We start from the raw sequence: 59145 nt of genomic DNA, 5'->3' as shown, positions 1-59145 counted from the left end.
ATTTCGCCTCTTACAATAGTTTGACAGGATTTTGCCTACAAGATGTTTGAATAAGAGTTTGTGAATGATTGCCTCTTAAAAACCAGGCTTAAACACACAACGAGAACAATACTCTCAAAGGTTTTCAATATGAATACAAGAGAGTGATAATGATTTAGATTTTTAGCTCAAGGATTATGTGAGAATGTTTTTGGTAAGACTTTTTTTTCTCTAATATTCTCTCTGTCTTTCTTTGCAATAAAATGCTCTATTTATTGCTTGTCTCTTACCTTTGAAGTAAAGAGCCGTCGCTGCTTTTAATGTAACTCTGAAAAGCTATAGAACCCAGAGGAATGATCTTTCCACCATCGCGAATGGTTGCTCTTTCATAGCGGTTACTTTTGTACAACATTAAGGTTTCTAGAATGATCGTTCCACCATCGCGAGTGGGCGTGCCACCATTGCAAATGGTCATTCCACCACATGGAACGGTTGTTCCATTGGCTCCTTAAAAATCCATAAAATTTCCAGAAGCATGCATGACTTCCTGGAACGATGGCATTCTACCAAGAACAGTCTTTGAGTGGGAACGGTTGTGCGATGTGATTGTATTGCTTGAAACACTTAAAACTTCAACTTGATCTTCAAGGCTTGTTCTTCAAGATTTGTCAGAGGCGTGAAATTGTTTGAATTTGAGTACTTTGACTTTTGACTTGGTTGGAAAGGGTGTGTAGCCTGGTCGTGCTGATGTGAGCGACTTGACTTCATTTCGAACAGAAGACTGCACGATTATATGCAATGAGGTCATGTTGAGGAGCATTCATCTAGGCAATTCTATGAAACTAGGGGTTTTAACTGAATAAATTGTGGAATTGTAAACAAAAATTTGTATTCAAAAACCCTAACTCCCTAAATCATGGATTGATGTTTATAATTCATTCAAAATAAGTATATATAAATAGATTAAATATTAAGAATATTTATACCTTTGATTGGAGGCTCCCTCACTCGATTTGATTTGTAGATTCGCTTTCACTCTAAGTTAGGAATGCATGAACGATATTTGTTGGGGTTTTTGTTGAATAAATGCGGAATTATTTTTTTTTTTTATTCAACTTAACCCGTAAAACCCATGATCAAGATTGATATATACAATTCATTCAAGATATTAATTAACCCATTCAAGGTTTAATAGTTTACTTGCGTTTGGAGGCTCTTTCAGGTTCTTTTGATTTGCTTTTCGCAAATCGATTTGAGATGGAATCGCTCTAAAGAAGTCTACACAAAGGTAGGGATGCTAATCCACACACAAGGAATTTGCTAGATGCCTTGGGTGCAAGAGAGAGAGAACGAAATTTTGAGGGGGAATTTCTCTGTATAGTTTGAATTTTGGCAATGACCTCAGTGAATTTAATCGCACAACAAAATTACCAAAATACCCATTTCATCTAAAAGACGAAGTTACCCTTCCAACTTCGTTCTCAATAAAACTACCTTTAATGTGTGTGACTCGTATGCTCTTTATTATGTTGGCAGTGACCGGATTTATAATTAAGCATCAACTAATCAGTATTCTGTACACCAATCAAGATTGACCTCTAGCAAGACATCATGATTATCTAACAAATAAAGATTCAGTGAAGATGCTACCTTTCAATAGTATGGTTACCATGCAATTCAAATCCTTTCATAATCATTTATCTCATCAAGGCTTGAAGTACATAAATAGTGTCAACTTCAATCAATTTGCCTTGATATATTTATATTCGGTTTTCGAATCAACGACCATATAAAATTGGATTTGAGCACCGACTCAATTCCACTGTGGGCACATATTTTTTGATCGTAGTTCCTAACCGAATATCTCAGCGAGATAATTTATCCTATAACCAAGAGTGATGAATCCTTTGTTGATCTACCATAGCTATAGTGTACTTCTCGATGCAACCAACAACTACCATATTGATAACCCTAAATAGGATTGCGTTAGATTAGTGTCAAATTACATCAATAATTACACAAGATGCTCCAGTGATCTCAAGTCTAGGGATCACATGCACCACCATCTGTTGGAGGATATGTTCCACAGACACTAGTTTGTTCATCTTGTGTGGAATCCTCCGGTGGGTCAGTTTAGTGAACTTGCCATTAACAAGCTCCAATGCGTCGTACCAGGTTGTCACCTAACAACCTTGACAAGTGAGAACTGTCACTACCTCTTGGTAGGGTCGTTCAACGCTATAATAGCCTTACCGTATAATTTGTGTAGTTGGTCAAATTAATATTGGGGCTACAGACAGTTCTAGAATAGCCACCATATGAGATCATAGGGTTCTCACAATTAAGATTTAAAACACTTAATTCCCTCATCACAGTTCATTACATATATAATTTAATATACGAATATATAAACGAATGCTATGATATAGAAACTATGCCTTTATTGATATTCAATAATATTATTACAAAAGTCTAATATTATTGGCTCTAGTGAACTTATCCTAAAAGTATCCACACGAAGACATGATGAATTCTCAACTGATTAATTTGTTAGAATAATCAGTTGAGTGTAAGAATAAAAAAGGGTGCAGAATTTTCAAAAGAAATTTCTTTTCTCAAAAGAGGCTCATGGTTTGGAGGGAGAGAAAGAGGGCAGCTAGGGTTTTTCTCTCTGGAAAAATATATTATGTTATATTCTTGTTAGGTTTTAATTTTAAGTTGACGTATATAGTGCAACTAATTAAGACCCTAAACCCAATTAGGAATAGCAATCAACTTATTCCTTTATTAGAATAATACAACCCCACAACCAAACAAGGTTAAATAGATATTTTATTTAATATTATTATTATTATTATTATCCTAAAATTAATATATATTAAATATATTAATCTTAAATAATAATATCACATTTAAATATACACATATATTTAAATATGTAATTTCACTAATTTAATTTTCATATGAAATTAAATATAGGCAACAACCACAGTAAATTTAATTATACTGTGAGATTACCAAAACACCATTTCATATTAAAAGATGAAAATACCCTTCTCACTTATTAATTCTTAATCTGTCTTCTATGTGTGTGACCCATAAGCTCCTCATCATATCAGTAGTGAATAGTATTGCGATTAACACTCAATTAATCATCTAACTAAACAAAGTCACCCGATAGATTCAGATTCAGTGATATAACTTCCTATCAACAATATGGTTATCGTGCAGTCTAATCATTTCATCAACTATTATCTTATCAAAGTTTGAAGTACAAAAATAATGTCAACTTCAAATATACTTGTAAACCTCGCGTCATTATTCCGATGCCCTAAGGTATGAAATTCTACCCTTATAGGTAATTTTCTTATTTAAATGGAAGGGTAAAATGGTCAATTTGCATGCATTTCGAGATGTGGCCATTATAAAGTGTAAGGGGTGATGTCATTGAAGAGAAATGTGGGTAGAATGGTCATAAAGTAGATTGATAGGGTTAAATGGCTTAAACAGTAGCCAAGGGTATAATGGTCTTTTCACACAAATCCATATGAATTAAGTATCCATAAAAGTGCACTAAGGGTAAATTAGTCATTTGCCTAATGGGATTACTTAATTACTAAGTATTTAAAAGAAGTCAAATGGCATTAAATGAGTGCTAATTATTATGTTGTGGTAGAAATGACCAAAACACCCTTATATGAAAAAATTATGCCAAATGACCCTTATATCTAACTTTTAATGACCAATCACAATAGAGTAGTAGTAAAATAAAGTATCTATAAGGTTTTAAGAGAGGGGAGTCGGCCTTGTACACCCCAAATGCATTATCTTCTTCTTCCTCACTCAAATCCACAATTAAAGCCACTAATCCAAGCATTTTCTTCTCAAATTTTCTTAGGGTTTCAAGCAATTTCTTGAAGTAGATCAAGATACACCTTAAGGAGATTCAATTTATATGGTCAAGGTAATCCCTAAAACCCTAGCTTGATGAGTTTGAACGTATTAAAACAATTTCATGAGTGTTAGTGCTTGTTATAGGAAAAGGTGTTTATTTGGAGCCAAGGAGGAGTGTTATTTTTTATTTTTTTTTTTTGTGTTTTGATTGCCAAGGTAAGGGGAAAACCTCCCTTTAAACTATGTTATCAACACCTAGGGTTAGTAAACCTTAATTTTTGTTATGTTAATTTGATGTATAAAGTTATGGTTTGTTTATGTATTGTTTGAATTGGCGTTGGTTGCGTTTTGTGTTGCAAAAAGAAGGATATTGCCACTTAAGAGATTTGTAGTTGGAGATGGTTGGCACTTGTTTGAATGTGAAAAGGAGGGTTTTATGTGAATTTTATGACTTGGTTTGTGTTTGGAAAATGCTTGAATGATAATTGAATAACAGGTATGCAAAAGAATGCGGCATCCACCTTCCAAATAATAATAATAATAATAAAAAATTCTGAATTTATTTGGAAATTCGGTTAAGGCACTAAATAAATCATATGGTCTAACATGAACAAGAATGGTAAAAGACACGTAGTGAAATTCCTTATGTATCATGAAATTTTGAGCGAATTAAGAAAAGGAGAAATATTAAAAAAATATTCATGACAAGGAATTTCGCTCAATTGACTAAAGATTTATGAAAGTGGTCATGGCTATATGCTAGATGAATGAATGTTATGAATGAGCGTGTCCATAAGTTAGCTATAAATGACATGTATGATGAATCTATATGTAAGTTAAAGGGAGATGTTATCCCTTATGAATGCATCCTAAATGATAATGTATATAGCCTAGTTTAGTTGACTTATGGAGGATTTATGAAATGTTAAAGAAAGGTGTCCATGAGTCTCTTGAGGTGTAAGGCCAAGATCAGAGTAATGGTATATGAGTTCTATGAGTCTCTTGAGGAGTAAGGCCAAGATCAGAGTAATGGTATATGAATTCCATGAGTCTCTTCAGGTGTGAAACCATGAGTCCTTTGAGGTGGTAATCAAGAACAAGGTAATGGTTCAAATGAATCCGATCAGTTCGTAAAGATAAACGAAATGTCAAATACCTAGATAAAAGAAATAGACATGTCATGTTTGTGAATGTTGCATGAGTCATATATATTTAGTGTTTTAGGATGTTTTAAATATACTATGATTTATGTGCATAAGAAAGTCAATGTGAATGTCATGACTATGATTTATGACATTGACGATGAATAATATGTTGTGAATTTATGAATGTTTTGTATGTGTAAGAAATCCATGAAAGTTAGAATAGCCATATCCCCTTATTGAGTGATTAGCGCTCACCCCACGATGTTTATATGTTTTGTAGGTAAGGATTAAGGCATGAAGCTGGGAGAGGATTCCAAGGGACGCTACGAGCATGAAGGGATGTTGTTATGGGATTTTGAGAACTTGGTTTTAATGATGACTATTAAATGGTTTTGCTAGTATTTAGTGAAGTAATTGTGTTCATATTTCATAATGTAGTAAATATGTTCATGTTCTATAATGGAGTAAATATGTTTGTGTTAATAAAGGAAATCAAATTGCTAGTAAAGTTTGTAAAAGTCTGTATGTTCTAGTAATTATTACTATGCATTTCATAATTTACTCCAAGAAAGGAAACTATATTATTAGATTTGTACAATGAATTTATTATAGTTTAGAAATTAATTTTTTTTTTAAATTATAGGTTTATTCTTTAAATAGGGTTTTAAAACAAACTTCTTTTCTAGGTGTGAGTTTTCTAGGTTCTCAATGGCTAAGGAATACTTAGGAAATACCCAACTAGCGAGGGGTTTTACAATACTATCTTGATATGTTTGTATTTGGTAATCAAACCAATGACTAGATAAAATTGGACTTGAGCACCAACTCAATTCCATTGTGTTCATAGTTTTACAGTCGTTGTCATTTACCGAATTACTCAGCGAGATAAATTCTCTTGTGCCAAGGAGTGATGAATCCTTTATTGATCTACCATAGCCATAGTGTACTTCTCAATGTAGCCAACTATTACCTTACTGATAACCCTAAATAGGACTACATTAGGCCAGTGTCAAACTACACCGATATTTACACACGACGCTCTAATATTTTCAAGTCTAAGGATCACATACCCCACAATCCATTAGAGGATATACTCCATAGACATTGGAATTACCATCTATATGGAATCCTTTGGTGGGTCTGTTAATTAAGCTTGCCAAATACAAGCACCAACAAGTTGTCACCAAACAACTTCAACATGTAAGATTTGTTATTATATTTTGATAAGGTCATTCAATGTTATGATAGCCTTACTGTATTATCTGTGCCCTTACTTTAGGATAATACTAGGGCTACCCTAAATATGGCTAATATTTAGAGAGAGAGAAAGGGGGGGGGGGGGGAATCAATAAAAAAATTTCGTGGAACAAAACTTATCAATACAAGTAAAAGAAAATGATGAGTTTATCAAAACAATGTTCAATAACTAAACTCAACAACTAAAGTACGATAGAGATAATGTTAATGCAAATGAGCAATAAATATACTCAAGAGAGAACAATAAATGCAATCAACGTATAAGCAATAAATATGAACAATGAATGCATGAACAAATGTAATAAATGATGTTAAACCAATAACTATGCAAGAAATAATAAAGAGTTAAGAGATAGATAAATGCTCGGAGATTTATAGTGGTTCAAAGCTGTATCCATAAACCTCCTACATCCACTTTTTCAAGTCAACCTCCTTAAAGTTCCACTAGAATCAAGTTTCACCAATATAATAGTTTTCACAAGGACTTTCGCCTCACACACTTATATTTATAGGATTGCACCTAGTTTTATAGGATTTTGCCACTAAAGAATGATTCAAAGTGTTTTGTGAATGATTGCCTCTTTAATGTAGGCTAATACACACAATAAGAACAAGTGAACTCTCAAAGGTTTACAAGATAAGTACAAGTGACAGTATTTAATTTGGATCTTGAGCTCTAGAGATTATATAAGAATGTTTTCTAATTTAGTATATCTCTTCTCTCTCATATTACCTAAAAACACTGAGCTTTTATAACCCTAAAAAGATTAGCCGTTGTAGCATTTAATGCAGTTATGATAAAGTCTACAAAACCCAGAGGAACGATTGTTTTTGACACAACGGTCATTTTTTTTAGATCTAGGTTAATTCGAACGGTCATTTCACCATGCCATATGCTCGTGGAAGGACATTGCACAGTCATTCCACCAGCGGAACAGTCACATCCAAATGTTCTTCCAAATCCACTTAAGTTTCCAAAAGTGTGAACGACTTCTTGGAATGATGTCGTGCAAACCTCTTCAGATACGAATGGTCATTCCACCACAAGGAACAGTCGTTCCAATTTTGAACTTTGAACTTTGAACTTTGAGTTTTGACTTTGACCTTTGAGATGAAGTCAAGAATGCAAAGCATTCTAAATTTGAATTATCTTGACTTTTGATTTGAGCGCATGGTCGTGTAGGCTGGTAGTGTGAGTGCAGAATGGTCGTGTGAGTGCTACTCAACTTGTTAGAATGATGAATGACTATGAGGAACGATGTCATGCGAAGCTACACGTTCATCTAGGAAACTTTCTCTTATGGAAAGGTCGAGCCTTCCTAGTGTATGATTGTACCATAGTAGAAATTTGCTTATGCACGATCATACCACCTGAAAAACCTGTTTTAGTTTGGTTATGACTTGTGTCATACCTTAGCATGTTATGGTTAGTGTTCAATCAACTTTTTGGATAGTTTTGACATATCAAAACACATGAGAGGTCAACAATCTCCCCCTTTTTGACTGATGACAAAACTAAAAAAAAATTGAGTTTCAATTAAGCACAATAACATATATTCAACATGCATTTTTCATAAACCAAAACTTGAGAAGAGCTCCCCCTTAGATTGTGAACTCTTCTTCCAAATATGCATTTTTCAAAAATGAATTTTGAGCACAAATGCTCCCCTTTTCACCAAGTATATTCTCAACAAACACAAAACACTTCAATATATACATTTCACAATAGTCACAAAACACAAAACAATTCAATATCAACATTATCAACAACATCAAATCAACGCAACTTAATTTCCATCTTTTCTCTCCCCTTTTTTTGTCAATGATAAAAAAAGATACAACATTATAGCATAGATGAAAAGGAATTGTATCAAGAAAACAAGTCGTTTGCATTAAGCATTTAAATATGAGATATACCAAGCAAATATAAGTGTCCAATAGACACATTTGTTTCTCTTGTGCAAAATAAAGAAAAAAAAAAATATGTGAGGCTAAGGGTTATGAGGTGGAGATGGTGGAGGAGGTTAAGGAACAGGTGATAGATGGGCTTGGAGGCTTTGGAGGTTGTTTGAAACTTCTGAAATTTGATTGCTTAGGAGAAGAAACTGATCCAAAATGGTGTTGCTCGGCTTGTCAAATTTTTCATTAACATATGATGAAACTTTGTTAGAAACTTCATTAGCTAAACTGGGAGGCATGGAACTTGATCCAATTTCAACTCTTGCTCTTTTCAGATTTGCTGCTTCTACTTCACTGGATGATTCAGTGGCTTTTTCATCTCTGTCCACTTCTTTAGGAAGGATTAATGCCCATGATCCATCAGATATTGCTCTAATCAACCGATCCTCTGAAGTGCATTGTCAGAGAATAAGTTGGAGTCGTTAAAGGTTATCTTCTTTTCACTATCCAATTTCATGATTGGAAGAGTTGGACGGTTACAAAAGAATGCAATAATCATACCCAAGGGAATTTCACTAGAGTCCTTTTAAATTTCTTCAAGCTTCCTTATCAATAAAATTGTAGAGTTTACTTTTGTTCCATTCATGGCTGCTTCCATTAACAAACATATTTGGTCGTAACTTAACCATTCGACCTCTTCCCTTCATTGAAGGAATACAAGATGAATTTGTGAAGAACCCTCATCTCTGGAGCTTTCAGCTTTGTCGATTTTGATCTATGAGGATCATAAGTTCCTAATCCTCCTACGGTGTGACAAGCAAACGAGGAGGACCATCCTCTAGGTGGATCCACTAATCCTTCACAATCACATCCAAGCCACTCAGCTAATGTTCCAATAGGAATGACATGATCTATGTTCTTCAGTCTAAATATCTTGTATATCCATTATCAACTTCAAGACTGCTGTACAACTCACTAATGAGATGTTTATACCCTGTCATCCTTATTTCAATCAATCTTCTCAATTTCAAGCTATCAATCCATTGTATCAATTTACTATCAATTTCTAATAAACGAATAGTAGACCAATCAAAAGTTTGACCAAGATGCATACCCTGTTTGTTAATACGCTTAAACTCCATTTTTTGGATTGAATTTCTAAATTCAACTCCATATGGCCCATGCAAGTCTCCTGATCTCGGTCATCGGCTTCCACTTGTAGTGTTCTTCATTCTAGGCATGGTGTTTGGGTGATTGGAAGTATTTGGGATGAGTTAGGAGTGATTTGGAATGGATTTAGAGTGAAAGGTTTTGTGGAGTGTAGAGAGTTTTTGAAATGGGTTTTGGCGTCAACGTAAAAATGAACTGACCTTTATATAGAAAACCTGAGGCACAATCACGCGATAGTCGAGCACGATCATTCCACTAATGTTTTATATTATGGTTAGATCAACTTAACTCAATGCACGGTCGTTCGCGATAGATAGCACGAACGTGCGTTGGTTTTTGAAAACTGATCTAAAGCATTCAACACGCACGATCGTTCCACTGATGGGTAGGATTTTTCTATTAGAGTAGGTGCCCTAGATTTAATCATATTTGACTCTTCATAATATCATAGTTATCAAATAAAGGCGTTCTTCTATATCATGTAAATCATATCCTTATATGATTTGATATATGTCCCTAGAGTGGTAGAACCGTGACGAGGGAATCAAGTGTTTTAAATCTTGATTGTGAGGACCCTATGATCACGTATGGTGACCATTCTAGAAACGTCCATAGCCCAACCCTACAGAAAAGTAGTGACAAATCTCACATATCAAAGTTGTTTAGTGACAACTTGGTGCAACGCATGGGTGCTTGTTACTTGCAAGTTCACTGGGCTGACCCACTAGAGGATTCTATATGGATGGTAACCCTAGTGTCTATGGAACAAATCCTCTAATGGATAGTGGTGCATGTGATCCTTAGACTTAAGATCACCGAAGGGTCTTGTGTACCTATTGGTATAGTTTGACACTAGCCTAACATAGTCTTATTTAGGACTATCAGTATGGTAGTGATTGGCTGCATTGAGAAGTATATTGAGGCTATGATGGATCAATGTAGAATTCATTACTCCTAGATACAGGAGAGAGTTATCCCACTATGTAGTTTGGTTAAGTGGACACAGCACATAAATCTATGGCCATAGTAGGATTGAGTCTTCGCTCAATCCAATTTTAATTTGGTCGTTTATCTGATAACCAGATATTAATACATTAGGATAACATACAAAGTTGACACTATTTCTATGCTTCTGCCTGATGAGATAATTGTAGATGAAATGATTTGTATTGTAGGTAACCATACCGTTTACAGGTATCAGTTCTTTGTTGATCTCTACATGTTGGGTGGCCATGATGCTTTGTTAGAGGTCAATCTTGATCTGTGAATAATGAGACGATTAGCTGGTGGTTAATTGCAATATTGCTCATTGCCAACATGATAGGAAGCCCATGGGTCACACACAAAAGAAGAGTTGATTGCAGAATGTATATTTAATCAAAGAAGGGTTAAATTGTATTTTGGCCTTTTCACAAAGATAAAGGTAATTCGGTAGTTCTATATGGGTAGGCACTATTTGTATTTATTGTGCAATAAGTAAATTACCTAATTAATATTTAATATATTTATTAAATATATTAGTATTAATTGTATTAATTAAATTACCCCAATTAATATTAAATATTAATATTTAATATTAATTGAAAAAATAAAATTCCTAATTAGTCGAGTAAGATATTTAATATATTAATGCTATTAGGAAATCTAATTAGTACTATTCTGTTAGAGTAGATGCCCTAGAGCCAATCAATTATTATAGAATTGACTCTTTGTAATAATGTTCATTAATCAATAAAAGACATTTTATTCTATATCACGTAAATCATTATTATTGCAATATGTATTGATATATGTCCTTAGAATGGTAGAACCGTGACGATGGTATCAAGTGTTTCAAATCTTGATAGTGAGAACCCTATGAGCACATAAGGTGGCCATTCTAGAAACATCCGTAGCCCCAGTATTATTTTGAAGTAAGGGCACAGATAATACAGTAAAGCTATCATAGTGTTGAACGACCCTATTGAAAGGCAGTGACTGATCTCACTTGTCAAGATTGTTTGGTGACAACCTGGTGCAACACATGGGTGCTTGCTATAGGCGAATACATAGTAGCAAGTTCACTGGACTGACCCACCAGAGGATTTCATATGGATGGTAACCCAAGTGTCTATGGAACAAATCCTCTAACGAATGGTGGTGCACATGATCCTTAGACTTGAGATCATCGAAGCGTCTTGTGCACCGATTGGTGTAGTTTGACACTAGCCTAACGTAGTTCTTTTCAGAGTCGTCAATACGATGGTGATTGGCTGCCTCAAGGAGTGTATTAAGACTATGGTGGATTAACAGAGGATTCATCACTCCCGGGTACGGGAGAAGTTATCTCACTGCTCAATTCAGTATATGGCAATGACATTAAAACTGTGGCCACAGTGGGATTAAGTTGTTGCTCTATCCAGTTTATAATACGGGTCATTGGTCCAGAAACTGAATGCATAATATCAAAAGTAACCGAGAGTTGACACTATTTCTATGCCTTCGTCTCGTCGAGATAACGGATGATGAAAGGATTGAATTGTATGGTAACCATATCGTTGACAGGTAGCTACTTTGCTGAATCCGAATCTATCGGGTGGCCATGATGCCTTGCTAGGGGCCAATCTTGGTCTGTGTATTAGTGAGACGATTAATTGGTGTTAATTGCGATACTATACACTGCCGGTATGATGAGGAGCCTATGGGTCACACACATAGAAGATAATTTAAGATCCAAGAAGAAGGAACGACGTTTTTCGTCTTTTTAAGGCGAAACGGTATTTTGGTAATTTCACAGTGCAATTAAATTTGCTGAGGTCGTAGCCTCTATTTAATTTATTAGAAAAATTAAATAAGTAAAATTACGTTTAAATATGTGTTCGCATATATTTAATTAAATCATCATTATTGTTAAATGTTAATGTATAGATTAAATATATATTAATTGAGTTTAATTGAGACAATGATGAAATAAATAAAATATCTAATTTGGGAGTGTTTGGTAACATGGGGTGTTTGGGTTGGAGCCTAAGGCTATTCCATATGGGAATAGGGCATTAAAGTTTTACTATAAAAGAAAATGATTATTTGTAAAAGATAAGAGATTTCATTAGTTCACTTGCTTTGAAAAAGAACAAACACAGCAGCCCCTTAAACACTCTCCCACGACAGATTCATTTTGCCTAAAAATCAATTTCATTGATTTTTCTTCTTCTTAATCTTAAAGGGAAAGAGGATCTAGCAAATCTCTCATTGGTTCTTTGTGATTGTCTTCGTGTGGACTTCATAAGTTCGATCCTACGCTTGGGTCGGTAGCAAATATGTACAAAGACTATTTTGGAGGAGCCTCCAAACATGCGTATGTTTTTCTAAACTCAGATTATTTTTCTGCAGATTCTTGTATTTATATAAACTGTAAAAATTTGTACCTTTGATCTTGGCTCAATGGGAACGATCCTAGAAATTATTGTTTTGTTTTCCGCTGCGTTAATGGGTCGTTTACTAACATATTCTTATTTGGTTTAGGATTAAAACCAAACAAGGAAAAGAATAGTATCCTATTCCAAATTGGAATAGGGTTTTAAGTTGCCTACATAAGACAACTTAAAATTAGTTTAAAAAAGTGAATTCAGTCAATCAAAAAATAGAGAGAATTTTTGAGATAGCTACCATTCACTCCCTCTCTAGCAATTGGGATTTTCTTTGATTAATCTGCAAGGCTCTCTGTATGGATGCTGAAACGTGATTCTACTCTTGAATCGGATTACGAAGAAATCATGGGTGTGTTTGTTTTGTTATTTTGGATGAGATTTTGGGAATAATATTGGGTAGTTGAATAGGGTGAGTATTACGAGGTAAAATTTAAAATTTGACAAAAAAACCTCCTAGGTTTGCTAATTTAACCAAACACCCCAATATATAGAAATTTTATAAAATGACAAAAACACCCCCACCCACACAGTGTTAGATTCCGACCACACCACCGAAATTTGACCAAAAAATGGTGTTACGACGCAGACCAGTCGGATCTGGTCGGTCGTGCGTCGACATGGCCTTTTTCGGCCAGATCCACCACGGATCTAGCCAGAAAATGCCAGATCTACGGCCAGATCTGGCTGTCGATGGTCAGAAAGATATGGGATCTGGCCGTCGATGGTCAGAAAGATATGGCCATTGTTGTCGGTCAAAGATGGCCATTTCTTTGGCCATTGTTGTCGGTCAAAGATGGCCATTTCTTTGGCCGTTGCTGATGGCCAGATCCACTGTGGATTTGGCTAGAAAAGGCTAGATTGGCAAATTACCGACTAGTTCCGGTTGTTTCTACGCCGTTGTGACAGATTCCGACAACTATGGGTGGGTGGGGGTGTTTTTGTTAATTTTTAAACTTTTTTTCTAGGGGTGTTTAATTAAATTAATAACTTAAGGGGTCTAAAAGTAATTAAAAAATAGAATAGTATTTCCCAAATAATTAAACAAACAGGTATTTTGGGAATAGGATAGGGAATAGGGTATGAAATATTAAAACAAACGCACCCCATGTTCTAATGAACAGTGCCCATGAATAGTTTAGTGAACAGTGTTTATGAACAGTAATCATAAACAGTGTTTGTGACAATGTCAGTAACAGTGTTTATGAACAGTACAAAAATTAAACGTGAAGGAGCCTCCAAACGTTGGTACATAATCTAATCCTTGAATGGATTAAGTTTTAATGTATGTAAACATAATAATCTATGCTTGGATTCGTTAGGTTCAAAGGTTAATCAAAATATTTTTATTTTCCTGTAATAGCCACTACTACTCAAAAACTTATAATGAAATACATAAAAAATAACATAAAGAAATTGGGCCCAAAATTTTCTTTTATTAAATATATTTATATATTCTACAAACATATATATGTTTTTACATAAAATATATAACATGTACAAAAGTCATCAAAAACATGAGGGACGGTGTAACCACTCCTTCTCGAACGCCGACATCCATCCGACAGTGTCCTCATCTAGGTCCTACAAAACATGGAAAAACAACGGGGTGAGCACTAAAATAATGCTCAGTAAGTAAATCCTCTACTCATGCTAGCCCCGTAACTCTCTCTCTCTAATTATTTCCTTACAACTCCTCGTTCAATTTCTTTTTGGGTATTTCTCTCTTTTTCTCTTTCTCTTTCTCTTAGAACTCTTTTCTATTACCTCTCTTTAGTAAGTCACAACCCCATCTTACCGGGGGCACGGCCGGGACTCGCTCCCACTCTACGTGACCTCTACTCATTCTAGCCGATCGGACTCGGTTATGCATGGATTCGGAACCCTTGGCCATGTGAGTCTATAATCTCTCTCTCGGGTACTCGGGTATAGCCCTCATCCGCATGCACTCTCACGGGCTACACCACTTCTCTATCTGATACTCATGCCGCTCTCTCAATGCGGCGTACATGCGGGAATACTCTACCCATTACTCACGGGTTCCCCATCGCACAACCTACTCTATTCTCTTTCTCTTAACTCTTAAAGTAGCTTATACTCACATTCTCTACTATATCTCAAGCTACATCTTACTGCTTAAGTGCATAAACAATTGTGTAGAACTAGCTCATGCTCACTAATGCACTAATGAAATGCCAACTACAAGATTTCCTCAAAACCGTTATTCTGCACAGGTCACACTAAAAAGACCATAACTTTCGTTATACACCTCTGATTGCTACGGTTCTGGTCTCGTTTCAAAGCTTAGAAACAGGGCTACAACTTCTCTGTTTTGGTCTCAGCCCAGTTCGAACCGTAAGATACTCAAAAATTACTCCGAAAGTTACGGCAGTGACAGGGCAGATTTCACTTAGGCATTTCCTCAAACATCTCATGTGCATATAAACACCCTACGAAAATTACTACTAAACTTCATTTTTCTAGCCATCCAAATTGGGGAAAAACTCCCTCAATTACTCATAATCCCTGTCAAGAAAAGCACTCCCAAAAAGGATTACACAACATCTCTCAAACTTCATCTCAAACTCCATTCTCAATACACATATCAACAACACTTCTCATATTTAATCAATCCCAACTACTAAGACTAAGCACACATCTCATCTCAATTTTCAGTAGGTATACCATGTACATACATAATTAAAATAAGTCTCTACTCAAAGCTTAGTCATAACTCAACTTGGTTGGATTTACTTACCTTGTGCAAAGATGGGTTCTTTAGCACTTTTCCTTCCCTTTGTGGACTTGTCTCTTCTCTACAACTCAAAACAACCACAAGGGCAGCAACAACACAATAAGACCTCACTATAAATACAAGAAAACTCACATCTAAAGCATGAATTCTTACCTTAGAAAGCTTTAGATGAAATCTCTACTCAAAACCCCTCTTAAATCCCTTAGAACTCTTGGAAAATTGGGTGGAGAAATTGAGAGAATATGGGCAATGGAAGAGGCGGTGGAATGAAGATGAGTAAGGGCTTTCTCTACACTTTACTCTTTTTAGTTCATATTAAAAGCTTCATTTCCCATTTTGCCCTTGTCCTTTCTTGGAAATTCCATCTATATCCTTTGATTCTTTACAACTACACCCCCATACAAACACAATCTCTACTAAATTTCCTTTCATTTTACTCCCCACTTTTCCTACTAATTAGGGGTAGAATGGTCATTGTGTCCCAAAAGAAGAATTCTCTAGAAAACTCAAGAATCTTTGTTTTAGGCTCTTCGCCGCGGCGAAGCATTTTTCGTCGCCTCGGCGAAATAGGGCAGAACCTACCCGTAATGCCACTTCTCCTCCTCGCCGCGGCGAAGCTTCTTCTTCGCCCCGGCGAAGATTGGATTTCCAACTTCACCAAAACTCAACCAATTTTCAAGGCAACAATTCAACCAACTCAACATACAAACTCAATTAAAATTGAAACAATAAACTTTTAACTAATACAGCAAATCTTAAACACATACCTCAAATGGGATATTACATTTCCCTTGTGTTATCTATCGATTAATTCCTAACAGTGGTATTAGAGCCTCGGGTATCTGCTTATTACGTTTAATTTTGGTTGGAAAATATGTGATTTGTTGATTACATGTTTTTGTTTGATTTTGATTTGATTGAATTGAAATAAAATTGATTAATGAAATTTGTTGATGAATTGTGATTGGGTTAATGATTGTGCGTTGTTGCATGCAATTTTACTTGAGGATTATTTGAAGTCTGTTGATGCACATTTGCTGTAATTTGGTGGCCCAATTGATTGAAGTCCTTCAACATGGACTAAACTACAAAGTTTAACACCCATTGGACCTAAAGTAATTCTACAAATTATTAAGGGATAAAATGTTATTATTCACATTGAATCACAATATGCTTTTAATTGTTTGAATGAGAGGCTTCTATATATGTTATTGCATGGTGCCCGGTACATGAGCCTTAGACCTAAGGGTGTATGTTTTAATTGAATTTTGAGAATGTATGTTTGTATATTTTATAATAAAGCCTGCATGCCCTACCTTTCTCTCATCTCTATTGTACATTCTTTTCTCAACTCCCTCCCGTCAAATGTAACTCGAGGTTTCCAAATTTATCAATGTAAATTAGACTAGTTTTATTTTAATTTCTTGTAAATTTGTAATATTATATATTGAAGACGAAGAAAAGGAGCAACGTTCATTCCCGAAGACTCAAGAATTTATATTGTTTAGTACAGGACCCTAGGTTGACCCACGAGTTCCTTAAGGCTTGAGGAGACCGGTTTTTAGTTGGGCCATGTATTGGTACATTTAATTTCTGCTTAGAATACATGATTAAGGTTGAATGTTTCACATGCCTAATTATGTATTAATAAAAATGGTGAGACACTTAATATAAAAAAACCCTCAATTGGATATTAAGTCAAAGATAACCCCATGCCATCCATCACTTTGGGTTTAATCAAACCAATGTTCATCGTGGCCTTGTTTGCCCTTGCGAATAGTACACTTCTACCCATGGGAGGTTAAGTTGCATTGGAATTGGTTGGTAATAGTGATGGGTCTGACTTAACTAGTGTATTTTGCTTGTTCACCACCACGAAGGTTGACAAATACAATAGAGACATAATAGAGAAGTGCATTTGATTGATGCTTGTGGTGGCATGTAGTGTCCACCCTGCTGATTTGAGAATTACACTTGAGGACAATGGTTGGTGCCATTGAATTGTGTAATTGGTTTGTTGGCCTAGTTTCCATTTGAGATTAATAGTTGGCGCTATTAATTGGTGTAAATTAAGTTTTTTGACCTACCTATTGTTTGCATCCGCGAAGGTTTAAAATGGAATTGATGGGATCTTGGCCCACTAGGAAGACCAACGGGCCTTCCCGAGTTTAATGGTGAGGACTATTAGCTCAAGGAAAATAGTGGGAGCGTTTGTTTAATTAAAGACCTAATTAAACAAATGATTATAACATGAAATTAAGTCTAATATTTGCACTTGTAGAATCATATCAAAATGGACAAGTCCAATTTAATTTTGCGATCTTTAAATCGAAAAAGAACATAGGCTAGATGGTAGTAATTTTATAGACTAGTATAGAAATCTTTGAATTGTACTTGAGTATGAAAATAAATACCATTGATTGGCCTCTATCTTAAGAGCCTCATGATAACATCACCCAAAAACAGTTGTTCAGGTGCAAGATGGATGAGGGTGCCAAAGTTGGCCCTTATGTACCAAGATGATTGGGTATATTGAGAGGCTTGAGACCTTGGGTTTTGGTTTGGACAATGACTTAGCAATCGACTTAGTCTTGCAGTCCTTACCTTATTCTTATTCTCAGTTCATGGATAATATGAACACGAATGAGAAGACACTCCCTGAGCTCCTAACTATTTTAAGGACTACAGAGTAGGATATTAAAAGGTTCAAACTAAACTAGTGTTGATAATTGACGCTGGCACTGGTGAAAGGAAGGGTAAAGGCAAGGATAAGGCTAAGGCTAAATCCAAGCCCAAGCCTAAATCCCTAGATACTTTGAAGCTTGTGGTAGGTGTTAGTAAAGATGAGAAGATTGTTTCCTTCTACTATGGCAAACCTGACCATTGGAGGAAACATTGCAAGGCCTTTCTCAAGAAGAAGTCGAAAGCTTCTATATTAGCTATGCTAATTATTGAGTTTAACCTGTCTCCTGTTATATCTTGTGTCATTGACACTAGGTATGGTTCTTACATTTTACCAATGTGTAGAGACTATAGTAGAGTAGATAGCTCACCAAAGGAGAGGTGAACCTACAAGTTGGATATGTACTACACGTTGCTACATTAGCTATAGAGACCTATTGTTTATCTTTGCCTACGGGGTTGATCTCAAAACTTAATGATTACAATAAAATAAAAAAAATTAAAAAAAATTTAATTAAAAAAACAAAAAAGAAAAAAAAAAATATTGTTTAGATTACTAATGGATTGTTGTATTTTAGTATAAATAACGTTCTTTATGGAACTGTTTCATAATAGTTTATAAGTTTTTAGATTAAACAATAAGGAAATTATTAAAATAATAACCATGCAAAGTATGGCAGATTAAGTTAAACATACCTCATTTTGGGGCTATGCTCCAGAGGTTGCGACTCACACACGGAATCACATGTTGTCAAAGTCAATAAATAAGACTTCATATGAACTATGGAATGGGCATAAATCCACATAGTCTTATTTGAGAATTTAGGTTTGCAAAGCTTATCTTAAGAAATATCTGACAAATGATGGGTTGATATGCCACAAGAAGTAGTTGAACATCATGAGGAGGTTTCTCTATAGCATATGAAACAAAGTGAACCACCTTAAACTACATAGGAGCTGTGTGGATCTGGTAAAGTACGTTGCGAGCTCAAGAGTTTTGGATTTCTCATGACTCAGCATGGCAACATACTAGTCTAACAAGACAATGAAACTAGAATCAACATTGATGTTGTATATGATCTAGATTCCACTAAATGGCTTGAAGCCATTAAATTTAAAATGAAATCCATGTACAAGAACCAAGTATGGACTCCGGTAGATCCACCTAAAGGGGTAAAACCCATAGGGTGTAAGTGGGTTTTCAAGAAGAAGACTGACATGGATGGTAACATGCATGCTTATAAAGCACGGCTAGTTGCAAAATATGGCATCGACTATGATCAAACCTTTTTGCCAGTTGCGATGCTTAAGTCCATTTGGATTTTGCTTAAGTTTGCTGCATAACATGATTATGAAATTTGGCAGAAAGATGTCAAAGCTGCTTTCCTGAACAAAAATCTTGTAGAGGATGTCTATATGACACAACCCAATGGTTTCATTCTTGAAGAGAAACTTGGTAAGATATGCAAGTTGTAGAGGTCCATATATGGACACAAGCATGCTTAAAGGAGTTGGGAAATTTGTTTTGACGAATTCATCAAGGGTTTGTCTTTGTCAAAAAACGATTATGAGCTCTATGTATATAAGAAATTCAGTGGTAGCGTAGTTGAATTCCTAGTGTTGTATGTTGATGACATACTTCTATTGGGAATGACATACCGAACTGGCAATCGACAAAGACTTGGTTATCCAAGTGTTTCTCCATAAAGGACTTAGAAGAAGTAGTCTACATCTTTGTATTAAGATCTATCAGATAGATCATATAGGTTGCTTAGTTCTAAGTCAGAGTACATACATTGGAAAAGTGCTGAAAGGATTCAACATGGAAGAATCCAAGAAAGGATTCCTTCTAATGTCACATGGCGTTTATCTCTCTGAGGACATGTATCCTAAAAGAACAAAAGAAAGAGATAAGTTGAGTAGGATACCATATGCGTTTGCAGTTGGATCTAATATGCATACCATGTTATGTACTCAGATTGATATCTGATGTGCAATATCAATTGGATCTAGGAAAATGTCACTGGATCGCTGTTAAGAACATCCTTACCTAAGAAGGACCAAGGACATGTTCTTAGTTTATGGAGGAGATTAAGAGATCCCTGTGGAAGGATACAATGCTTATAGATTACAAGTTGTTGTGAGCTTGAACCCTTCAAGCAGAGCACTATGGCATATTCTACGATAAAAAACTAAGTATATTGCATTGTTCAATGCAATCTAAAAGGGTGGTTTTGGTTAAGAAGTTCATCATTGATCTTCATATGGTTCTTAGCATTGTAGCAATAGTAATTTGCTGTGATAGCAATGGAGCCATTTTATAGGCTTATGACCATGGTCTCACCAACGTTCTAACGGAAATAACATCAAAAACAAACTAACACAAAAATAGGAAACTCCAAACACAAAAGTGAAATCAAATTATTCTCCAATGTTTCTATTCTTCCATGCTCTCATCAGATTCATCAATTTCATCCTCATCAACTTGCATTGAAAGGTGAAAGTGAAACTCACTTAGTTTGAACTTGAAAACGTTCAGCCTGGCTCGCTCAAAGTGCTCACATTGCATATCAAAGAGGACTTGAAACTGCTTAGTCATCCATGCAGTTTGTTGGTGTTGATACTCGTGAATGGCATCCACCTTAGCATGCAATATCTTATCCTTATCCTTGAGTGGTGTTGTTGAAGACGATGCTAAGACACTCTTCTTCTTTGATGCTCTTGCTGATTTCCCCATGGAGAGTTTATCCAAGTACTTAATAGTCAAACAAATCCTTGGCTGAATTAACACTTCATCTGAAGTATGTGGTACTCCCGCTTGATGACACAACGCAGTGATGAGTTGAGGGGATGAGTAGTTGTTTTGAGCATTACTGGTGGGGGAATTGGATTTGAGAGAAGATGATGTTCCCTACATCCATCTTCATGCCATTTAGGATTGCATAAATCAAAATTGTCGTTGTTCTATCCACTGTGCTATTATGTGTGGTTGGCATCAATCTTGTATTCACGAAATACTGCCTAATGTGAGCAAAGCTAAAGGGTTTACCCCCAGCAAATTTCTTATTTCGCCTATTCACTATGACCCATTGCCCTTATCCCTTTGTCAGTGTTTTAATCACCTTGTCATGGTTGATAGTCTGCAAATGAGCCACATACTCATCTTCCTCCATGATTGGCAACTCATAAAAGGTGTTAATTGTCACCACATTGAATTTGACTTCTTTACCTTGAACCATTGTTTTACCAAGAGCGCTTTCCAAAACATTTGCATAAAACTCCATCACCACTGAAGCCACTGCTGGTTGAGGCGTTTGAACAAAGGTACTCCATCCTAATTTCTTAATTACATTGGTAACACTTGGAACCAAAACTTCCCCAAAATCCATACCTGTTTCCCTTTGTGCGCCCTCTTCAAAGCGTTCCCTAGCCTTTTCACTCACAAATTTAGGATTATTACCTTGAACATACTTCCCTTTCTTGCTTCCCTCGTCTCTTCCTTTTCGTTTAGGAGCCAATTTTGGAGCCATATATTTTTCCTTTTCTTTTCTTTTCTTCCCAAATACGAAATTACACAGCCCCAAAAGCAAACAATCATCCAATTCGTCAAATCGGATTGAAATTATCTCATTTGAACACTAATTTAGCACCCAATACTCCACACAATCTAAATTTCACAAAACCCATACAAACACTTCTCAAACTCACGAAATTTCATCAAAACCCACAAAACAATTTAACAATACAACCACAATTAAGCTCAATTCATCACAATGAAGTGTAAAGAAACTTACTTGTGTTGGGTTGAATCTTTCTCACACAAGAATCCAACGAATTTGCCTTGAAATTGAAAATCCCCAATTTCGCAACCCTAACTCCTCCAAGGGATAATGCATTGAATTTGCTTTTCTAATCTTGTAAAATAATGTTTGAAAGAGGTCAAAGTGAAAAGAAAGGGTGAGTGCTTGATGATTTACGATGAGAAGTAAAGGGAGAAGAAAATTTGAAAAGGAAAGCGCAAAGGAGGTGGGGAAAAGCGCGAGTGGTTGGGTTTTAAAAAAAAAAAACCTAACAAATATAAATATAAATATATATATATATATATTTATTTCACCTTCGTTCTTTGTTCCCTTCAAAAACAATCCGAACACGTCTCAGTTAAAATACCATGACAACAAAACAAAATAATGATCAAACATAAGAATACAACAAAATAATAATAAAAAAAAAATTAACAAAATTGAGTAAAAAGAACTTGGGTTACCTCCCAAGAAGTGCTTAGTTACCGTCCGTAGCTTGACGTTTCCTCATCTTCACTTAGGTTCATGAAGAAAAATCGAGACCTTTCATCTTCCATTCTATTTTCAATTTAGGTTTTAATTTTTGCCCATTTACCTTGAATGTTCCTTTTTCGGGATGATGAACTTTGATAGCCTCATGTGGGCACACTTTGCTCACAACGAATGGTCTTGACAACCTTGGTCCTGGAAAAAGTCGTAATCTAGAGTTAAATAATAATACTTTCTCACCTACTCTAAACTCCTTTTTGACGATGTGCATATCATGCCATTTCTTAGTCTTCTCCTTATAAATCCGAGCACTCTTATATGCATTGTTGCAAAACTCCTCCATTTCATTAAGTTGTAAAAACCTCTTCGCTCCCATTACTTTTGGATCAAAGTTCAGAAACTTTGTTGCCCAATATGATCTATGCTCTAACTCAATTGGGAGGTGGCATGCTTTCCCATAAACCAATCTATATGGTGACATTCCTATTAGCATTTTGAATGCCGTTCTATAAGCCCATGTGCGTTGTCAAGCTTCGGACCAATCATTCCGAGAGGAGTTTACTGTTTTCTCTAGGATTCTCTTTAATTCCCTATTAGACACCTCCACTTGACATAGTTAGCTTGTTCCAGTTGAGCAGATGGATTCCTTTCTTGACAATCCTTGGACAAATGAATTCTTACACAAATTTCACAAGTTAGAGAAGATGATTCAATAGTATTTACCTTTGGGGCAACTCCCAACATTTAGGGCAACTCCCAATTGCTTTTGGATGGCTAAAAGTTGAGCAGCCAACGCGGTGTAGCCATCAACTTTGTGTACTCCCGCTGCTTTCCTTGTTGAATTTCTCTTTGAAAGCCTCATGTAGTTATTGCTTGTCGTCACTTCAATCAAATTATAGGCTTCCTCCAGTGTTTTATTATTTAAGGCTCCCCCACTTGCAACATCTACCATGGCTTGTATATTTGGCATCAACCCATTGTAAAACATTTGCACTTGCAACCATATTGGTAACCCATGGTGAGGATGCCTCCGAAAGAGATCCTTATATCTCTCCCAGGCTTCATAAAGTGACTCCATATCTTGTTGGAAAAAATTTGTGATGTCATTCCTCATCTTGGCGGATTTGATTGGAGGGAAATATTTCATAAGGAACGTTTGGACTAACTCATTCCAAGTAGTGATGCTTCTAGGTGGTAGAGAAATTAACCATGCCTTAGCTTTATCCCGAAGAGAGAATGGGAAAAGCCTTAGCCTAATTGCATTGTTGATACTACATTGTGTCTGAATGTGTCACATAGCTCTAGAAAATTTGCGATATGCAAATTAGGATCATTGCTAGGCAACCCTGCGAATTGTATCGAATGTTGGATCATTTGAATGATGGCTGAATTTATCTCAAAATTATTTGCTTGAACTGGTGGTCTCCTAATGCTAGAATAACACCCTTCAATAGTAGGACTAGAGTAGTCCTTCAATGCTCTTTGGATAACCACTGCTCCACTAGCCATATTACCCATTTCTGCATCATTCCCATGGACTTCCTCCTCATTATTTCCATGATTATCTCTTATTGTTGAATCAGCCATTGAATTAGATTCTTTTGTGCTAGCTTGCCTCCTTACTTTTTTTTAACTTCCTTATTGTTCTCTCAATTTCAGAATCGTAAGGAACAGGATCAACACCCTTAGAACGTAAACTCTCCAGATCTAAAAACCAACTACAAAACAAAATTAAAAAAATTAAAAAAAAATTAAATTAGCAACTAAATCGTAATGATATTGATAAAATAAAATAATTCCCCGGCAACGACGCCAAAAGCTTGTTGTGAAATCTGCAAGTGTACGGAATCATGCAAGTAATGAAGCTTGAGTAATGAGTGTCGAATCCCAAGAGAATTACAAATACCAAGTACCATACTACCTATCTTATTGCTATTTGATTAATCAGATTTTCTGAATGATTCAATGAAAAATAAAACAAACTAGAAACAAAACAAAAATAGAATTTTATTAATACTTTGGTAGAACTCAATATGACTAAACCTAGGGCATATATTTCACACCAATTAATCCAATGCATTGACAATTATCGTTAACCCAATTAAGCTTATTCTAAAGGCCAAACTCCCTAATATTTCACTAATTTTCTCTCGAACAATTAACAAATTAACTCCTAATTACTAACCCAAATTATCTCTAATTAGATTTAAGCTTAGGTTCTATGGAATTTACTAGAGCCTCACAGGGTAACATATCTCTAGCGTCCACTCAATCTATGGTTTTGTTACCTTAGACTAATTAGGTTTCATATCTCGATCTCAACCTAAACCATAAAATCATTCAACTCTAGGGCCCTTAAGAATTGAAAGCTTTAAGTGCGACAATAAAACTTAGAACAAAACTTAATAAAAATTAGCAACAAATGATTCAATGCATATTCAAATTGGGCTACATCTTAGCCCTAGAAAATAAAACTAGTTCATACTTTCAATCATAAAAGCAACCATTGTATTCATAAACATGAGTATAAGAAAGAATAAAAAAACTTCTCTAATTGGTGACCCAAAATTGCAGGAAATTGCAATCTCCAAAGAGTGGCAACTTTTCTCCCTTCTAATCTCCCCCAAAAATCAGCTAAAGACTTATATTTATACTCCTAGGGTTTTAGGGTTATGATTCCCACTATCCTAGTCACTTTAGAACTCTTAAAATAGGAAATACACGTCATAAATTTAATGTAAAAAATTCCAAAATCACAGTTGTGTGCGGCACTGTGCCTAGGCATAGTTATTTTGCCCTAGAACTTGTAATCTTGAAAAGACGGTGATTTTTGAGCACGATAAGGTTTGAATCTGGCCAAGTAGGTAAGATATGAATTGTATCCCTCTGAATCAGCTTTCCAATGGTCTAAGAATCATCTTGATAAGAAATCTATAGCTTAGGTTATTTTCAAATTACTGACTCGTGTTCAAAATTAGAGTGTTTTCCAAGATTTTCACTTCAAATTCAAATCGCCATAACTTCTTTGTTTAAGCTCCGAATCACAAACCATTTGATTCTTGTTGTCCCACATTCGATCATCGATATAGTTTTCATTTGAATGTCATCTTTAAGAACTTATAACCTAAAAACACTCAAAACATACCCATGATCCCATAAAAGACAATTGTGGAATAATTAAGCCAAATTACTCAATTTAAACCTAAGTTCCCACAAATAATCCCTATAAACCACCAAGTAACTATGTATTTTCAAGCTCTTATCATGTTCCAAACACATACTCAGTTATTTCCATCTGATCGAGAAATAGATCAAAGGAAAGATGTGAAATTTACAAAACCTACTAATGATAACATTTGATACCTGTTGTCAAAAGCTCTATCGCAGCAGAAGTGTTGAGTGTTGGAAATGCAAATTTATTTAGTGATTTGGGTGTGAAACTGTAAGGAATTTAAGGTTTAATGCATGACTTATGATGTGATTTTTTTTGCATGTTTCATTATCTTCTGGAATCCTGGGTGTTGTGTGTGTTTTTAGGTATTTAGGTGCAAACGAATAGATTATTCATGCTTGTGTTGGTGTTCGGATATCCTGGCTTGATCGAGTGCAGATAAATCAAGGCAAGAAGAAAAAAAATAGTGAAATTCCAACTTTGCGCTGTAGCATGATTTCCTGAGCCACGATGTGGTATGGTTTTTGTTGAAGAAGAAATCGCCTGAAACGCGCTAGGGCACAATTTAACTGCGTCGGGGCGCAAATCATGCAGAATGTAAAATGTCGCATTTCCAACCCTAATTTTGGTGACCAGTATTTACAAGTTTTCCATTTTTTCTAAAGACTATATACAGGCAGCTTTAGTCCATTTTTAGGGAGTTTTTAGGTTTGATATACACATTTTAGGGATTGGAATACATTTGGGGCTGTTGGAAAGAAGGACCTTGGAGAGGAGCAAAGGTTCTCTTCCTCTCCTCCTCCTTTGTTCTTCATGATTATGGTTCCAAGTGTTGTTGTTTCTTTTCCCTTATGTTGTGTTTTGTTTTCTAGGGATTTGATGTAATCTAATTGAAGGCTTGTGTTTTATTGTTATTCTATTTTTTTGATCCATTTTATTATGTTCTAGATTCATTCATTGCGTTTAATTCAATCTTGAGTTGATATTAGGGCCTAATCAACCTTGATGTTAGTTGATTGATTGTATGAGACAAGATTGCGTGTGGAACAACTAATTTATAGCCCTGCTCGGGTATAGATTGGTTGTTATCTTTAAGATCGTCTTGTGCTTAATGGGTTTTGGTTACTAGACTAAGCTATACGCCACTAGTTAGTTTAGTTGATGGAAACACAAGGTTATTCTGAATGGCCACGGTAATACCTTAGAAACAAGAGATGTCATGCCTATCTTGATTAGCTATGTGAGTGGGTGATTTGTATCTATGCGAACTGGCTCCTTCGTTATTTAGACTAGGCTATATGCCACTAGCTAGTTTGAATAATGAAATACTAGGTTGAACCCAACAATGTGCGAACCCTAGAATGGGTGGGGAAAACGATAGTTTGATGATTAACATGTAGCCTGATAATTATGATGGAGTTAGAGCCCTAGGATTCTTTGTATATAGTTAGATCTAGATTTACTTTAATGTTGATTTTATGCTTTCTTTATTTCAATTCTCGTTTTGATTCATCAAGGCATAGTTACTAGGATCGCAAGAGCACCTCTAGTCTCTGTGGGATCGAACCTTACTTGTGCACTATGCTACGTTGTGACTCCTGCACTTACGAAGGATTAAACTTTGTATGTTTTTGTGATGAGTGCTTAGTGTCATTTGATGTTGTATACATGAATGATTGACTGTAGTGCAAACGAGAGATTGTTAGAGTAGGTGCCCTAGAGTCAATCATATTTGACTCTTCATAATATCATAGTTATTAAATAAAGGCATTCTTCTATATCATGTAAATCATATCATTATATGATTTGATATATGTCCTTAGAGTCGATCCCACGAAGAGTGTCTAGCCGAATTTTCTATGATGTGAATAAGGCTGGGGGGTTTTGAGTAAAACAGAAAACAATCTTAGCCAAAAACAAAAACAAAAACAATTCAATTCGAAATCAATTAATATAACGAAACTTGGTCTCCATCAACATCCACCATCGGAATCTTACAACTGATCATTGATGCAAAAGTAAATCAATTCTTACTCTGAATACCACCGTTGGAACTATTTTCCTATCTCTCCTATTGTAATAATTAGGAACACGCGATCTTAATTAATCTTACCATAAACAACCCTAGGCAAGCACTAAAGATTTAATCTAATGGTATCCTTAAGAATTAGAGAAATCGATGAAGCTAAACAACACAAACACAACGGTTGTATTTAATTTAGTTGAATGTTCTTCTTAAGATTACTAATTCCTGACGCAGCAAATTATTAACCCTAATTGCTTCCAAAGTTAGAGGGATCAAACATTACGGATTTGATATCAAACTTAGCAGTAGATTGCAACAAATAATACACTAGTAGGCCTCCTAGTAATTAAATGCATCAATCATGAAGATATGCACAGAATACATTCAATACTGAAACATGAAATTGAACACTAAAATAAAACGGATTAGATCTCAAGTTGGTGATTCCGAGGTCTTCGTTTCCGACGACCAAGTTACAAAAGTTTTTAGCCGCTCATGGCCATAATCAAAACCCAAGAAAAGAAAATTCCAGAGAAGAGAAGAGAGGAGCGTGGTCCCCCTCAAAAACCCTAATCTGATCCCCTTAGCAAAAATCCAGATTCAAGTGTTTGAATCCTACTCAATCTCCTAAAAGAAATACTAATATCCTAAAATAACATTAATTCAATTTGATTCTAATTAATTAAAAATAAGATAAAGTCCTAAATAAAATAGGAAGTGGTGATTCTGAGCTGTAACTTCGTGCCACATGTCCTAAATCTTCCAAATAACCTGCCCAATTGATTTGCATGACAAGGCAGAATGCTCCAGGACGTCCAGTGCAGATGCATCAACTTCAAGCTCGATTACAACCTTGATTCAGTATATCTCTCAAAACTCAAACATGAAAGTTGTAGATATTTTTCTTAGCGTTCCACATATTTTGAATCATCTCAATCAGAGCTTGGATGAGAGAGTTATGCCCAGATTGACAAAACGTCGAAACTGTCCGAATTCACTTAATTGTTCCGTTTTGCATTAACGCTTCCATTTGCATCTAAATCAAAATAGAATAATAATGAGTACATTTAGCAACAATACATTATAAAGAATAAACATTAAGGGGGGTAATATGACATTTTGCATTCCCATCAGTTATAGTGGATCAATATGAATCATCACTCTTGGTATAGGACAGAGTTATCCCAATGGCCAATTTGGTTAAATGGACACGACACATAAATTTATGGCCATAGTGGGATTGAGTCGTTGCTCAATCCAATTTTAATCTGGTGTTGATTCGATAAATAGATATTAACACATCAGGATAACCTCTGAAGTTGAAGCTATTTCTAGGCTTCTATAGGATAATAAGATAAGAATTTGTATTGCACAGTAACCATACCATTGACAGGTATCAGTTTTTCACTGATATCTACTTGTTGGGGGCCATGACGCTTTGCTAGAGGCTAATCTTGGTTTGTGATAATGAGACGATTAATAGTGGCTAATCGCGATATTACTCACTACCAACATGATAGGGAGCCTATGTAATACACAAGATGTCAAAGGTATGTTCCTAACTCAAAATAGTCCTTTAAATGTTAATTTTATGTTAAAAAGCATAAAATCTAACTAAGGGCAAAATAGTCAATTCATTTGGAACGGTATGAATCAATTCCATAGAAAGGCTTAGGGGCAAAATGGTTATTTGCCTATGGATAAGCATGTGAAAATTTAAGGATGAGTAGGTTTCATTGCTTAATGGCATTATGTAATAATTATGTCTAGTGTGAAATGACCAAAATGCCCTTATATGAAGAATTAGGACTTATGAGTTATACAATTAAATAATTGGGCCAATTGCATAATTTTGGAAAATAAATGAAATATTTTCCTATAAATGAGATGAAATTAGTTCAAGCCAAAGGAGAGAGCCTTTCTCAACATTTCTTCCATTTTCTCCAATCTTCCATGAAACAGCTTTTTTTCTCTAAGTTTTAAAGGAGTTTTGCTTAATTTCAAAAGAACAAGATAGGAGTCTTGGATCTTCAATTTGAAGGGTTTAGGTAAGGATTAACCTTTAGTTTTGATGTGATTTGAAGATTGAGTTAGATGTTGAGGTATAATATTATATATGTAGGATTAAGGCGTAAAAGAAGTCAAAGGCAAAGGATTTATTGGAGGAAGTCTTTAAAAAGGTAAGGAAGAACCTCCCATGACTTTAGGTTTATGCTAGGGTTTTGTAGATTTTTATAAACCTTAAATTAAGGCTTTAAGGCATAGAATTGTTGATGGCAAGTGTAGTTGAACTCATTTATTCTACTTATTGCTTTGAATTCATTATACATGAAGTTATGGCTATTTATGTTTTATGAGTTGTTATGTTTGATTGAAGAAAATGAAGTGTGGATGCTGATTGTGCAAAACTTGTAGTATGGGAGGCCCATGGTGTTGATGGTTGCTATATAAGTGTTGAGGTGTTGTTTGCATTAGCTTATAATGTTATAGCAATAATGGATGATTATGGAATGAGATTTTACACTTCCTTTAAATGTTAAAGCTATTAAGGAGGTTTATTTGATCCATAATTGACCTATTGGTTAATATAATAGAATTGATGTGGCATAGTTAATATGAAAATTCGGATTTAGTGAGCTTAGGGGTTTTGTTAACCCGCTTCAGTATTTCGACCATAACTTGAGTTATCAAAATTTAAATGAGATGATTCTTGCATTTAGAAAGCTAAGACATGACCTACTTTTTATGTTTATGCCAAGAGCCAATTCGTTTGAGAAATAGTGTAAAATGGCCTGAAGTATAAAATGTTATTAAAGTTTAAGATTTAACATGACCAATTCTTATGATTATGATTGATTATTAATGTATTATTGTAAGTATGCCATGTACTAATGTTTACCCATTGATTAGATGATCTTTGAAAGATATACATGGTCATGATGTCAATACGTATTAATGTTATAAATGGCATGAAGATGCAATATAATACATGTTTTAAGATGATGTTGTGAGTAAAGGTAATGTAAATGGATTGATAATCCATAGATGAATTAAAAGTATTAAGCTCACCAAAATATGTATTTACATGCCATAAGATGTTAGAGATGCAAATAGACATGATAGAGATGCATATAAACATGATGGAAAACGCTAAGCATATCCTCATATACCGTTGAGGAGGTGAATATATGCTCTAGTGCTAACCAACGCTAGCACGCCTCCCGATGATATGAGCTCTAGATGAAATTTGAGGCTAGATGATATGAAGTGCTTAAGATGCTAAGAAAGGTCCGATCGGCTAGACGTTAAATGTTTCATATGCATTTAGTTGCATTACATGAGTTTAGATGTTATTTACATCATGAATGATTTATACTCATGTAGATGATTTTAGATGTTATGTCATGACATGTGATGTGTGTGTACTATGTTACATACTTATTTGTATGTGTACACATTGATGTTTTAATAGCCATGGGATAAAATGATGAAAAGCTATGAATTAGTAATAAAAGGGGAAGTATCCCTAATGTAAAGATAAGTATTTGTTAATACATATGTTTAAATAAAGATCAAATAGTACATTTAGAATGAAACGGATCATTCCTTACTGAACGATTCGCCTCCTCTTCATTGTTGATTGCTTTGCGTAGACTAGAAGCGAGGGATCTAGAGACAGCGGGACTACACATGAGGGGAGATGATTTATTGTCATCTCGATGTTTTTTCTTGATATAAATAATGTAAATGATAAAATTTGTGAAATATCTTTGAAGCTTCCACCCTATAAATATGTTTTGATTGTGTAATTTTTTAAAAGTTTGTAAATTATAAGTTTGGATCCTGCGTGACATTTTATATGCATGTTTTGGATATTATTATTATTATCCTTACACAGATTTTTCTAAATACAACTTGTTCTCCATACATGTATCTTCGGGATTCTCATTGAGGGATATTCAGAGGATACCTGACTAGAGGGGGGTTTTACAGCCTATGGGTCACACACATAAGGATAGTTGATTACGGAATGTATATTTAATCATAGAAGGGTTAATTTGGTATTTTGGTACTTTCACAAAGAGAAAGGTAATTTGGTAATTCTACACAGGTAGGCGCCTATGCATATTTATTGTGTATTAATAAATTACCTAATTAATATTTAATACTATATTAATTGTATTAATTAAATTACCCTAATTAATATTAAATATTTACATTTAACATTAATTGAAAAATAAAATTACTAATTAGTTGAATAATATATTTAATATATTAGTGCTATTAGGAAACCTAATCAATATTATTCTTATTTGGTTTACGATTAAAACCAAACAAGGAAAAAAAATAGTATCCTATTCCAAATTGGAATAGGGTTTTAAGTTGCCTATATAAGACAACTTAAAATTAGGTTTAAAAAAGTGAATTCATTCAATCAAAAATTAGAGAGAAAAAAACCCTAGTCGCCATCCACTCCCTTTCTAGCAATTGGGATTTTCTTTGATTAATCTGCAAGGCTCTCTATGTGGATATTGAAGCGTGATTCTACTCTTGTATCGGATTGCGAAGAAATCATATTCTGATGAACAGTGCCCATGAACAGTATTGGTGAACAGTACCCGTGAACAATCAGTGAACGGTGTTAGTGAATAGTGCCAATAACAAGCCAATTAATAACACTCTAAATAGAAATGTTGAACAATACCGGTGAACAGTGCTTGTGAATAGTATCATGAACAATGTTGGTGAATAGTGCCATTGAACAACACCAGTGAATAGTATGTGCACAGTGTTAGTGAACAGTACCAAAAATTAAACGTGTACGAGTCTCCAAATATTGGTACATAATCTAACCCTTGAATGGATGGAGTTTTAATGCATGTCAATGTAATAATCAATGCCCGGATTCATTGGGTTCAAAGGTTTAATAAAAAAAAAATTTATTTTCCACTGCGTTATCTATCAATTAATTCCTAACACGTTCTAGATCAAACAGTTTGAAAATTTTTTACTCTAATTTGCACACTGATCAAAACATAATCAACATCCTATGTTTTTGATATTCTAATCACTTGGGGAGTTTCCATAGTTGAGAAAAAGTGTCAGGTTTGATATAAATCACAAGATTGTATCATTTTGACTTTTATTCAATAAAAACATTCATTCCAACATGCAAGCATATATCTATCAGCAATGTCTCTCTCACATGTTAAAATTACAAAACAAGTCTTACATATGAACTAGATATGTTCTCCATCTTCGTGAGAAGATTTGCCACTTAGTAGTGATTCTTAAGTCCATCATCTAATGTACCTTATCGGTCCCCTTTGGAGAAGCATGTATAGATCTCTATACGGGTTGTTGCAAAAGCAGATTTTTTAGTACCCAAATCGTAATCCCATCTCTTTTATCTTTACAATCTAATGGATCAAATCACTAATGGGGTTATGTAAGAGTAGTTGTATTTTGACTTATGTTAAGACAATCACACAATCAATGTATAAAGCATGTTATCACTATCAACTCAAACATATTCTCAATATGCACATAAAACATATCATCTCAATCAATTTCACATGTATAACAATCACAAAAGATGGCGAATCATACCTGGTTCGCATCTATCATTCCAAGCTCTCTTCGAATAGTGTAGAGTCTTTCTTTGTCAAGAGACTTAGTGAAAATATTAGCCAATTGTTGATTAGTATCAACAAATTCAAGCACAATGTCATAGTTGCTAACATGATCATGTAGGAAATAATGTCTAATATTTATATGTTTTGTTCTAGAATGATGCACAAGATTTTTAGACAAATTTATCATTAGAGTAGGTGCCCTAGAGCCAATCAATTATTGTGAAATTGATTTTGTAATAAATGTTTATTTATCAATAAAAGACATATTCTTCTATATCGTGTATGTAATGATATATGTCCTTAGGATGGTATAACCGTGACGAGGGTATCAAGTGTTTCAAATCTTGATAGTGAGAACCCTATGATCATATATGGTGGCCATTCTAGAAACGTCTGTAGCCCCAGTATTATTCTGACCAAGGAACAGATAATACGGTAAGGCTATCATAGTGTTGAACGACCCTGTTGAAAGGCAGTGACTGATCTCACTTGTCAAGGTTGTTTTTTGACAACCTGGTGCAACGCATGGGTGCTTGCTAGAGGCAAGTTCACTAGATAGACCCACCAGAGGATTCCATATGGATGGTAAACCCAGTTTCTATGGAATAAATCCTCTAACGGATAGTGGTGCATGTGATCCTTAGACTTGAGATCACCAAAGCGCCTTGTGCACTAATTGGTGTAGTTTGACACTAGCCCAATGTAGTTCTATTTAGAGCTATCAATACGGTAGTGATTGGCTATATTGAGAAGTGTATCGAGACTATGGTGGATCGACAAAGGATTTATCACTCCTCGGTACGGGAGAAGTTATCTCACTGGGTAATTTATTAAATGGCAATGACACTAAATCTATGGCCACAGTGGGATTGGGTTGATGCTTAATCCAATTTAATATTCTTGTCATTGGTCCAGTAACTGAATAAAACATGTTGAGGATATCTGAGGTTGACACTATTTCTATACCTCAGTCTCGATGAGATAACAGTTGATGAAATGATTTGATTGCACGGTAACCAAACCATTGACAGGTTGCGGTTTCGCTGAATCTGAATCTATCGGGTGGCCATGATGCCTTGCTAGAGGCCAATCTTGGTCTGTGTCTAGTGAGACGATTAATTGGTGTTAATTGCGATACTACACACTGCCGATATGATGAGGAGCCTACGGATCACACACTTAGAAGATAATTTAAGAATCAATTTGTGAGAAGGGTATTTTCGTCTTTTAGGATGAAAGGGTATTTTGGTAATCTCACAGTGCAATTAAATTTGCTGAGGTTGTTGCCTGTATTTAATTTTAATATTAACATTAAATTAGTGAGATTATATTTAAATATATATCTCTGTATATATTTAAATGAATTATTATTAATAATTAAATGTTAATATATTATTATATATTAATTGATTTTAATTATAATAATAATTAATTAATTAATTAATTAAAATACCATAAAGGGTGTGTTTGGTTGCAAGGGTGAACTAGGGTTGGAGCCCATGGCTATTCCTAAGTGAAATAGGGTTTTAATTGTTGCACTATATTAGTGCAACTTAAAATTAAAACATAAAAGAGTTATTCATTCAATTAAAACCCTAGCCACCTTATCTCTCTCTCTCTCAAGAAGAAAACTTTTCTTATTCTTGATTCTTGGAGCCCTTGATTGTGCTAGCAAAATAATCAAGGGTCTTGCGGATTATCTTCGTGTGGACTTTGGTGAGTGCGATCCTACTTTGGATCGATTGGCGAAAAATCACGTGAACAGTAGATGGTGAACAGTGCCCATGAACAGTAGATGGCGAACTATACTCGTGAACAGTAGATGGCGAACAATAATTGTTAGTAGTAACTGTGAACAGTACCCGTGAACAATAATCATGAACAATACCAAGAACAGTGTTCCTGTCTAAAACCAGAGATATTCGAAGGAGCCTCCAAACGTACGTAAGTATTCTAATCCTTGAATGGATTTACTTTATACAAATTTTTATTTATAAACATGTAAACATTATAATCTATACTTGGATCTACGCAAAGAAAGGTAATTGATTTATCGATTGAATTTTTGTTTTCTGCTGCGTATTGTAGATCAATTACTTACATTTATAGCACTTGTATTATCACAATAAATAGGAATGTTATGCATTTTGCAACCAAAATCTTTAAGTTGTTGCTTCATCCAAAGAAGTTGTGCATAATAACTAGCCGTTGACACATATTCAACTTTTGTGGTTAAAGTAACAAATGAATTTTGTTTCTTTGGAAACCATGAAACTAGCATGCTTTCTAAGAATTGACATGTTCCACTAGTGCTCTTCCTATCTATCTTACATCTTCCAAATCGGCGTCAAAATATCCTATAAGACTAAAAGATGATCCTTTAGGATACCATAAACCGATATTTGGAGTTCCTTTCAAGTACCTAAAAATTCTTTTGACAGCATTCAAATGAGATTCCTTGGGACATGATTGGAAACATGCACACATATGTATGGCCTAGATGCAGTTAAATACAAAAGTTCACCTATCATGCCTCTATAAAGTTTAGAATCAACACTTTTACCTCCTTCATTAGCTTCCAATTTGAGTGATGTGCTCATGGGATTAGGTTGATCTTTTGCCTCATTCATCTTGAATCGCTTGAGGAGATCATGAATGTACTTGGATTGATTTAACTATTAGAGTAGGTGCCCTAATGAGTGTTGGAAATGCATATACATTTCGTGATTTGGGGATGAGATTGTAGGGAATTTACAGTATAATGCATTATTTATGATGAGATTCCTTGCATGTTTTTTTATCTTCCAAAATCACAGGTTTTTATGTGTTTTCAGGATTTCAAGTGTAAAAATGGATTATTCGTACGTGTGTTGATGTTCAGGCATCCTAGACTCATTCGAGTGCGGATAAATCAAGGCAAGAAGAAGAAAAGTAGAATTTCAAGTTTGTGTTGTGGCATAAATCGACGTAATCCAAACTGTGCTGTAGCAAAGATCAACAGCATCGTAGTGCATATCAGCGCAATCAAAGTTGTGTCGCGACGTAGATATATCGTGCCACGGTGTAAAAACGGCAAAATCCATATTGCACAATTTATCCTATGCTGCGGCGTGGAACGGGTTTTTGTCGAAGCAAAAATAGCCTGGAAGCGTGCCGTAGCACCAAAGAACCACATAGTGGCGCATAGCGTGATATTTGTAAAAACAACGAATTTCTAACCCTAATTTGATTGGCCAGTGATTACTAAACTGCCAGTATGTGTAAAAACTATATAAAGGTAGTTTATTTCGTATTTATATTCATTCATTAGATTAAGAACATTGTAAACATTGCTAAACACTTGGAGAAAGGTTTTTTTGAGTTGAATCTTGCTTATTTTTGTGTCGATTTATCATCCAAATGGTTATGGGTAAGATTGAGGATTGTTCTATTGTGATTATGTGTAGCTAAATCCCTCTCTAGTGTATCCAATGTAGCCTATTTTGATTACTCTATGTTTTAATCTAATTATTTGTTTAATCGATCCAATATAATCTTAGTTTCATTCATTGTTGTGTATTTAATCAATTGATTGTTATTTTTGGTTGATTGTATGTATCGGGATTAGGCTTAGCCATAGCTTATCTCGAAGGTATTGATTTAATTGTTTGATTGCCTTTAATTTTCAGTTAGTTGGTTGTATGAGTTGGGATTAGGCTTAGCCATAGCAAATTTCAAATTGCTCTGGTGGATGATTGATTTATGACTGTACGTACGCCCCGACAAGTATAAATTTGTTTGTGAACTTTGGGTACTCATTTTCTTAATGGGTTTTCATTTTATAGACTAGGCTTAACCATAGCTAGTTTAAATGATGAAAATACTAGGTTTAATTCACAAGCCTTAAGGTAGTACGTTACTTTGGTGAGTATCAACCCTAAGATTTCGATTGAGAAAACGTTAATTAGATTAATGGCATAGAGTAGGATGATTACGGTGAAATTGAATACACTAGACCTTTGACCGATTGTTTATCACTTGTTTCATTATCGTCTTTACTTTAATTGTTAATTTTAGTGTTTTAATTGATATTTTAGATTTATTAGTTTGTTGATTAATTTCGTTATCTTATTTGGTTTATGCACGTTATTTGATGAATTAGTCACTTTCAATTATCTATGGGATCGACCCTTGCACTTTGCACACTAAACTGCAACTGCGATTCGTGCACTTGCGAGGATAGTAAAATTTGTATGTCATGCCCCCGAGCCAATCATATTGTTATATATTGACTCTATGGATCATGATTATTCTACTAATGAAAGGCATCATTTATATTATGTAAAGCATATTTCATATGTATGTATTAATATATGCCCTTAGAGTGGTTGAATCGTGATGAGATAATCAAGCAGTAATAAGTCTTGATTATGAGATCCCTATGATCACTTATGGTGGCCATTCTAGAAACGTCTGTAGCCTTAGTATTATCCTGACTTAGGGCACAGATAATACAGTAAGGTATCATAGCGTTGAACAACCTTACCAGAATGTAGTGACAGATCTTTTATGTCAAGGTTGTTTGGTGACAACTTGGTGCGATGCATAGGTGCTTATTATTCACGAGTTCACCAAACTAGCCCATTTGAGGATTCCATACAGATGGTAAGCCCAATGTCTATGGAATACATCCTCTAACGAATGGTGGTGCATGTGTTCCTTAGACTTGAGATCACCAGAGTGTCATGTGTAAACATTGGTGTAATTTGATACTAGTCTAACGTAGTCCTGTTCACGTTATAAATTGTTAGAGTAGATGTCCTAGAGCCAACCAATTATTGTAGAATTGACTCTTTATAATAATTTCATTAATCAATAAAAGGCATTTTATTCTATGTCGCGTAAATCATTATTATTGCAATATGCATTGATATATGTCCTTAGAATGGTAGAACCATGACAAGGGTATCAAGTGTTTCAAATCTTGATAGTGAGAACCCTATGAGCACAAATGGTGGCCATTCTAGAAACATCCGTAGCCACAGTATTATTCTGAAGTAAGGGCCTAGATAATACGGTAAGGCTATCGTAGTGTTGAAAGACCTTGTCGAAAGGCAGTGACTGATCTCACTTGTCAAGGTTGTTTGGTGACAACCTGGTGCAACACATGGGTGCTTGCTGTAGGCAGATATACCGCAGCAAGTTCACTGGACTCACCCACTAGAGGATTCTATATAGATGGTAACCCCAGTGTCTATGGAACAAATCATCTAACGAATGGTGGTGCATGTGATCCTTAGACTTGAGATCACCGGAGCGCCTTGTGCACCGATTGATGCAGTTTGACACTAGCCTAACGCAGTTCTATTCAAAGCTGTCAATACGGTGGTGATTGGCTATATCAAGGAGTTTATCAAGACTATGGTGGATTGACAAAGGATTCATCACTCCCGGGTACGGGAGAAGTTATCTCACGGCACAATTTAGTATATGGCAATGACACTAAAACTGTGGCTATAGTGGGATTGAGTTGTTGCTCTATCTGGTTTATAATACAGGTCATTGGTCTAGAAACTGAATACATAATGTCGAGAGTAACCGGAGGTTGACACTATTTCTATGCCTTCATCTCGAGATATAGTATGATGAAAGGATCGAATTGCATGGTAACCATATCGTTGACAGGTAGCTACTTTGCTGAATCCGAATCTATCGGGTGGCCATGATGCCTTGCTAGGGGCCAATCTTGGTCTGTGTATTAGTAAGACGATTAATTGGTGTTAATCACAATACTATACACTGCCGGTATGATGAGGAGCCTATGGGTCACACACATAGAAGATAATTTAAGAGCCAAGAAGAAAGAAGGGCGTTTTCATCTTTTTTGGGCGAAAAGGTATTTTGGTAATTTCACAGTGCAATTAAATTTGTTGGGGTCATAGCCTTTATTTAATTTGTTAGAAAAATTAAATAAATGAAATTACGTTTAAATGTGCATTCGCACATATTTAATTAAATCATCATTATTGTTAAATGTTAATTAAATATTAATTGATTTTAATTGAGATAATGATGAATTAAATTAAAATATTTAAGTGGGAGTGTTTGGCAACATGGGGTCTTGGGTTGGAGCCCAAGCCCATTCCATGTGGGAATAGGGCAACTAAGTTTGCCTATAAAAGGAAATGTGTTTGTGTGATTTGAAAATAATTAAATTTTTCCCTTTTGAAAGAAAAGAAAAACACACAACACATAAAAGCTCTCCCACGCCAGTTTTGGTTTAGCTAAAACAAATCTCTTGATTGTTTTTCTTCTTGATTTCTTAAGGCCAAGGAGAATCTAGCAAATTCCTCATTGGTTCTTTGCGATTGTCTTTGTGTGGACTTCTACGGTTCGATCCTACACTTGGATCAGTAGCAAACACGTTTAAAGGCAATATTGGTGGAGCCTCCAACATGGGTATGAATCTAAACTTTAGATTTATTTTTTCTGCAGGTACTTGATGTAATATATAAATTGTAATTTCTGTGCCTTGATTTTGGGTTCTAAGGAACAATCCATTGTTGTAAAATTGTTGTTTTTCCACTGCGCAACCAGGTCGTTTCCTAACATCAATATGGTGGTGATTGGCTGCATTGAGAAGTATATCATGGCTATGGTGGATCGACAAAGGATTCATCACTCTTTGGCGCAGGAGAAATTATCTTGGTGAGATATTTGGTAAGAGACAACGACTTTTAATCTATGGCCACAATGGAATCAAGTTGGTGCTCGATTGGTTGATTGGTCCAATAATCGGATTTGAATATGTCAAGGTGGTTTATACTTGAAGCTGACATTATTTCTATGCTTCAAACCTTGATCAGATAATAGATGATAAAAGGATTTGATTACACAGTAACCATACTCTTGACAGGTGGCGAATATGCTAAATAATGAACATGTTGAGTGGCCATGATGCCTTGCTAGAGGCCAATCTTAGTCTGTGTGTAATGAGTCGATTAATAGGGTGTTGATCACGATATTACTCACTGTCGATATGATGAGGAACCTATGAGTCATACACTTAAAATAATAATGGCTTAACACCCGGTTCATTAATTTCTTCGGAAATTGATATATCTAATTATTTAATTAGATGGGGGTATATTAGTAATATACTCTAATTAGGGGAGATTAGGGTTGGCCTATAAAATGACACTTTTCCCCAAATCACCCATACTAAAGTGTTGAGAGATAAATTGTTTCACCTCATGTAGCAAACCCAAATCATTGGTTGCAAGTAGAATATCATCAACATATAACACAAGAAAGATGATTTTGCTCCTACTGACCTTGTGGTATATACACTAATCCATAAAATTCTCTACAAAACAAAATGAAGAGATAATGTTATGAAATCTTAAATACCACTGTCAGGAGGCTTGTTTAAGTCCATATATGGACTTCTTAAGCTTGCAAACCAAATTCTCACCACCACTTGAAATGAACCCATTAGGTAGTTTCATATAAGCCTCTTCCTCCAAATCTCCATTGAGGAAAGTTGTTTTCACATTATTTGATGTAAATTTAAATCAAAATGGGTAACTAATTCCATGATGATAGGGAAGGAATTAATCCTTCTTAGAAACTGGAGAAAATGTCTCTTTATAATCAATCCATTCCCTTTGCATGAACCCTTTGGCAACAAGCCTAGCCTTGTATCTCTCAATGTTGTTGAATGAATCCCTCTTGGTTTTAAATACCCAGTTACAACCAATAGGTTTCTTTCTAGCACACAACTCAACAAGGTCCCAAGCTTTATTATCTATCATAGAATTCATCTCATTAATTATAGCATTATACCATAGCTTAGATCTACTACTTTCTATAGCTTGTGAAAACGTGTCTAGGTCATCTCCAACACCTATGTCGTAGCCAGAGACTCTTGCAAATACACTACAGAATCAGTAGGAATTATTGATTTCTTTGTTTTAGTAGATTGCCTAATGTTGTTTCAACAATCTCTTGTTGAGGCTATTGCACAACTGGTCTTTCATCTTGTGGTGGAGGTTATTCATAATGATCCTCTGAAACAATTTTAGTAGAACATGGATTTTGAATGATTGATTTTTCATTGTTCACCCTGCTTGGATGAACAACCAATCTTTTACTTGATGTAGAAGCATTATTTGTAACATCATATTTCTCATAAACTAAGTCTCTAGGTTGATCACTTCTACTGACCACGTCATTTTCAAGAAATTTGGTATTTCTAGATTGAACAATTCTATTGGAATGGTTCGGAAAATAAAACCTATATCCCTTGGATTTCTTAGCACATCTAATGAAATATGTAATGATAGTCGTGGGGTCTAACTTCCTTTCTTGATGATTATAAACTCTAACTTCAGTTGGACAACACTTAACGCGTAGATGCCTTAAACTCAGTTTCCAACCTTTCCATAACTCGAATGGTGTTTTGGGAACCACCTTAGTTGGAACCCATTTAATATATGTGTTGCTGTTTTAAGAGCTTCAATCCACAAAGAATAAGGAAGTTTATAGTTACTTAGTATACTCATTACCATATCCATTAATGTTCTATTTTTTGGTTTTCCTACACCATTCTGAGATGGTGTGCCAGGCAAAGTGTATTAAGCCACAATACCCTTCTTCTAAAGAAATTTAGTAAATGGACCAAGCGCTTGTCCTTAACTAGTGTATCTACCATAATATTCACCATCTCTATCAGATCTCACAATTTTAATTTGTTTTTCACATTGTTTCTCTACTTTTGCTTTAAATATTTTGAAAGTATCCAACGTTTCATCCTCATGATTAAGCAGGTAGAGATACAGATATTGTGAGTGACCATCAATAAAAGTAATGAAATATTTTTTACCACTGGAGCTCATGTTAGGGCAATAAATATCTGTGTGTATGATTTCTAAAAGTTTAGTATTCTTCCTGACACCTTTCTTATATTTGTTAGTCTGTTTTCCTTTAATGCAGTCTATACATATACCAAAGTCAATAAAGTCAAGAGTTTCAAGATCTACAACATTTACCAACCTTTTAATCTAGTTAATGAAGATATGTCCTAATCTTCGATGCCACAGAAAGGAAGAGTTTTCATCCATAACTATGCGTTTAATACCAACACTAGCATGTGAAGTGATCAAACTATAAGGAATATTATCAGTCAAATGAATTTTAAACAAACCATCATCCAACCAGATTCAACAACAAATGAGTTCTTAAATAAAGTAAAATAACTCCCATAAAAGTTGAAAGAGTATCCACATGGTACAAGTCTAGAAACTAAAATCAAATTCCAAGAAAGACTAGGAATATAAAAGATTCGTTTTAAATCCAAAATAAGACCAATACTTTTAAGTCTATAAGTTCCTATAGCTTCCACATGTGAAGGCATCATGTTTACTGAATAGATGTTGCATTCACTTCCCGTCGGTTTCCTTTGGTCCAGAAAACCATGTATGGTAATAGAAACATGGATTGTAGAACCAAAATCAATCCACCAATCATTATGAGAAACACAAATCATATTAGATTCATAACACACAAGAGATGTGAGATTACCTTTCTTGTCAAGCCATACCATTCTTTTAGGACAATCCTTCTTCATGTGTCCCTTCTTTTTACAGAAGAAACACTTGGTGTTGTCCTTATTTCTTTTGCTCTTAACCTCATGCAACTTGTCTTTCTCTTTCCATTTCTTGTTCTTGGTTGAAGTGTACATGTCATTTCTTGTCACTAGATGTGAAGTTTCATTCACTTCCTGAAACAATCTTTCTTCCTCTGAACACACATGGTAAAAAGTTCATTGATTGACCATTTTGCCTTTTGTGTATTGTAGGATATCTTAAAAGGAGTATAATGAGATGATAAAGAGTTCATGATATAATGCACCAGGAAATTATCATTAATCTCTATCCTAAGGGACTTCAATTGAGCAGCAATGTCCCTCAACTTTTCATTATGTGCTCACGAACACATTTATTATCGGTGAGCCTCATGGTTGTCAACCTACTCATAAGAGTGCTCCCTAATGCCTTATCTGATGTTTCAAATTGAACATGAATAACATCCATTAGATCTTTGACATTCTCACACATCGATATTGACCCACGAATACTAGTACTCATAATTTGAGATTTGATAAACATCATGCTTAAACAGTTGGATCGCTCTCATTGTTCATACAAAGCAATCTCAGCCTGAGTACTAGTGTCCTTAGGTGCAGGTGGCTCTTTCTTACGAAGAGAATAGTCAAGATCAATGCACCCTAAATGGAGAAGGACAACCTCCCTCCACCTTTTGTAGTTGTCACCACTCAAATGAGAAACTCTATTCTCAACCATCATCAAAGTTTGATCAACTATAGGTATATCAACAAATATGCTTACTAAATAAAATCATGAGGCATAAACCATCAACAATAATTATAAATTTACCAATGTAAAACAAATAACAAATCATAAATGAATCAATATATCATAAAATCTCTATGTGGGTAAAGGCATTACATATTATGATTCATTATCCTTTAATGATGAAACTAGAAATTATTAATATTTCATAATACCTATAGGCAAATTAAGAAATAAAAATAATTTTTTTTTTCATCCTAATTAGTCATGAAAATACAACATTCCCTATGGGTAAAATGATTACATTAACATGATTAACTACAAACCGATGTCATTAACTTTAATATGATCATAATAAATATCAGTTAATGCATATATTATTATAACTAAGATGTTGTGGCCACTCTCAAGTAATCAAACATATACGATCATATGACATTACATAATTATAACATATACTATTGCATTTAACATAATATCATACAAATTAAAGCAAGAAAGATTCATTTTTATGCATAATAGACCAGTACACTCCATAAAAACGATCACACGAGTTGTCATGGACTCCCATGCACCGCCACACACCTCCGTGACTCTCCTATGCATTGCCTTGCGCTCATACGCGCCTTCACACACCTCTCATGCACAACCACATGCTAGCATGCACCTCCACATGCACGCCTCATGCCATGGCCAAATCGGGTCAATTTGACTAGTTGATCGAGTTAGTTTGACCCATTTACCTAATTGACCGTTGACCTAATTTGAATCGTTGATTGGTTCGTTGACCCGATTTGACCTTAGATAAGCTTTGACCGAGTCGAGTTGACCCCCTTTGATTGTTGACTGGGTTGGATTGACCCAATTTAGATTGAGTCAACTTGACTTGCTTTGGACTTGATCTGGTTGGGTTGACTCGTGGACCTAGTTTGACCGGGTCGTCTTGACTCAGTTTCTGCAAATTTCAAACCCAGTTTCTGTAAATTTCTCAACCCAATTCCAGCCAAATTTAGCTCTAACACCACATGTTAGATCAATCATGTAAACCCACATTCATATTACTAACATGTATAAAGTCATTATTAACTATTCCAATAATGTTTTGCTTACAACTGAGTCATACAAACAGACAAAAATTACACAAAATTTATGTAAAATGAATACTCAATCCTTTGTTTTTGTTTATTTGTATGACTCAGTTGTAAGTATAGCATTGCTCTGACTACTCATATATATATATTTGTATACATATTTATCAAATGCAGCAGAAGTAAATCAATGTAATACTAACCTCTTGCCATAATGATTATTGTAGAACTTCTTTCATGTAAATTCTGCATTTTCAATCCTCATGCTTTTGTCTCCTCAAAGTTTTTTTATAGAGTCTTCCAATTAACTACAATTTTCAGTGTGGTGATTTTTTTGGGTTAAAATAACGTTAATAGGGACCTGTAACCTCTCCCACTATATATGTAGTTGTCTTTCCATCAAAGACAACTGCCTATGGGATAATGTAACTGCTCAACAGTTACCTATTTATTAAAACTACAGTTTANGAGATAGGAAAATAGTTCCAACGGTGAATATTCAGGTATGAATTGATTTAATTTTGCATCAATGATCAGTTTTAAGATTCTGATGGTGGATGTTGACTGAGACCAAGTTTTGTTATATTAATTGATTTCGATTTGAATTGTTTTTTTTTGTTTTTGTTTTTGCTAAGATTGTTTTCTGTTTTACTCAAAACCCCCCAACCTTGTTCACATAATATTAAATTCGGCTAAACACTCTTCGTGGGATCGACCCTTGCTTACCCTATTTACAGTTCAGTAGTTAGGTTAGGAAGGTTTTTAATCTTGGTTGCCTATGACACAAATGAATGAGTAATCAAAATTTGTTAGGGGTGTATTTGTAAACTTTTAAGGTATTTTTGTCATTTTTTAAACTAATATGGGGTAATTGATTTTTTATAGGGTACCCGGGAAAGGAATCGGAGCCTACATTTTAGGTTCCGATTCCTTGAATTTAAGAACCTGTACTATGCGGTTCCGGTTTCGATTCCTTTTTTTGGGAACCTGCACTGTGCGGTTCCAGTTCCTCTGAAAAATACAGGATACCCGAAACCGCTCACCCTTATCTTTTATTGTTGATTGGGTTGGATTGACCCAATTTGACCTTTGATTGAGTCAATTTGACTTGGTTTGATCCGGTTGGGTTGACCCGTGGACCTAGTTTGACCGAGTCGTCTTGACTTAGTTTCTGCAAATTTCAAACCTAGTTTCTGTAAAATTTCTCAGCCCAATTCCAACCAAATTTAGCTCTAACACCACATGTTAGATCAATCATGTAAACCCACATTCATATTACTAACATGTTTAAAGTCATCATTAACTATTCTAATAATGTTTTGCTTATAACTGAGTTATATAAACAGACAAAAATTGCACAAAATTCATGTAAAATGACAACTCAATCCTTTGTTTTTGTCTATTTGTATGACTCAGTTGTAAGCATAGCATTGTTCTGACTACTCATATATATCTGTATACACATTTATCAAATGCAACAGAAGTAAATCAATGTAATACTAACCTCTCGCCATAACGATTATTGTAGAACTTCTTTTGTGTAAATTATGCATTTTTAATCCTCACGCTTTTGTCTCCTCAAAGTTTTTTTTATACAGTCTTCCAATTAACTACAATTTTCAGTGTGATGATTTTTTTGGGTTAAAATAGCGTTAATGGGGACCTGTAACCTCTCCCACTATATATGCAATTGTCTTTCCATCAAAGACAACTGCCCATGGGATAATGTAACTGCTCAACAGTTACCTATTTATTAAAACTACAGTACATTTTAATGAAAAGTGCAAGACCAAATATGTAATTTTAATTAAATTAAAATTCTATGAACAACAACCCCAAACAAAACTTACGGAGTTGTTCTTTTTTTATTGTTTTTATTTTACTAAACACTTGACAGTAATTAGTTATACTTGACAATCAAAAGTTTTAAGATAAGTAAAGTATTTATTTTTAAAATTAATGTTGTCTATACAAAATTTTCTATATTTGTAATTTACTATTCTACCAATATAATAATTATATAATATTAATAGTTATAATAATATCACTAAATTATAATACAATTTTATAAATTATATTAATAATTACTAATATTTCTTGATAATAGATTCTCTATTTAATTATACAAAATATTATAAGCAGAAAAATTCATCAATGGATCACTAGAATCTAACAGCCAATATTTGGATTCCAACAAGTGGAAACTTAATTAAGAGTAAACAACAAGTTCCCACTTGGCAAGTTCCCACCCCTGGTTTCATAAACTCCAGATTCTCACATTTAAATTAAGAAAAAAATTGTTTAATATAATGGTTAAAGGGTAAAGTGGCCGTTTGCATTACATTAAAATTGAAATTTCAAAAACTTTTCACGTCTCGAATTTCTTTCACAAGCACCCTCTCTCTAAAACTCATTCTCTTTCGCCGCTTCTTTCTTCCTCCCTCACCATAGCCTCCCATTTCTCTCCCTAACCAGCAGCCACACTCCTCTATTCCTCCCTAACCCTTAACCAAAACCTAATCTCCTCTTTGGCACCGTATAGAGGCCTTGAGGCGGCCAAATTTGGCCTTCGCTTAGGCCAAAAGTAATGGCCAAATGGCTACTTTGGCGACTTCTTGGCCCTCACGATGGCCAAATCTGGCTGCCACAAGGCCTCCACCTACCTTACCTCAAAATAAATCTTCTTATTAGCTCCATACTTAAACTCATTACCCTTCATATATCTACTAATTCTACTTACCACATTATTATCCCCACTAGACCTTGATCCTTTGATATCCTCATCGTTAAATTCATAAGCAGACTACATGCCCTTACTTTTAGCCCCTTTCTCATCCCCATGTATAACCAACAACATCACCCTTAGTACCTACATTATCCTTACCATCTATATTCCCATCACCATTCCCATTAATATTCTGATTTTCATTCTCATCAGATACATCACTCCAATGGAACTCATCCTCACAACACTCTTCTAGGAGAATCTTTGATTGCTCATCAGTTGGTTCATCAGTAGGTTTCCTAGGGTTAGGTTATGGCAAAGCTTGCAAGGGTTCAATACTTTCTAAAGGTATTGCTTCAACAAACAACTTAATGTCTATTACACGGTTTTAAAACCCAGCCTGGCCCAGTCGGTTTAACCGGTACGACCGGGAACCGGTCGCTTAGCTGGGCCGATCAGGGTAGAAAACCGGAAATAAGAATTAACCCGTTGTGACCCACGGTTGAACCAGTGTTACTGTGGTGAACCATCGGTCCAGCCGGTTTTGTCACAAAACCGGGTTAACTCAAATTCCTAAATTCTAAGATTCAAATCCCTTTTACAATTTTCAATTAAAGACATGAGGCTAATCAACCCAAAAAAATAACACTAATCAACGAAGCCACTAGAAGAAGAGAGAGAATCCAACTTGAAAAAGAGGAGAAAAAACGAGAGGAGTTGAAACCCTAGGCCGTTGCTACTGCAGTGGCGATGGTGATGGAGAATGGTGGAGGTGCATATAATAGTGGCGGCACACGGCTAATAAGAGAGAAGAAAAATGAGGATTTTGTCAAAAAAGAAGAGTGAATGTGTTTTGGTGTAGAAGGCTTGCACCTTTTGATTAGAGGAAAGCTTAAGAATCGGAAGAGCTTCAAAAATTAAAACAGAAGAAATGAAAGATTAAAGAACAACAAAGAGAGCTGGAGAAAGAAGTTGTTAAAGCTTTCTCTTCTTCTCTACTCTTCTTCATTCCTGCAATCTTAAGGTGGGAGAGATTGAAAATAAATAATTTAATTTAATAAATAAAGAAGGTGTACTTATACTGCATTTAATGAGCTTTAATTGAAAATAAAAAACAAATATTAAATGTCCTTGAAAAAGATGAACACTGTATTGCATTTAATAAAAAACAAATAAAAAGTTGTTTGTTGGTGGACGTTTCGATCATATGAGAGGTGAGGGGGATAAAAAAGAAGTAGACAGAAAACATTGAGTGGGTGATAAGATCAAAATGATGATCTCATCGGTTTATCCGATTAACCTAGGACCCAGTCATTTGTCCAACTCATTGATCAGGTCGGTTTTTAAAACATTGGTCTATTAGCCCTTTTAACCCATATTGCTGGAAAATAAAAGCTACATCGTGATCATTGTCTAATAAATATTTCTTCTTAGACAAAGGTAACCTAGCTTCTATCATAAGCTTTTTATCAGGATAAAGGAATACTTTCTTGTTTTTCTCAATCACACATTTTTTAATGTCCTTAATCAACACTATATCTACTAAATTCATCAAGGTCTACATTTCTAATCTCACAATCAATTCCAAATAACCAAAATTTCAAATTAAACATTTGTGGCTTCATCTTATAGAACACAAATGTATAATAAATTAGATAACATCTTACTGTTTAATACAATACAAAACTCAATCATGAATTCAATACCAACAACCCTATATATACTAAATTATAAATACAATACAAAATATCATCATCAAAGTACATACAACCAACAACATATACATCATCATCAATGAATACATTTTTTAAATAAAAACCTTAACATGACATAAACCAACTAAATTAGAACCTTACATACAACCCACAGCATATACATCATCATCAATGAATACATTTTTTAAATAAAAACGTTATCATGACATAAACCAACTAAATTAGAACCTTATTTTTCTTTCTGTTTTCACTCCAATAGAACTTGGTTCTTCCTAAGTCACCCATTACACAAAGTTATAACCTAATTTGGACCAACCCCATGTCAAAATCTTTTCAAATATTTAAAATATACCCACTAATTCATTCAAAAATAAAAGCAAAAAATATGAACACAAAATCTCATTTCATCACAAACAATATAAACCAAACAATAGAAACTTAACAGATAATAGTTCAATTAAAAAAAAAAAGATGAAAAAGAACATGTTGAAGAGCATTACAACCAGAATCGACATGAAAGACACTTTATAAACCACACACATAAACATAACTCGATTTTTTTACAAACCGTAACATAGAAGGCATTGAACCAAATCATACACTATTCTACTACAATAACATATTAGCATGCAAAAATCTAACCCAAGAAAAGCCAAAAGATACCCCCAACCATACATAACCCAAGATAAATCAAACCCTAACACAAATAGCGAGCTGCTTCAATGCCAAATTTTGAAAACCTATTTTATAGATTAAAACCTATCCCTTCCCACACTTTCAAAATACTCACATTATTCATCAGTTTCTTTTATTTTCTTTTTCCAATTTTAAGTCAAAACCAAAGTTTCTTTTTTAAACTACGGGGATCAAAACGAGTAACCTGGATTTCGTGTAGTGTAGCCGTGATCAGCCTTCATCATCCTAAGATCCAATGTTCAATGAGTCGTCGTCTTCAATTTCCAGTCACTGTTTGTCCACTGTGGTCATTTCCCACCGATTTTTCTTTTTTACTAAGGTTTATTTACAGAGAATTATGGAAAGTCATTCACTTGTAGGACAAGTGTCAAGCATTGAGGCGAAGCTTCCCATGGAAGCTTCGCTACACGAACTAAGAAATATATTTTTAAAATTTTAATTTTTTCAACTTTTAGTGAATTTACCATCATGCCCTTCTACAGTTAACGGACACATCTTAAAAATGGGTGGGAAATTGTTTTTCTCAAAGTTCATGGGTGGAAAAATGTAATAATGGCAAACCTTAGGTGGGAAAATAAATTTAGAATTCTTTTTTATATCTTAATAATAAAATCGATCTTAAACAAATTAGCATAATCTCTTGCTACAGTGACCAAAGTTGTTTTCCTAAGAGACCATATTATCCTTCATTGACCAAATCCAAAAGCATCTGCGTCTCTTTCCCCCATTGTCAGAAGTCACTCGGCCAGTCTCCTAAGTCCTAAGAACACACTAAAAAAACCCTAAAAACATTTTCCCAATCGTTTGAAGTTTGCGCTCGCATTGTTTAATACCGAAGCTTTGGCTGGTCCCGAAATTTCAACTTCAAACCTTGCACAACCCAACAGTCGAACTTGGTCTGTACTCAGGTATGCATTTCACTAGTTACATACCCTGGAAATTCTGTTTGCTATTTCGGGTTTTGATTTTTGCAAGGATTATTTCTCTGGATTGTGTTGTCTTTTGAAAGATTATGGGGCTTTTTTGGTTATGTACGCAAGGCGTTTGATTAAACGTTCAGGACAACTTTTTGATGATTCTTGGCTTTTTTTGTGATATTTTTAGTTCAATTGAGTTAGTTGCTGCTAATAACTATTCTGTGGGGGATTTTGAATTTTTGGTTTTTTGTTAACGTATGGGACATACTGTTGCATTTTGTCAAGTATTAGTTAGTATATTGGTTGGATATTTGACTTATAAACTTAACTTTGAAACAGTTATGGAGAAGTATTTCAAAAGAAAATTGCCACCCAATTTTGAGGAAAATGGCGATGTTTCTAGACAAAAGAATCTTCAAATTGTTTTGCCGGAGCTTTCTGTAGATCCTGGTCTACAAAAAAAGCTTCAAATTGGTTTCCCGGAGCTTCCTATAGATCCTGGTCTACGGCCTCGAATTTCAGATTATAGTTGTAATATTCGGGATGAAGTTAGGAAAGCATATTTGCTGAGGGGTCCTTGCCAGCCTAGAGGCCATGATTTTCCATTCAAGAAGTTTGGGCAAGTGTCACGACGGTTTGTCCCTGCTTGGTTTGATGAATATCCTAATTGGTTAGAATACAGTGTAGCAAAAGACGCTGCATTTTGTCTTTGTTGCTATCTCTTCAGGCCACAAGTTGGTGAACAAGGTGGTGGTGATTGTTTCATTGGTAGAGGGTTTTCAAATTGGAAGAAGAAAGAAAGATTTAAAACTCACGTTGGAGGTCCCAACAGTGCACATAATGTAGCTTGGGGTAATTGTGAAGCACTGATGAAGCAAAACAAACATATCCTGACATGTTTCTCCAAACCAAGCTTGAATGCTTTAATCGATTGTCTTCGATTTATATTAAGGCAAGGGCTTGCATTTTATGATAATGATGGATATGAAGATTTAAGCAATCAAGGCAATTTTGTTGAACTTCTAAGATTTCTTGCTAATTATAATGAGGATATTAAAGTTATTGCTTTAAAGAATACTCCTGAAAGTCTTAAATTGAGATCACCTGAAATTCAAAAAGACATTGTGAGTGCAGCTTCGATTGAAACCATAAATGTTATTGTTCAAGACATTGGTGATTCACTATTCTCTATTCTAATTGATGAGGCTCTTGATGCATCAATGGAAAAGCACATGGTTGTCATATTTCGTCATGTAGACAAGAAGGGACAAGTTATTGAGCGTTTTGTAGGCCTTGAACATGTTACGAGTACATGTTCATCACTTAAGATAGTAATTGATAAGCTATTCTCTAGGCTCGGATTGAGTTTGTCTAGGTTGCGTGGACAAGGTTATAATGGGACCAGTAATATGATGGGCAAGTTCAACTTGCTTAAATCACTCATTTTGAAAGAGAATGAATGTGCTTATTCTATTCACTGTTTTGCTCATCAACTTCATTTGTCTATTGTGGCGTTGGCAAAGAATCATATTGAAGTTCAATCTCTCTTTCATGTGGTAGCTAATGTGGTGAATATTGTTGGAGCCTTGCGGAAAAACTTCGATCTTCCTCATGAGAAACTAGCTCTTATAGTAGTTGAGGAGTTCAATAGTGACAAGCTTTCAAGTGGAAATTGCCTAAATCAAGAAACTACTTTAGAGCGATTTAGAGACACGTCTTGGGGTTCATATTATGATACTTTGATGTACATAATCACAATGTTCTCATCCATAATTGATACAGTTGAGTTGATTGCAGATGATGGATCAATCTCTGAGCAAAAATGTGAAGCAAATAATTTGTTAGAGATGATGCAATCATTTAATTTTGTTTTTAGTCTACATTTGATGAAAGATATATTGGGACTTACAAGTGAGTTATCACAAGTATTGCAAAGGGGAGATCAAGATATTGTGAATGCTATGAAGTTGGTTGGTTTATGTAAGCAACGACTACAAATGATGAGGGAAGGTGGGTGGGATTCTTTTCTCTGTCAAGTTTCTTCTTTTTGTGTCAAACATAACATTGATGTGCCCTACATGGATGATATGTTTCTACCTTTGGGGCAGCCACGACGTAAAGCTCAAGAGATCACAAATTTGCATCATTACCGTGTTGAGCTATATTATGCCATTTTAGATATGCAACTTCAAGAGTTGAATAGTAGTTTCAACGAGGTCAACATTGAGTTGCTTCTTTGTTTTGCATGTCTATGTCCAAATGATTCATTTGCTGCTTTTGATAAGCAAAAATTGATACGGCTTGCTGAATTCTATCCAAAAGACTTTTCTGCAACGAAACTCATGGCACTTGAGATTCAACTTGAGGTTTACATTATGGATATGCGCTCTAGTACTGAATAAAATCGATCTTAAACAAATTAGCCTAATATCTTGCTACAGTGACCAAAGTTGTTTTTCTAAGAGACCATATTATCCTTCATTGACCAAATCCAAAAGCATCTGCGTCTCTTTCCCCCATTGTCAGAAGTCACTCGGCCAGTCTCCTAAGTCCTAAGAACACACTAAAAAAACCCTAAAAACATTTTCCCAATCGTTTGAAGTTTGCGATCGCATTGTTTAATACCGAAGCTTTGGCTGGTCCCGAAATTTCAACTTCAAACCTTGCACAACCCAACAGTCGAACTTGGTCTGTACTCAGGTATGCATTTCACTAGTTACATACCCTGGAAATTCTGTTTGCTATTTCGGGTTTTGATTTTTGCAAGGATTATTTCTCTGGATTGTGTTGTCTTTTGAAAGATTATGGGGCTTTTTTGGTTATGTACGCAAGGCGTTTGATTAAACGTTCAGGACAACTTTTTGATGATTCTTGGCTTTTTTTGTGATATTTTTAGTTCAATTGAGTTAGTTGCTGCTAATAACTATTCTGTGGGGGATTTTGAATTTTTGGTTTTTTGTTAACGTATGGGACATACTGTTGCATTTTGTCAAGTATTAGTTAGTATATTGGTTGGATATTTGACTTATAAACTTAACTTTGAAACAGTTATGGAGAAGTATTTCAAAAGAAAATTGCCACCCAATTTTGAGGAAAATGGCGATGTTTCTAGACAAAAGAATCTTCAAATTGTTTTGCCGGAGCTTTCTGTAGATCCTGGTCTACAAAAAAAGCTTCAAATTGGTTTCCCGGAGCTTCCTATAGATCCTGGTCTACGGCCTCGAATTTCAGATTATAGTTGTAATATTCGGGATGAAGTTAGGAAAGCATATTTGCTGAGGGGTCCTTGCCAGCCTAGAGGCCATGATTTTCCATTCAAGAAGTTTGGGCAAGTGTCACGACGGTTTGTCCCTGCTTGGTTTGATGAATATCCTAATTGGTTAGAATACAGTGTAGCAAAAGACGCTGCATTTTGTCTTTGTTGCTATCTCTTCAGGCCACAAGTTGGTGAACAAGGTGGTGGTGATTGTTTCATTGGTAGAGGGTTTTCAAATTGGAAGAAGAAAGAAAGATTTAAAACTCACGTTGGAGGTCCCAACAGTGCACATAATGTAGCTTGGGGTAATTGTGAAGCACTGATGAAGCAAAACAAACATATCCTGACATGTTTCTCCAAACCAAGCTTGAATGCTTTAATCGATTGTCTTCGATTTATATTAAGGCAAGGGCTTGCATTTTATGATAATGATGGATATGAAGATTTAAGCAATCAAGGCAATTTTGTTGAACTTCTAAGATTTCTTGCTAATTATAATGAGGATATTAAAGTTATTGCTTTAAAGAATACTCCTGAAAGTCTTAAATTGAGATCACCTGAAATTCAAAAAGACATTGTGAGTGCAGCTTCGATTGAAACCATAAATGTTATTGTTCAAGACATTGGTGATTCACTATTCTCTATTCTAATTGATGAGGCTCTTGATGCATCAATGGAAAAGCACATGGTTGTCATATTTCGTCATGTAGACAAGAAGGGACAAGTTATTGAGCGTTTTGTAGGCCTTGAACATGTTACGAGTACATGTTCATCACTTAAGATAGTAATTGATAAGCTATTCTCTAGGCTCGGATTGAGTTTGTCTAGGTTGCGTGGACAAGGTTATAATGGGACCAGTAATATGATGGGCAAGTTCAACTTGCTTAAATCACTCATTTTGAAAGAGAATGAATGTGCTTATTCTATTCACTGTTTTGCTCATCAACTTCATTTGTCTATTGTGGCGTTGGCAAAGAATCATATTGAAGTTCAATCTCTCTTTCATGTGGTAGCTAATGTGGTGAATATTGTTGGAGCCTTGCGGAAAAACTTCGATCTTCCTCATGAGAAACTAGCTCTTATAGTAGTTGAGGAGTTCAATAGTGACAAGCTTTCAAGTGGAAATTGCCTAAATCAAGAAACTACTTTAGAGCGATTTAGAGACACGTCTTGGGGTTCATATTATGATACTTTGATGTACATAATCACAATGTTCTCATCCATAATTGATACAGTTGAGTTGATTGCAGATGATGGATCAATCTCTGAGCAAAAATGTGAAGCAAATAATTTGTTAGAGATGATGCAATCATTTAATTTTGTTTTTAGTCTACATTTGATGAAAGATATATTGGGACTTACAAGTGAGTTATCACAAGTATTGCAAAGGGGAGATCAAGATATTGTGAATGCTATGAAGTTGGTTGGTTTATGTAAGCAACGACTACAAATGATGAGGGAAGGTGGGTGGGATTCTTTTCTCTGTCAAGTTTCTTCTTTTTGTGTCAAACATAACATTGATGTGCCCTACATGGATGATATGTTTCTACCTTTGGGGCAGCCACGACGTAAAGCTCAAGAGATCACAAATTTGCATCATTACCGTGTTGAGCTATATTATGCCATTTTAGATATGCAACTTCAAGAGTTGAATAGTAGTTTCAACGAGGTCAACATTGAGTTGCTTCTTTGTTTTGCATGTCTATGTCCAAATGATTCATTTGCTGCTTTTGATAAGCAAAAATTGATACGGCTTGCTGAATTCTATCCAAAAGACTTTTCTGCAACGAAACTCATGGCACTTGAGATTCAACTTGAGGTTTACATTATGGATATGCGCTCTAGTATTGAGTTCTTGGAGTTAGAAGGGATTGGTGATCTTGCAAAAAAGTTGGTTGAGACTAAAAAACACAACGTTTATACATTAGTTTATTCTCTGATTTCATTAGCATTGATTTTACCAGTTGTCACTGCCACCGTAAAGAGAGCATTTTCAACTACAAACTTTGTGAAGACTCAATTGCGAAATCGGACGATGGACCAATGGATGAATGATAATTTAGTTGTATATATAGAAAATAATGTATTTAAAAGCATTGAAAATGAGGCTATCATACAGCGCATTGAGAGCATGAAAATGCGTTGAGGATGGTTGTAAATATGATAAATTTAATTACTATAACAGAAATTAATGTTTGAATTTTATTTCTTTTTCTTTTCTATCATAATTTCGTTTATCCAATTAGCATTTGAAGTTGTTCTACTAGAATTAATTCTCGGCTCTGCCCTTTATAACTATGTTTAGTATATCAGTCTATGTATTGCAATGTTTTTGATGATATTTGATCTTTCATGCAGCTTTGTTTGAATATAATGTATGACAAAGCTAAGAAAATATTCTGATTTTTATCTTGCCGAATTTCATACTAGAAGATATTCTTATACATTCTGGTTGTGATCTTGCCTAATTTCATACTAGTAAATATTCTTTTATATTCTGATTGTGATCTTGCCTAATTTCATACTAGTAAATATTCTTTTATATTCTGATTGTAATCTTGCCTTATTTCATATTAAAAATATTCTTATACACCTCAGTTCTGTTTTGCTTGATAAAGGATTCTTGAGTTTCTTATAGTTGACCTTTTAGATTGTTTCCATTCTTTAAAATAAATGGTGAAATGTAATTGTTGTCAGGTTGGAGGGATGCCATATTGGCATGTTGTTTCAGATGCTTTCGATGGAGCATTAAGGTTTCAAGCTCCATTGCAATAGCACTTTTGTGTGATTTGGCATTTTCTTTTTTATATTGGATCTGTTAAGAAACCACTTCTTTTAGAGGCATAGCTTGCTATTTTGTTAGTTTCATAGTGATTTGGTATGTCAGCTTGCTGGATTTCAAATTTCCAAGTTGCTTTATGGGGTACCCTCCTGCCTTTAATTTCTTTAAAATCCAATCTGATTCTGTGATTGCTGCTAATGTTAAAAGTTTGTGTCAACGCCAACAATTGGCTTTGGTTTTTGGATTACGATGAAGACAATTCTTTTTTCTCTCTTTCTTCTTCTTTTTTTTTTTTTTTCCCCCTTTACCTTCAAACTGGGTTTATGTGCAGCTGTTATATTGAGGGACTGAATAAGGCATTGACAAAAAGTGAGTTATATTGAGGGACTGAATAAGGCATTGACAAAAAGTGAGAGTGGCTAAAGAATGCATGATCCCATTTCACACTGCATAGATCCTTATTGAGTTTTAGACTGGTTACTGCATTATCATAAGAATTTGAAAAGAAGCTTCTGCATCAGAAGGTCAGGAAGTTCCTTTTTTATTTTTCTTCTTTGACTTTGTTGGGACATTATTTGAAGGCACCTTAAGTAAAAAGGTAAATTGTGACTCTGTATAGCACTCATTGCACACCTGGGTTTCTAAGAGTTTAATGTAGCTGAGAAATGCTTTAATACATTTAAGAAGATTTGTACTGCAAATGCTGTTATATTTACTAGACCTGGCAAAATGGTAACCGTATCCGCAGGTCAACGGGTATTCGCATCAAACAGATGGGTATAGATACCTCTATATTTTACCCGTGAGATTTTTACTCGTACCCGGATTGCCCGTGAAAAATGCAGGTGGGCCGGGTAATACCCACAGGCACCCGCTGGTACCCGCATTTTATTTAAAAAAATAAAACCCTTAAAACATATTCCCAATCTCTCTCACACGCAGACGCCGTCGACACCACATTTCTTATTTCTCTCAATCTCACTTAACCTAAATCAAGCCATTTCTCCTCCTCTTCTCTCAATTTGGAGTTTTTCACGTCATGTCACTATCTCAGCATCTCTAATCTCTCTCACTCTCACGCAGGCGAAACCATCTCGCCATCTCTCTCACCGTCAATGCCTGGTTAGTTTCTTACATACATTCTGGTTACTTTAGTTTCTTCATTCTGGGTGTTTATTCTTGGTGTACTAGTGTAGTCTATGTAGAATGGTTTACACACAGAGCTACCCATGTGCATTAGCATTGTTGACAGACACGAGAAAGAGTGTTAGATTGAATCTCTTTAATTTAAAAGGCTAGTCAATAATAAATCGCTTACTTTAATTAACCAATTCTTATTGAGACTCTTTCGGAATCAAATGATTCCAATTTTTCAATTTGAGTGTTGAAGAGCACAATGACAATCTTCCGCCTGTTGAAAGAAGAGTAAATTCGATAGAGATAAAGATGGGGTATATAGAATGTTCTGGAAACTTGGCTATTAATTTGTGTCATTATACGTTGTCCACTAGCATTTCAAGTGCTAAGAAAACCACATTCATCAATTAAAACATTTGTCTTAATCAGTCAAACAATTGTTTTAATAAAACAGACTCGAGTCACTTCTTATGTACCAAAACAGGGGAGGAAAAATGAGCCCCATCATTGACACCAGTGTCTATCATTTCATTTTTTTCGTGGCTGTGGTTTGATTTTAATTCTCCTGTAAATTTCAATCGTCAGTTAACTTATGTTTTGTTAAATGTGGAAGATGAAATTGATGATGCCCAACTTCTTGTGCCATTAACCCAAGCAAAGAAGGAGATTAGGGAATCAAGGGTGGCTTCTAACAGGGTAACACCGTCAATGTATAATAGACTTTGTCAATTTGATTGAATAATTACTATGTATGTTTAGTGTTTAGCGTTTACTATATTTAGTGTTTGGTTGAACAATTCTATATGTTTAGTGTTTACTAATTATTATGTATGTTTAGTGTTTAGTGTTTACTATGTATGTATGTTGAATGTTGATAATGAATTAATGATGTTTGGCCAAATCTAATCAAATTTAATTTAATCAAGTTTGTGTTTATCCATTTATTTAATTAAATTAACAAAGTTTTGAAAGCCTAATAAAAGAATTTTATACCAAGTTTTTAAACTAATACAATTTACATCTTTAAGTTTGAATTTGAATAACAAAAAGTAAGGAAAAAATGGCAATTTGAATAACAAAAATCTGGGTAAAAACAAAAATGCAGAAAATTCCATCTTATGCGAGTGACCCATAGGTCGACCTGTACCTGCATGGGCGGGTACAAG

General features: G+C 34.9%; 1 protein-coding gene and 1 non-coding gene across 2 annotated transcripts; both read left to right on the top strand.

Annotated features, from left to right (window-relative positions):
- The first annotated feature begins 23487 nt into the window (after nucleotides 1-23487).
- On the top strand, nucleotides 23488-23594 carry LOC116114003. The gene has a single exon (XR_004125493.1). It is a non-coding gene; the product is annotated as a small nucleolar RNA R71 (small nucleolar RNA).
- A 27176-nt stretch (nucleotides 23595-50770) lies between these two features.
- Nucleotides 50771-56239, top strand: LOC116113999. Its single transcript, XM_031400149.1, has 3 exons — nucleotides 50771-50795; nucleotides 51144-53170; nucleotides 55880-56239. The coding sequence occupies exons 2-3, from the start codon at nucleotides 51146-51148 to the stop codon at nucleotides 56204-56206; spliced, it is 2352 nt and encodes a 783-aa protein (XP_031256009.1). The 5' UTR covers nucleotides 50771-50795; nucleotides 51144-51145; the 3' UTR covers nucleotides 56207-56239.
- Nucleotides 56240-59145: the final 2906 nt, after the last annotated feature.

Source organism: Pistacia vera, unplaced genomic scaffold (assembly GCF_008641045.1).
Source record: "Pistacia vera cultivar Batoury unplaced genomic scaffold, PisVer_v2 Contig698, whole genome shotgun sequence".
NCBI classification, from domain to species: domain Eukaryota; kingdom Viridiplantae; phylum Streptophyta; class Magnoliopsida; order Sapindales; family Anacardiaceae; genus Pistacia; species Pistacia vera.
This window is presented reverse-complemented; position numbering and strand designations above follow the sequence as displayed.

Excerpts from the sequence above, each read along its gene's own strand:
- LOC116113999 (XM_031400149.1), top strand. The coding sequence starts at position 51,146 with ATGGAGAAGTATTTCAAAAGAAAATTGCCACCCAATTTTGAGGAAAAT. Across the intron at positions 53,171-55,879 it reads CACTTGAGATTCAACTTGAG|GTTTACATTATGGATATGCG; the intron begins GTTTACATTATG and ends ATTCAACTTGAG.